Source organism: Sycon ciliatum, chromosome 9, assembly GCF_964019385.1.
Source record: "Sycon ciliatum chromosome 9, ocSycCili1.1, whole genome shotgun sequence".
In the NCBI taxonomy this organism is placed as follows: Eukaryota; Metazoa; Porifera; class Calcarea; order Leucosolenida; family Sycettidae; genus Sycon; species Sycon ciliatum.
Genome location: NC_088651.1, coordinates 15063780 through 15135868, shown reverse-complemented (window position 1 = coordinate 15135868; position 72089 = coordinate 15063780). Strand labels below are relative to the sequence as shown.

Below are 72089 nucleotides of genomic sequence, written 5' to 3'. Positions count from 1 at the left end.
ACTGTAATATATCCTAATACTACTCTGATACTACCGGTATCTGACATGCTTCAGCAGTGTTTGTTTACCTACTATCCCTCACCTTATTCACACCATACTTATATCGCACCCACTGAAAGGGTCCACTCTCACAACCGGTTTTACCTAGTCAAATATTAATAATAAAATCTAGCCATTAAATGAGGCTGCGCCTTGAGCTACATGTATGTTACTTACATGTACTGAAGTGTCTAATATTGATTGAGTACGAGGTCAATATACAGTAGCAAATAAAAGCCGAGTAAAAGACCGAGGCGAAGCCGAGGTCTATTACGAGGGTTATATTTTTTATACTGGCCAAGTACGAAGTCAATATTACATTTATTACGACAGAGAGTCCGTACTTCAAATTCCAGAACATTGAAGACATTTAAAGGACTTGGGCATGAAAGATATGCTGTGAGTAATCCTAATTAGCTGGTCAGGTTATACCTCAGCGTATTTCCACTGCCAGCTAGCTGCTTGCCAGTAGTAGTTCATTGCCATATCGCACCATAGCTTGGACCAATTCCACTTTCGTCCATTCCTTATGATATTGGTGTCCTTGTGATGACGAAAGTAGAAAGCTTGCCAAACCTAGGTATAGGTCGTGACGATTGGAGCATCTGGACTGCGGCAAACATCTCAATCCGTCTTCGTACTCTATCATAGCTGTGAAGTAATCGTCCGCCTGAGACGTGCGTAGGTCTCCCCTTATCAGGAGGGTGACAACGGAATGATTGATTGTGACTTTTGAAAACATGTCAATCCATGCACCAGTAACACGCACTGGGTTGGAAAGATCGAATTCGTCATTCTCATCCTCTACAAAAGCCCATTGCACATAAGGATTATATGTCCATGCCAAAGGAAAGAACGCAGGGAGATCAAATCCCAGGTATGAACATATTCTTGTTTCGTTCGTGGCCAAGCTGTGAAGTCCATTTGCAAGCACTACAAGCCTCGATGATCGATTCGCATAGGGCAAGTATTCCTCCAGTTTGTGGATATCTTCGTCCAAATGGGTGATAATGGCCTCTTGGTACTTTTCCAGCGAATCACAATCCTCGAGCAATACATCCGTTATATCTTTTAGTCGGTACTTTCTGCTACCAAACGGTCTCTCTGGATTGATAGACGTGCATCTGTCCATAATTATATTGGTAGATATGTTGGGTAAGGCTAGAGAAGCCTCATGAGGATACACGGTACATGTATTCCATTCAACAAGTGGATAAAGTAAAGCACCATTTTTTCCAGCTGGGTTTGAGGGCAACAAAATCGGGTGGCTTCAACGCCAGGCTCGATATTTGTACAAACGTTTTCAACATCAATTCCAACGTATTGGCTGTTTCGTTGACTATCCGTTTATCGCCGTTGTAGAATATACTGGCTCCTTTGTGAGCGATAAACATAATTTTTGCAACTCGAATATATGGCACTTTCAAATGTGGACTGATCTGATAGCGTTGCTGCATGGACGGGACAAAAAATACAATGAACACTTACACTAAACTTACATGTAAAAGTTTTTAGAGGATTCCAAGGAGAAAAGGGTACATGTGTAGTATCCCTGCCCGACCAATACGGAAGCAGTACTGCAGCAATAACGAGCTATTCAACCTCCAGGTGTGCACCGGAGAGAAAGTCAGTTATTTTACCGCTTCTTCTTTCACTAATAATAATATCTCAGGTGTGTACCTGAAAGTAGAATAAAAGTAACTCTTGTTGATTTCGCCGCGCCTACCACTCGGCTACCCATTACACATGTATACTTCGGAGTAGTAGCACAAACTGCAGACTCGGCAACACCCTAATGAAATGGGGTTCACGAACAAACTTTCGTGCCTTTTGGTCAGGTGATATACAGGCCAGAGCAAACAAGTGCAAGCACAGTAGAGTAAAGATGAATAATTTTGTCTGAGTATCCTGAATGTCGGGCTTTGTAACGTTCTTCTTATTACTGTATTTTGACGTTTACGCAGTGCTAAGTTGCATAATGTTTTAGAAGCTGTGTATATTCATACTAAGAAACCTTATTTTTGCAAAATAGACGCATGTGAAATAAGTCACAGGCATTAGCCTAAATCGAGGGAGTCTCCTATGGAGAGAGTAAAATGATGAGATTAAAATACTTCAGTCTTCAGCGCCAACCCCAAATTTTGCAAAACCAAAAGGCAATGGTGATATCTCCATGACACACCCCAGATCATGGATTTGTGTTCATGTCATGACAAGTCATACCGAAGCAATTTGCATGCTTTAAAGGCATTGCATTACGTATCTAATATTGACTGAATACAATGTCAATATAGGAAATAAAAGCCGAGTAAAAGACCGAGGCGAAGTCAATACTAGTATAAGATTTAGCACGACAAACTGTCGGTATTTCAAATTCTAGAACCATAACCTCATTAATCCGGTTTTATGATTGCACAACCGTTGCACCATCAGGTATCACCCACTCATGCAGTGACCATGCTGCACAAGGCACCGTTCAACTGCGCAACCCCTAAGCATACAAATACAAGCAGTCAATATAGCCCTAAGGAGTGAAATATGCAGGAATATTGGACTGCTTAGGTATAGCGAAAATTACTGGGAGTCAATACTAAGAGAGTGATGAAAACTGGTAACCCTCTCTTACACAGCTTCTATTTCCTATACTGACCTCGTACTCAGTCAATATTAGATGAATATTCTTTGATCCCGAAAGAATATGTGACATAGAAGTGTTTTCGAGAATTTTTTACTTATAACGTAGACCATGTAGACAGGGAGTGGGAAGACAAAGAACTCTACATGGACATCTGTCATTATGAACGTAGGGAATCAGCCAAGACTAGAATGCAACTGATTCAGAAAGGGGGACGAATTGGCACAAACATTATCCTCAAATTGACATTGTTGACGCAGATATTGATCAGAAAATGCACATGCAATTCACACATCCACGCACTCACATACGGACATAAATTAATACACACAATTAAACAGGATGGATCGACATTTGCGTACACTGTATTCATGTATGGTAAAACTGTGGAGACAATGTGCAATTAAACAGGATTATTGCATTATTACTCACCAGACAAAGTCGTCTGAACGTGTACTCATTGAGCAGCAACCGTTGCATGGATTTGCTGGCAGAACACAGCTGAAATATGTCTTGAATAGGCAACATTGGCAACAAGATGTCTTGCCACACATCAAACTGAACACTTTCCAGTCCATTCGCTACTAATTCATGGGCGTCCATTGCCAAGGTAGGCCTGCAGTGCTGGTTGTCCGCTACTTGATCTATTGCAGTATTGGACTACCTACATGCGACCAACAAAACACAAAATTATGAAGAAAATGCGACACAATAATGCACACAGAACCCAACACAAAACTCGCCAGTAACAAGTATATTTTTGAAGTACATTTTAAAATCATTTGATCAGATCACGTGACGATAACTACATGTATATGCAACAGTTAACAATCTGGCAGCTTGCATACCCTAGCTATAACATTACATAGTAGTGGCCGCCATTTCCTAAATTTTCATAAAATCAGGAAAGAGAAAAAAGAAGAAGAAGAAGAAAGCAGAAAAACGACGGACAGTAGTTTCAAAAAGAACCCTCTTTGCTCACCGCTGGACCTCTCGCTTTCCCGCTGCCTTGACTTCACACTAGACAGATTCCAGAAAGGATTCGGGCATCGGATACCCCTGCAGGCTTGCAGATTGGAAATTTCAGTGGACTTATCATATTGGATGGCTATCTCGAGTCAGTCGTGTGAGAAATCATGGCGGCCGGGAAAGAGCAAGCTGTCACGAAGGAAGCAGCACAGAATGTCGATATCAACAATTTTACAATAAGCACAACTTGATTGCGCGATATTCATGTTAAAACAAAATGGCGTCACGATTTATTGAAAGTGGTATAGTTGGTAGTACGACTCCGAGTGTTCAAAACCATTTGAACTTCATACTGTTCGTCTTCTTTTAGACATGCTCTCTTTCCATCGTCCTTAGCTTTTGTTTGTTGTGAGCTGTTTTGGCTTTCTCCTGTACCTCTGGGGGGTGCCAACTGATGGTTTTGAGAGGCTGGTGATGGCTGTGAGCGAGAGTTTGCCGATCGGCGTCGTCCTCGCTGTAGCGATGAAAATACTAGTTACTGCGCACCTGGCAGATATCACAACACGTCGGAGCGTCCAGGAGCAAAGGAATCTTGGGTTTTCACTGGAATCTAGTTCCTTCAGCATCGTGTAGCCCACCGTCGGTGAATGGCGGTCCAGAAAAGTTGAACCTGATCTTCTGCAGCATCTCGCAGTCCTGCGAGGCACACCGTGTACGCCTGCCATGCATTGTACAACTAAAACTCATGCAGTAGTGGACTCTACAGTGATGAGTCTCAGCCTGTATGCTGCAGACACAGGAAATGTGACTGGTGTCTGTACACTCAGTGACTGGACGCCAACACCCCAGTCTTCTCCTGCAGGATCTGTTTGACATTGACATTATGCAGTAGGTCGGCATTGACCTGGTTTGGCAGCTATCGTAATAGTATCTGCCTGGTTGGATGTAGCAGGTTGGCGTTTGCTCGTCGTCCAGTCCGGAATTTTCTTGTAACTCACGGTGGAGTACGTGCAGGGTTTGTGATCATCCCTGTTCACTTCAATATTATCAAACACAACGTTCCCTTTGTCACTCATCTTATCCTGAGTACTGAATTTGCTGACAATATTGCACCACACTTGTCACAACCTACGGCCACTGCTGACAGTGGCGACTGGTTCGTCAATGGCGGTGACCAGACTGACTGACTAGCTTCGAGACAGCTGCCTCGTTGTCAACCCCGCGGCAGCCTAAAGGTTGCTTTTATCGATCCAGCCTCAGCGCCATGTTGACGATGCCCTAGTGACTGTGCGTCATGGATTGCCTTGCCATCAGCGGTCATTGCCGTCCACCTTGGTGCAGCCCTCAACAACTGGCTCAGCCCATGGGAGCCTCAAGTGGACAAAGTTGTTGCCAAAGTAGCTCAGAAGATTGGTGCATCGTGGTGTAGGTGAGCACATAACTAGGACTTCCCAGCGCCTATTTGTCCAGGCTGCGATACTATGTGACATGCTGCACTGCACATTCTTTTCAGCACTGCAAGGCCGGCAGCTGGACCGACTGCAGGGGCCGCGCACATGCAGGTCGCCTGTTGCCAGTGCAGCATTCTGGAACGTTCTTTTAGGCTTCTGAGATCCGTGGAATAATAACTTTCTCTGCTTCAAAGCAAGTTGCTTACCTTTCTGTTGTGCTCCCAGTGTCCTTACAACAATAACCTACAGCAATGTTTTATTTTCCAATCCATTCCCCAACCAATGAATACTACAAAGTCGATTCTATTTCTGAATACTTTAGTCTGTGCCCGCGCACGCACGTGTGTGTGTGTGTATACCTCACTCGCCACTCGAAGTTCTGTTCCCCATTACTAGAACACTGCCTGTCCTTTCAGGACCTGCCATCATCGATTGTATTGTGTGTGTGTGTGTGTGTTTCATTCAGAATCAGATCCGCTATCGTTGCTGTAAGAGAAAATCTGTGGGTTCACATCCAGTGCATTTGTAGATTTGCGTGCTTTTCTCGCCACGGGCGCATACATGGGACATTGTGTGTGTGTGTGTGTGTGTGTGTGTGTGTGTGCGTCTGTGTGTATGGGGATATTGTCTGTATCGGCTTATGGTACTAATGTTCAGGTCTGTGCTTGCATGTGTGAACATGAAATTGTTCGGTTCTGTGCATGCTATTGCTATGTTGTATATTATTGTATGTATGTGTGCATTTCCACGAACAGTGTAGATGAGCGTGGAGAGTGCATTCATCCCTCATCAACCACTTCCCCTTGGGCTTACGAGAGTTTTTTCTGCGTACCTCTCATTTTTGTTTGTTTCTCTCTGATACTGTATTGATGCCGGTACCTGTACCTCGATGTGTTCCTCTATCTGCAGTCGCCTTTATCCTTAGGTGAAGTTAACGTTTATTGTGCTCTATTTATCGTGCGAATAAAAATAAACAATAACACAAGTCATGCTAGAGGGACGACATGTGCGTGTAGTAGGGTTGATGCGGTGGGACGTTATAATTAGGTGGAACAGAACACACATTGGGCAGATTGATTGGGCATCATTGATTGTGCTCAGTCCAAACAGTGAACATAATAATTATCTCCAGTGACAGACTGTAGCGGCTAGCCTCCAATAGGTAGCTGGCACTAGTCGCTACTGCTTGTTTGACAGGTGCCGCCAGAACCCCTGTTGTGGCATGCTATAGATGCACATGCCCTATTCTGGGGCATACTGAGGTACTTTGATTTTGTTGACTGCATGTAGACAGCATCCAATAGTAGTACTCGTAGGCCTTGGATCTTTGTAGGTCAACCACCATCGCATGGATCGATCGGTGACTATGCACTTGGAGGTTGGAATAGCCCGCGCTGAACTGATCTTGCCATGGCCAGGGGAGTGAACTCGCTTACTCGACCATCCCGGTTTTAGTTAAGCAGCATGAGTGGCGCAATTTGTCCATACCATGTTGCGAGCTCAGTTGTTTGGGCAGGTTTTGAGCTGCACCACGAAACAAAGCGAAATAACGGCGTGACTGTAGAGCAAGGAAGCGGCGAGACGGCACTTCCAGGACGAGACAGGCAGTAGAGATGTGTTCACAGCACGAACAACCTCTCAAACCCTGCCGGTACTCCACAGTTACAAGAAAATGTGAGACTGGACGACGCGCCAATGCAAAACTGCTACATCCACCCAGGCAGATAGCTGCCAAACCAGGCCAATGTCGACCCACTGCATACCGGTATGTCAATGTCAAACAGATCCTGCAGGAGAAGACTGGGATGATATTGGCGTCCAGTGTACGGACACCAGTCACATTTCCTGCGTCTTTTGCAGCATACAAGATAGACTCATCACTATAAAGTCCACTACTTCTTGATTTTTATTTGTAGAATACATGACAGGCGTATTCAGTGTGCCTCGCAGGACTGCGAGATGCTGCAGAAGACCAGGTTCGACCTTTCTGGACCGCCATTCACCGACGGTGGGCTACACGATGCTGGAGGAACTAGATTCCAGTGAAAACCCAAGATTCCTTTGCTCCTGGACGTTCCGACGTGTTGTGATATCTGCCAGGTGCGCAGTAACTAGTATTTTCATCGCTATAGCGAAGACGACGCCGATCGGCAAACTCTCGCTCACAGCCATCACCAGCCTCTCAAAACCATCACTTGGCATCCCCCAGAGGTATAGGAGAAAGCCAAAACAGCTCTCAACAAACAAAAGCTAAGGACGATGGAAAGAGAGCATGTCAAAAAGAAGACGAACAGTATGAAGTTCAAATGGTTTTGAACACTCGTACCACCAACTATACCACTTTCAATAAATCGTGACGCCATTTTGTTTTAACACGCATACGGTCCATTGACTAAAGAGATTCTAACATGTCGACATACTGCACTCTTACCTAGCTGAGAGGAATGAAAACTTATAACAGTTACTGGTGATATCTGGTAGGTACACAATTTTCTAGGACGAAGAAAAACTGATCTGACCGATTGCTTTGCAAAGAGTCCACTGGCTGTTCAAAAGCTACATACATGTAGCTATGCCTTACTTGTATACCATAGGCATAATACAGTCATGTCTCAGTGCCGGCAAAGACAAAAAAGAAGTACCACTTGCACCTGTGTAAGTAGTGAGTTGAGAGCATTGATGGTCTGAGACAAGCCCCCTACGCGTTTTCTGCGCGAGTGCTTGCATCAGTACCGCAGCTGGGCACCTTGCAGCCCACGCAACCGCCGCAACTGTGCCATTGTAAAAGTTAAGACAATATTACTACATGTAGTCCAGTCATGTCCCAGTACAATGCTCTTTTTTTGGGGGGGGGGGGAGGGGGGTTCATCAAGGGGGTGGTTTCAACTGTGTTCCAAAAACTTCACCTCAAAGTTCTAGAAAGGAAAAAGGCAAAAACAGGCAAAAAACAAAACCACAACAGCATAATAATGTATAATGCCAGGGAGTCGTAAAATTAATAGGTAAACAGCAGCAAATTACTTCAATCAATAATCCAGGACCTGCAGCGTATCGGGGGGTCGCTCAAGAAACGCGAGGAACTTGAGAACCTCCATGCCATCTCCCAGTCACGACAAGACTGGAAAGACCTATGCAGCAATGTGATAAAAGCATACATCAAAGCCTAATACTGCTTCTACCTGTGGCAGCTGCATGGCCGTACGGTGTACCATAACATAACTCATTGACCAACATATTTTGTGAAAATATTATCCTGTAAAAGAATAGGAATGTAAACAATATACCTGTGAAAACACAACCTTGAATGCTACTAACACAACCTGTGACTACAATAATCATGAGATCAACCCCAAAACATTTCTTGCAGTTTACTTTCGTAGAGTTTGTAACTTTGTGTTCCTCAACACAACTTGCAGCTTTCTTCAAAAATATCCTCAACCTTGGTTCTGTCCTAGATCGTGTATACATACATTCATTGTTTCGTCTCATCATTGTGGAGCAGCTTATGCGAAGGCTAGCCAAGCTTGCTTGGCGATGCCAACGCGGAAAAGCCTATAATAATAATAATAATAATAATAATTCGTTCGTAATCTAGTGGATCGTGCTCGTCGATTATGTTCGCCTTCAAAGTTGGATGAGGAGCTGGAGCGGCTACGCACTTTGTTTCGTTTAAATGGGTACCCGGAATATGTGATATCTAAATATGTCGTAGTTAGTATACTGGGTGGAGCGAAGGAAGTGTCCTCCGACGCCACTCCGGTGTATCTTCGTTTGCCTTGGAAGGGTGAAGCTGTTTGCCGTACCATGCAACGTCGAGTTAAGTCAGCTGTAGAATCGAACTTTCGTAATATTAGTGTCCGGTTCGTCTACACAACAGCTCGTGCCTTCATGGTGAAGAAGGATGTCCTACCCACTCTTAAATTATCACATCTTATTTACAACTTCGAGTGCCGGCAATGTGAAAGCCGGTATGTGGGTAGGACCCTTCAGCACCTGGAGGCACGGATCCACCAGCATGTGCCTCTTCACGTTATGCCTGTTGAGGCACGGTCGTCAAGGCCTAGACGAGGTCGTCCCCCAAAGATTGGTACTGCGACTGGAGGTGCACCCTCGCTGGGGACGGAACCAACTGGGGTGTCGTTGTCTTCTTCGTCGGCATCGGCTTGTTCGTCATTGCCTTCGTCTTTACCGTCTCTTCCTTCTATCCCGTCATCATCGTTGGTATCTGCGGTTTCGTCTTCTTTGACTTCCTTGGTACCGTCATCCGGTGTGTCCACCTCCGGTGGCAAAAAGCGTGGCCGGCCACCGAAGAAACCACCGGATGGTGTGTCTACGGGACCAGTGACTCGCTCTAGGGCGAGGTTAGCAGAGTCTTTATCGTCTCCGTCGTTGTCGTCATCGTCGTCGTCAGCGTCTTCCTCATCTCCCTCCTCCTCTTCATCAACATCAACAGCCATTGGAACGTCAAAGGGAGCATCATCGCAGCAGGCGGTGCCAGTAACGGACGTGCCTTTGGTACTGACATCTACATCGGCCTCGTCTGGATTGGCAGTAGCGGCAAGGAATGTCAGGTCGGTTACATTGTCACGTAATTCCAAAGTATGTACTGGTTCTAGTAGCGTTGTTAGGGTGTATGAATCTTCTATCGCCAACCATCTTGTTCAGAATAGTGATTGTCGTTCTAGTTATGCTGATGATTGCTTTTCTGTTTGGTCTCGTTCACGTAGTCAAAGGTATTTGCGTGTATTGGAGTCTATTTACATTTTTACCACTAAGCCGGTTTTGTGTAGGCAGAAAAAGAATTTGTTTACGTTGAAATTGTTTGTGAATTTAGATCAGTAGTTCTCGTTTGTGGTTGCATGGTAACTTTCTAGTGGTGAATTTATTGCATCTGTTGTCACCTGATATCGTTGAATGGTGTAATGTTCTTTCAGCTCTCATTTTATCGCGCTAGTTAGGGTCTAAATTATTACTTGCATTGTGCGTATATATATTGAGTTAAGAGCTTTTGTTGATTTGCCAGTAATCCTCTGATGAGATGGCGACGAAAACGTTTAGGAACAAGCTTCTTTATTTACATGAAAACAAGTTTTGCTTATGGTGTTTGTACTGAGTGCGCAGCTTACTCTATTTATTGCGTTGAATAATAATAATAATAATGATAATAATCCAGTCGCTGATACCGCTCGTGCACGCTAACACGTTACCCAATACAATGGGGCTGTTAAGTGATGACGTCACAGTTCCTTAGATACGCATAGCAACGATCCCACTGGGGACAAACAAAAGTAGCGTCGTCTCCACCGAACCAGTTGTCAGTGGCAACATATAGGAATACATTTCTTCGTTTCTTCTTTGCTGTTTTCAGTGAGTGTTTTGTTTTCTCTTTGTCCTTGATCTCGACGGTGTTGTCGTGCTCATTACCTTACTGAGGCGTCTCTTTTGACTGTAGCTAGTGTCACGGAGGATTTTATTGGCGTGATGAGGTAGATCGCCGAGATCGAGCGTGAAAAACGCTCTGCATTAGTAGCTCCTGTAGAATGTCTTCTGGGATGGCGTATCCATGGTCAACAAAGCCAAGGTGCAAGACAGCATAAGAGATCGTGTAAACGATGTGAACGCCAAAAGGTAAGCTCCTGAACAAGTGGAAAGATATGTGTATTTACAAACTCTCTCTTCATCCATCGATTGCCGCTATGCATTGCATTTTGTCTTCGCAGATAACCTGGACAAATACATTGTATTGTAACTGGAGAGTGCAATCGTGCTTGGGACCCATCCCAATGTCATCACATGGCTGTGGTGACTAGTGTATACCTGGGAGAGTTTTTCCTCAACTGAGACGGAGTGTAGGTGGATGGATTATGAGAAATGCGAAGATGTGTAGTAAGTTGTGTCGAAGAAATTTGTAATAAAATTTACTTTACACTCAAACATACACTGTACATGTACATGTACATGTAACATCATGATAATGATTCCACCTTCATATCTCCGCAACAGGTACGCCATACGCACCGAATATATGGTGTGTGTGCACGCGCGCGCTTGCGTGCGCGCGTACATGCACACACTCTCATGCGTGGCCGGGTTGGCCGGATGAACAGACCACGCATTTGCACGAGGTCTCCTTCATGTCATTGGAATGCTGCACTTTATGACTTTATTCCAAAATAGTATGTCTTGCCCCTGTCAAATGGAGTTTGTGTCTATGCTCAGCGGGTATCGGGCCACGACGCCACACTGCAGTCACCGCTGGAATTAAAATAGCACTTCATGGATTATTTTAACTAATTTCCTTTGCGTTTACTTTGTTGAGCCCGTGGTTTCATTTCTGTGTTCTGTTACGATTGGCCTCTGGAAAAAATCGGAGTGGATGTCATTTTTTGTGTGTGCCTTGTGCAACAGGTTCAAGGCTAGACGCACTTCACATTCGGCGTGCGATCTCGGCGTCCGAGACCTGATAACGGCTTGGTTGGATGGGCAATCAAGGATGACACTACTCCGCACACCAATGTACATAGATGTTAATGTAATTTTTACTTTTTCAGACCTGCACTATTTACGTCTTGATGCTTACTTCGGTGCTAGCGTGTTTACCCCGGATTATTTCTATCATCATGCGTGTTCTTGGGCTGAGCGAGCACATGCACAAGTGTGCAGCTATAACCCTGTGTATCTTTGGTTACACTTTGTTCTGCAATGCATGTACCTTGTTACAGTATGTGCTTGCACTGCTTTGTGTGGCCTGCGTATTTCAGGACTATTCAGTGCATTAGACCCAGGTTGGTTTGGTTGCCGGATGATCTCTTGTTGCGTCGCTCTGTGTTTTGTATTCATCAATTTTTGGGCTAGAGAATTGAGCTGGTGTGTGGTTCCCAATATGAAAACATCATGCTGGTGCTCTGTGTTTCGATTATCGACTTTCCGAGCAGTCACGATTCTTTTACCAGAACGGTCAATACTGTAGTCTCTTCACGTGTTTGTCTTTTTTGTGTTTTCGCCGGGGGAATTAGCGGTGACGTTGCACATAGAACGGCAGTGTTGCATCACTGGACGACCATGCCTCTGCATCTGACTTCATTTCCTCAGGATCTGGTGCAGATACACCAGACAGTCACTTCCTGTAAACACGCAAACCGCAAAAGAAGAGATTCCGCAAATCAGGAAAAACCATTGTGGAAAATATCGAGTAGATCATACACCATTCAATAATCTGGAGTATTTACAGTGAGACAAACACTTCAAACAGTGCTCTCTCTCTCTCTCACCCTCTCTCTCTCTCTCTCTCTCTCTCTCTCTCTCTCTCTCTCTCTCTCCATCCTTCCAAAATACCCCGTAACAATTCCCTAGAATTATTTTATTTTATATTCTCAGGACATCAATCTGAACATAATAACTTCTTCCAGGGGTCTTCAATCACCACGGAGGGCGAGAATATATCTAAGTCATGCAGTTTACGGGAGGTGCGAGCTGTCCTGGATATAGAGGCTGATATTGAGGGCAGAGACAGAAAGAAGACGCTGATTTCTTGAACAACTTACCTACATATAATCGAATCCACAGGGAGCGCTCGTACTTTGATCCATCAAGACGCGAAGAATCTTCAAAGCACTCTCAAACACGGAATTTACAGTGGGCAGCCAATTTCACAGTCATTATGAAGGCCCTCGACGACTACAGGAGATGTGTAGAGGAAAGAACAAGGAGTAAAGAGCGACAACAATCGCTTGAAGAAAAAGCAAAGAAAAACTGCTCTCTCCAGTCATTTATATGCTGTTGCCGTTGACAACTGGTTCCATCCAGAGAACGCGACTTTTGTTTGTCCCCAGTGCTCTCCGTTGCTATGCGTATCGAAGGGGCCGTGACGTCACACTAAACAGCCCCATACATGTATACAGTGCATGCGATGAAGACGGACCATTAGCAAGCCGTGAAACGTCAACGGGAACGAGTTCAACGGAAAGCGCGTGAAACACGGCGTGGTTTAGGATTAGCTCCTCGCGTTCGCCACCCGTCTACGCGAGTCGGCTTCTTTCCAGTTTCAAAGGGTTTTCTGATAATTTTTACAGGCAATGATTTTTGCGAGCTTTTCCTTGAGAACAGATCTCAGCCCGGCTGACTGACTTTCACCCTAATGAAAGTGAAAGGAACCCCGTGACAGTCACGTCGCAGATGAATGGGTGCAGGAAAGGGTTGTGTTCACGATGTTCATGCCAAAACATTCTCCCAAAGACTTTACAATGGAGCTAGTCAGTTGAGAATACATGAATTTTAAAAAAAATTGTACGTTTCGGAGCAGTCACGTGAGACAAAAAACGAGCAGCTGAAGGTTGTCTTGAACAAGCCTAATTTTTGACACTGTGGTTACCCTAGATCTAGTCAGGGAGCCGACCTTCAAAAAAGTGGCGCTCCAGGTCGGGCGAGATGGGGTACAAGACCTCTTCAGCAATGGGTTATGGGTCTATCAGAGAAGAGCTTTCGAGCTCTTGGCCATCCCAAAGCTGTGCACGGACATCGCGAGGACGCATTTTGTTAGACGACCAAATTCACAATTGTCAAGCATTTGGCGCATTTTTTTCGTTCTCAGCCTGTGCAGAAGATGACGACGCTGCAAGCTTACTTTCTCAAAGCATGACATACATGTACATTTTTGCGATGTTGCCATTGTTGGCTATCAAAATGAGAATAGTGAAACATCAACTATCATGTGCCATCGTCCGGTCCAATACACTAGTCACTAAGCATGGCGCGTCAGGACAAAAGCGTGACAATTTCCCTACTAACTTAGGGCATAGGGTGTGTACCACCAATGGTGCACAATATTAGTACTAGTAGTAATAGTATTTTACTAGCGCAATCCCCACAGACTGTGAGTCTTTTTACAGGGTACCCTAGGTTGAAGTGCGTGAAATAGAGCTGAATGAAGAAAGCCGTAAGTGCGTGAAATAGAGTAAAGAAAAGGGAAAAAGGTGGCTACATACTGTGCCATTATGTGTTGCAAAAGAGGCTGCGAAGAGTACCGTTGAACATTGCAAAGGTATTACTTGCGCCTACTCCAGAAATTCTGCAACGCGTGCAAGCAAAGTTAGTTTCAAAAGTGTATTTCCAGGTCTGACTGAGGTCGACTCGAGCGAAGATTTCGGCAGAGTAGGCGAGATGTTGCTTGCTGACAAGTCGGCCTCCGCTTCTCTGAGTTCTTACTGTAGATCATCAGTAGATGTTGAGGAGATGCTTGGGAAATGTGATCTTGACTGCCAGTGCCACAGCCGTATGCACCACTGACCAGTCACCGAACGTGCACGATCATCGTCAGCCATGTCGGGTACTCCGCCTTGCCTATTGGTTTGCTGGTGGTGTCAACTCCGTTGCAGTTTGCCTGCTTGTTTGGTCTACTCGTTCTGCACTGGTTCAGGTGAGCCTAGCTGCTATTGCACAAAATACTTTGTGTACCCTATGAGAGATCCTGTAACTGGAAAACGAGAGGTTGTTTGAAACAAAGGTAGAATGACAATCCACACGCACTTCTGACAGGCACTCCGACAGACTTCTACGTGGCACCAGCAAAGGAAAGCATGGGGTAGGCAACATAAAAATATAGAACATACAAGCTCTTTTTGTGACGTAGGAACTAGTTGCAGGTGTTTGAGCTCTGGTCAAAGTATCCCCTTACAATAACAAGTACAGTGTTACCAACCGCCCGTATTTGTCCGTATTTTTACGGAAATACAGCCATTTGTCCGCAGCACGGAAATGATCCAGATTCTCCTGGAAAATCCCAAAAAATCGGTAGCACCAAGAACGGCAGATTCGGTAGTATACAGAGTAGAATCTGGTCCCTGGAACTACGTAACTCTCCAGAGTGCGCCGCGACTTCAGATCTGGGACGCGTCGATCGACGGCGCAATCCGTGATACACGTTTGACATTTTCATGATTATTTTTTGTTTTGTTTCCTCGTGGTGCGCAGGTCGATTTTCACAACAAGTAAGTTGACTTTTCTCAAGGTTTGGAGACTCCACTGTAGCCAATACTTGAATCCATACATCCTGTACACACACCTTGTACACACTCTCTCTAACGGTCTCTAGGCTACACTGCAATTGATATACATTAGCTCAAATTTTCGGGCAAGGCCCATCATCAGGAATAAGTTCACTGTAGACAGAACAGGGGTTTATATATATGTGACAAGTACTAGTGGCCAAAGTGTGATGGTATAGCAATACCACAGGAAGCGAGATTATAATTCTGTGTGATATGTATGAAGTGAAAATATAGTGCAGTGATAGTGCAGGATTACTAGCGTGAGTACAAAGCAGAACAATACACACTTCTAGCAACACTCACACACACACACACACACACCATTGACCATTGGACGCCCATCGCCAGAGGCGATGATAGCGATGCTACAGCAGAAGCCATAGCAACTTGTGCTGGGATTGCACCATTCAACAGCTTGCAAGGCTGAAGAATTGACCACCACTATTCAGCCTGGTCTACACCACACAGCTTTGAAGTGGCTTTTTTCTGGCCAGTGAATCCCTACTTTTTGGTCTTTTTATTTTATTTTTCCCGCACACACATCACACCACATACTCCGGCATGCACTGGCTGTTGGTAACCACCCAGGAGAATGAAAGAAAAGTCAGGAAGAGTCTGAGAAAGAGAAGAAAGACGTGTGTGACCATAATCGTCGGGAATCGAACCCGCAACCTATCGATTGGAAATCGCTGCACATACCACTGCACCATATGGGACACACACACACACACACACACACACACACACACACACACACACAGTGCACACATTCTTGCACAAATTATGGTAATGACAGACATATTTACACATCACCCAACAGTCGCCAACCATTGTCACTGTTCACTGCCGGCTTCCTCTTCCTCATGAATAGTGCCTCCATGATTCTGCGGTCAACGTATGACCGTTGCCTGCGGGCGAGAACTTGCAGATGGGCGAATGGTGAAAACTGCGGTGACGATGGGAAGGTGTGCTGCTTTTGTCGATAATGGTCTCCCCATGGCTTTCCCAATGTCGCGTTCTTGGCTTGTCTGTAGTGCTCCTCGGTCCTCTTGCGTGTTGTCCTTTCTGTTTCCCCGACGTATTCTTCTTGACAGATGGTACATGTCATGGAGTACACCACATCTTGGGACATACAAGCATCACGCTTCAGACCACCATCGCATGCACGACATTCAGCCGGCCGACCCCGCCGCCTCTTCTCCCTCTGCTGCTGTACCGTCCTGGGGCATTGTGGCTTGCTGAATGACGACGAGACCAACATATCCTTTAGTGAGCGACCGGACGTAAAGACCACACGCACATCTCTATCAAACGACCTGACCACTTGACGAACCCTCCTTGCAAGCTGGTCATTTACGTACGGTACCTTGACAAGTGACGTGTACTGTCGTTTCCCCTTCCGGTGTGGTGTCTGCTGGTGGGGCTGCTCTCGGATGCGTGCGGTTGTCCGTGCGGTGTCGGAGTGTTGTATGGCTGATTGTATAATGCTCCGTGGGTAGTGGTTATCAAGGAGGAGTGCGGTGATCTTTTTAATCAATGGTTGGCGATCAATGGTTGGCGACTGTTGGGTGATGTGTAAATATGTCTGTCATTACCATAATTTGTGCAAGAATGTGTGCACTGTGTGTGTGTGTGTGTGTGTGTGTGTGTGTGTGTGTGTGTGTGTGTGTGTGTGTGTGTGTGTGTGTGTGTGTGTGTGTGTGAGTGTTGCTAGAAGTGTGTATTGTTCTGCTTTGTACTCACGCTAGTAATCCTGCACTATCACTGCACTATATTTTCACTTCATACATATCACACAGAATTATAATCTCGCTTCCTGTGGTATTGCTATACCATCACACTTTGGCCACTAGTACTTGTCACATATATATAAACCCCTGTTCTGTCTACAGTGAACTTATTCCTGATGATGGGCCTTGCCCGAAAATTTGAGCTAATGTATATCAATTGCAGTGTAGCCTAGAGACCGTTAGAGAGAGTGTGTACAAGGTGTGTGTACAGGATGTATGGATTCAAGTAAGTTGACTGTTGTTAGTTAGTTGACTGTTGACATCAGTTGAGCGGTTCACTTCACTTTCAATGTTGGATTTCATTTGACGATTATCATAATTATAGTGACTATGGCGGATTCTGACCCGGATTCTGCTTCTGACCCTCGGCCGCTTGTGGGGGCGAAGAAGAAACCGAAGTCCCTTGCCCAATTCAAGGCGACATGGGTGTTGCCACCTGGAATTGCTGCGAGTAAGAAGAAGGGCATTCACTTTGCTTTCTGTAAATACTGCAACATCGATTTTAGCGTCTCCCATGGTGGATTCAACGATGTCACCAGGCACGTGGATAATCAAACCCACAAAAAGAATGCTCGAGTAGTAGCTGGCAATACCAGTTTGGAATCGTTTGGCCCGGTTGTTCGAGACAGCTTGGCGACGAAAAGTAATTACTGCTGAGATTGCCGTGTCTCTAGGTGACCTTATAATAAGTATTACGAATATTGTTATGCTGGAAATCATTCTGCCCTTGCGGCAATTCATCAAAAACTCGAACGAAAATGACCGAAAAAATGTGGAACATTTGGATGAGGGGATACCAAAAAAAAATGGTTGGAGTACGCAACAGAGCAAAATATTCCGCAAAATGAGATCTGGTTGCACGCTTTCCAGGTAGAAGCAGTGGACCGTATCCGTGTTAAAACAAAATGGCGTCACGATTTATTGAAAGTGGTATAGTTGGTGGAACGAGTGTTCAAACCCATTTGAACTTCATACTGTTCGTCTTCTTTTTGACATGCTCTCTTTCCATCGTCCTTAGCTTTTGTTTGTTGAGAGCTGTTTTGGCTTTCTCCTATACCTCTGGGGGATGCCAAGTAATGGTTTTGAGAGGCTGGTGATGGCTGTGAGCGAGAGTTTGCCGATCGGCGTTGTCCTCGCTATAGCGATGAAAATACTAGTTACTGCGCACCTGGCAGATATCACAACACGTCGGAGCGTCCAGGAGCAAAGGAATCTTGGGTTTTCACTGGAATCTAGTTCCACCAGCATCGTGTAGCCCACCGTCGGTGAATGGCGGTCCAGAAAGGTCGAAACTGGTCTTCTGCAGCATCTCGCAGTCCTGCGAGGCACACTGAATACGCCTGTCATGTATTCTACAAATAAAAATCACGAAGTAGTGGACTTTACAGTGATGAGTCTATCATGTATGCTGCAAAAGACGCAGGAAATGTGACTGGTGTCCGTACACTAGACGCCAATATCATCCCAGTCTTCTCCTGCAGGATCTGTTTGACATTGACATACCGGTATGCAGTGGGTCAACATTGGCCTGGTTTGGCAGCTATCTGCCTGGGTGGATGTAGCAGGTTTGCATTGGCGCGTCGTCCAGTCCGACATTTTCTTGTAACTGTGGAGTACCGGCAGGGTCTGAGAGGTTGCTCGTGCTGTGAACACATCTCTACTGCCTGTCTCGTCCTGGAAGTGCCGTCTCGCCGCTTCCTTGCTCTACAGTCACGCCGTTATTTCGCTTTGTTTCGTGGTGCAGCTCAAAACCTGCCCAAACAACTGTGAGCTCGCAACATGGTATGGACAAATTGCACCACTCATGCTGGTTAACTAAAACCGGGATAGTCGAGTAAGCGAGTTCACTCCCTGGGCCATGGCAAGATCTGTTCAGCGCGGGCTATTCCAACCTCCAAGTGCATAGTCACCGATCGATCCATGCGATGGTGGTTGACCTACAAAGAGCCAAGGTCTACGAGTACTACTATTGGATGCTGTCTACATGCAGTCAACAAAATCAAAGTACCTCAGTATGCCCCAGAATAGGGCATGTGCATCTATAGCATGACACAACAGGGGTTCTGACAGCACCTGTCAAACAAGCAGTAGGGACTAGTGCCAGCTACCTATTGGAGGCTAGCCGCTACAGTCTGTCACTGGAGATAATTATTATGTTCACTGTTTAGACTGAGCACAATCAATGATGCCCAATCAATCTGCCCAATGTGTGTTCTGTTCCACCTAATTATAACGTCCCATCGCATCAACCCTACTACACGCACATGTCGTCACTCTAGCACGACTTGTGTCATTATTGTTTATTTTGATTCGCACGATAAATAGAGCACAATAAACGTTAACTTGACCGAAGGTTAAAGGCGACTGCAGATAGAGGAACACATCGAGGTACAGGTGCCGGCATCAATACAGTATCAGAGAGGTACGCAGAAAAAACTCTCGTAAGCCCAAGGGGAAGTGGTTGATGAGGGATGAATGTACTCTCCACGCTCGTCTACACTGTTCGTGGAAATGCACACATACATACAATAATATACAACATAGCAATAGCATGCACAGAACCGAACAATTTCATGTTCACACATGCAAGCACAGACCTGAACATTAGTACCAAAAGCCGATACAGACAATATCCCCATACACACAGACGCACACACACACAATGTCCCATGTATGCGCCCGTGGCGAGAAAAGCACGCAGATCTAAAAATGCACTGGATGTGAACCCACAGATTTTCTCTAATAGCAATGATAGCGGATCTGATTCTGAATGAAACACACACACAATACAATTATTGAATGCCCATCCGCAGATGATGGCAGGTCCTGAAAGAACAGGCAGTGTTCCAGTGATGGGGAACAGAACTTCGAGTGGCGAGTGAGGTATACACACACACGTGCGTGCGCGGGCACACACCAAAGTATGAAGAAATAGAATCGACATCGTAGTATTCATTGGTTGGGGAATGGAAAGGAAAATAAAACATTGCTATAGGTTATTGTTGTAAGGACACTGGGAGCACAACAGAAAGGTAAGCAACTTGCTTTGAAGCAAAGAAAGTTATTATTCCACGGATCTTAGAAGGAAGGAACGTTCCAGAATGCTGCACAGGCAACAGGCGGCCTGCATGTGCGCGGCCCCTGCAGTCGGTCCAGCTGCCGGCCTTGCAGTGCTGAAAAGAATGTGCAGTACAGCATGTCACATAGTATCGCAGCCTGGACAAATAGACGCTGGGAAGTCCTAGTTATGTGCTCACCTACACCACGATGCACCAATCTTCTGAGCTACTTTGGCAACAATTTTGTCCACTTGAGACTCCCATGGGCTGAGCCAGTTGTTGAGGGCTGCATCAAGGTGGACGGCAATGACCGCTGATGGCAAGGCAATCCATGACACACAGTCACTAGGGCATCGTCAACATGGCGCTAAGGCTGGATGAATAAAATCAACCTTTAGGCTGCCGCGGGATTGACAACGAGGCCGCTGTCTCGAAGCTAGTCAGTCAGCCTGGTCACCGCCATTGACGAACCAGTCGCCACCGCCAGCAGTGGCGGTAGGTTGTGACAAGTATGGTGCAATATTGTCAGCAAATTCAGTACTCAGGATAAGATGAGTGACAAAGGGAACGTTGTGTTTGATAATATTGAAGTGAACAGGGATGATCACAAACCCTGCGCGTACTCCACCGTGAGTTACAAGAAAATTCCGGACTGGACGACGAGCAAACACCAACCTGCTACATCCAACCAGGCAGATACTATAACGATAGCTGCCAAACCAGGTCAATGCCGACCTACTGTATAATGTCAATGTCAAACAGATCCTGCAGGAGAAGACTGGGGTGTTGGCGTCCAGTCACTGAGGGTACAGACACCAGTCACATTTCCTGCGTCTTTTGCAGCATACAGGATAGACTCATCACTGTAAAGTCCACAACTTCGTGATTTTTATTTGTAGAATACATGACAGGCGTATTCAGTGTGCCTCGCAGGACTGCGAGATGCTGCAGAAGACCAGGTTCGACCTTTCTGGACCGCCATTCACCGACGGTGGGCTACACGATGCTGGAGGAACTAGATTCCAGTGAAAACCCAAGATTCCTTTGCTCCTGGACGCTCCGACGTGTTGTGATATCTGCCAGGTGCGCAGTAACTAGTATTTTCATCGCTATAGCGAGGACGACGCCGATCGGCAAACTCTCGCTCACAGCCATCACCAGCCTCTCAAAACCATCACTTGGCATCCCCCAGAGGTATAGGAGAAAGCCAAAACAGCTCTCAACAAATAAAAGCTAAGGACGATGGAAATGGAGCATGTCAAAAAGAAGACGAACAGTATGAAGTTCAAATGGGTTTGAACACTCGTTCCACCAACTATACCACTTTCAATAAATCGTGACGCCATTTTGTTTTAACATGAATATCGCGGGTTGGTAACACTGCAAGTAGTTCCACACGATGTGCATAAGTCGTTACTAGTCCATCATACATGATAACGTTAGTGGAGTACGGTAGGATGATGACGTTTCGGTTTGTCACAATTCGTCGTCGCTTAGCTTCCCCTTTCTATGTTGATTACATAAACTTGAGCCTCCCAAGTTGGGTGGTCTGTTGCTTTGTGTCGTCGAGTTGTAGTAAGGCCGGTATGTCCAATAGTCTTACTAGTTTCGTCATCATCCAGTAACTTTCGGCATTCTTTGTCACAGTGCCGTGATGCGTAGCAGCACTAGCTCGTGCTCTTCTTCGTTGGGCTTTCCTTCCCCTCTTGGACCTTTCCGAACCTGAGCCTTCCAAGTTGCAAGGTTGTTGGTTTGCACCTTGGAGACGTGTTGGAGCTAGGTGTCAGGTCGCTGAATGTCTCAGTACTCCTTGTCATTTTTTTGTGCCATTTTGTCGCACTCGCAGACTGTATAAAATCTGGTTACGTTAGTGAGTCATAACTCGCAACATTTTGTCCTTCTCCTTTATCACCATAATAATTTTAATTGGCTCGCCATCCGAGTTGATCATCATTTTATTTTGTTCTTATTTTACTAGGGAATTCCCAACAGGCGCCATCGCCTGAATGTCATCATTACGGTACAAAACATCCATTCAGATGTCGACTCTTTTTTCATTTCGTTTTCTCACTCTCACACCTGGTCCTGGTCCTGGTAAACACTGCCATTACGGTCACGTGTCCCCATTGCGGGACCGACAATATGGAACGACAAGACTTGACGGCAGTCCGCTGAGAGAGAGGTACACTTTACTAGGTCAGGGACTCAGGGACCATGTTCGAGAGAGCCATCTCTGGCGGCTATGGATCTAGCTTATCATCGGAAACTATTCCTCTCGCGACTGCCGCTTGAACTGGTCCATCACTCTCCACAACAGGGCGAGCATGCCATGGGCCAATGCTCAGAGTCGTTCCAAGTCGTCGTCTTCGTGCGGTAGTTTGCTCCACTCGCGGGCTTGCAAGGCCTCGCGAAGGACTCCGAGGTGGGGGCGACGAGGAGAGTGTCGGCATCATAACTATCCGACCAAGTCTTCTGTCGATGAAGACCCTACCTCAGGCACTGTTGGCCTGGACGGCTGGGGACACCTCTCACACACACACATGCTCATAGTCGGGCTGCGTTTACACGACAACGATTGAAAACGATTTGCGTTTACATGACAACGAAGCAGGACCTAAACGGAACGAAATCGTTGCGTTTACTACTATCGTTTACACGACAACGCCCGAAAACGATACCTAAACGGAACGAAATGGAAACGCACTTCAAAGTGTTTTGAAACGTTTTCAAAACGTTTTCAAAACGTTTTCTTTCTCGTGTAAACGGTGAAAACAGTGAAAACGATTGGAAACGGAGCGCGGTCATGGAAACCATTCGGTGCGGGACTATATTTCGCGGGAAATACCTGACCTTTGGGACCACCAGCACGTACCAACTCCAACTAACGTGTTACTTCCCGCCCTTGCGCCAAGCCAGCACGTGCTAACTCCAGCCTGATCGCCCGTTTTCCGTTTTCGTGTGAACGGTTCAAAACGATTTGCCGTTCTTGTGAAAACGGTTTGAAAACGATTCGAGGCCAGCCCGTTTTCGTTCCGTTTCGTTTCGTTTCGTCTCCGTGTAAACGCAGCCTCAATTCTGCCATCGTGAGTTCCATTCGGGACTAGAAAACATGTAATAATATTAATAAACTCGGATGGAGAGCCAAGGATTATTGTATAAAAAGTAAAAAGGACCGAGGAACTACACGTAGTTACACTATAATGTCCACTAACACCACCAGTTACTAAACAATCAGCTCATGCGATAACATTGCACGACACTGACCGACGGTACTGATGTTCTAAATCTAACTGGCTAACAGCTCTAGCCCATCTTGAATGCGCACTCCAACAGCCTTCCAACTTGGAAGGTTCTAGGTAATATAAATAAGGAGGGGAAGGTGAGCACAACCAGGATAAGTACGAGCTGAAAGTCTCAGCTCAAGCCCCTCCAACACCGATGTCAGAGGCGGAACCGCAGACAGCGACAGGACACGCTCTGGCCGCGTAGGCAATGGTTGTTTCCTAGACCTCCTGCGTTTGGGCCAGATCATGCCCTGGTCGGAAGAATGTTGTTGAAATTTATTTTGTATCGCAGACCAAACAGGCCTGCTGGGCCAACTTGCTGGATTTTTCTCAGCCAGGTTGGTCATTCTTAAAATGCTGTGATAAATACATTTACGAGCGAAAGGAGAACGTGGTGTCGCAAGTCATAGCGAACGAATAATTTCCGTTCGACGTCGTGTCCGGAGACCATCTTCGTGATCAAACCTCAAGTAGCAGAGTAGTTCCTGGAAACTAATTTTAGAGATTTTACTTGATTATATGGCGTCCATTCCTATCCAGCAGAAGGACCGTCGGCAGATCATTGCGGGTACAGAGGACGCCTCTTGTGTAAATTTGCGAAACCAATGCCATGATATTGCCTTCACTCAAAATAGAGTTCTTTCCAATTTTCTGTTTTCCCTCCTACCTTGTGCACTTGATCATGACATGGATCATATTCTGGTCAATAAATGCAAATAATGCATCTGCCCCATCTTCAAAATTGTGAATATCTCGGAAAAGCCCGCAAACTTCGGAAGCAACAACCGGTTGCACGCGTTCGCGCTTGCTTGGTGCAACACATTTTCCACTATCTACCAACTTTGCCAGAGAACCCAGCTTCATGAAGGAAATCCTGCCCGAGTTTTGGACATTGATGTTCTGTTATGTGTATGGCTCCATAGCTTTATCACCACCACTATCCGCTTGCTCCCTCGACTCCGTTCCCGTATCAGACTGATCGAGAGGCCGGAGCAATTAGTATTCACTCATCTTCATCTGGAGCATAATTATAACTATGTGTCTCTGCGTTCGGTCACTTCTAATTGCTCGCGCACAATGCTCCAGGCACTCTCCTCGCATTCATCCCAAACCCCTGCCCAAACAATTTCAAAATCAATTGAAATGCATTATTGACAGCGACACTGCGCCTACTGAACATGGCTTCCGCCAGACCAACATAAACTCAAAGAACGTTCCTACAATATTATAACTGCCCTGGCACTTCATATCGTTCTATGCTGCAGATGACATAGTGAATCACGTTCCAAACTTAGGACAAACAATTTTGTCTGTTTCGGCAGGGTTCGGAATTACGATATTGACCATAACGGCACATGAAATGTGCATATTAGCATGTCCATATGTACAAATCACCACCTTCATGGTCCCCAATCTCCTTGCTCCCAAATGTATTCCTCTTCACGTTATTCACGTGTTGTTCTAAGCCAAATTCGCCCTTTTATTGATGCCTATGGTATGTGGAGTCATATGATGAAACGGTAGTTCTAGGTAGCACCCCCTGGCATTTCGGAACTGTACTAAATTTTTGAAAACACAACCCACTGCCATTAACAAAATACAAAATAAATAAAAGTCACAAAATTTGGGGAGATTCTAAGCCCCCATCTAACAGCAATCCCATTTTGAAAATCGCAAATTCATCATATGATGCCTAGCGCCTCCAGTAGTTCCAGGGTTAAAATATGGTGAAAATGTTATCAACGATCTGTTTTCCGGCGTCCTGATGTTTTTCTTTTGTATGAATCTTAATTCAATTGACAATAATAAGTTTCCTTTCCGGCGGTGTTCAAGGAGTTTGGGTTTTCCTCTTTCTTTTCTTTCGGAGTTTACCTTTCCCTTTTTCATAAAACTTTCTATTGCCATTCACATTTTTTATCCTTCGATTTTGCTGTTCAACTTTTTGTGGTGGCGACAGTCCATTCTGATTTTTATTCAGACTCGTACCTTTGTGTCTTTCCCTCAAACCAGTGAATATTTGAATTCTTTGCTCTCCGTCCGTTCATATCATCATTGCTTTGTGTGTTCATTAAAACACCTTTTAGTAGTACTAAATAGTATTTTAATATTTTTAGGGCAATCCCCACAGACTTTGAGTCTTTCAAAAAAAAAATACAGGGTACCCAAGGTACAAGTAAAAGCCGTTTCACACTCGCGTCTTTCTGTGACGTCGTTTTCAGCCAAAACGTCGACTTGCTGCACAAGTACAAGTCGATTCACACACACATCGAACACATCATTTTTTGCCAAGAATCAGCAACATTTTTAGCAGTCCATGGGCAAACAAATAACGGCATGCGAGTAGATTCAAAAATTAATAAAAAAAATCTTGGGCAGTTCTGTAGTTTCCACACCATGTACCAGCCAGCCTCGAGGAAGACCAAACAGTTCTCAGTTTTTGTTTTTGTGTTCATCATTATTTCGCTTTTGTAGGTGAAGAATATTACGCCCTGCGATGGAAGCACGCGTGCTTCGGCTCTTCCTTTTGCTTTTGTGGCGCGGCCTTGGGCAATTGCTTCCCGATCGAGCGATTGCATATGAATCCGCAACAGGCAAGCCTCGGCCTCATTATCAAACGCGTTCGTCATGGTGAAGGTACGAACAAAGGCACGGGTATGAAAAGAAAAGAACGGAACCTCAATGTCAAAGTCGAAGAGAACAGAACGGAAGAAGAAAATTCTTTGACATGTGCAACTAGCAGGTTGCATGCTCACTTTTAATTTCCCCGCCAAGATCTCTGCGCATGCAGATAGGCCAGACAAGAGCTCAAGACGACAAAAAAGACGAAGACGTGGCCGAAGACTCTGCCCGTAGGGCCGCGTCTGCATTTTGAAGTCTTCAGCTCACGTTTTGGGGATTTCCCGGGATCGCCTAGGCAACGAAGACGAAGACGCGAATAAAGACGTGAGTGTGAAACGCATATAAGTTTGTTCGTAATAGTGCATTTAAGTGTGATTTGTTATCAGTTCGCAGCGCTCCTCATTTATTAACCCATCCTAATATTAGGGTGTTCGGTGCCTCGAACCCAGGCGCATTTTGAGTGGAAACAGTTTTGTACGGGGTCCGTGGCACAATCGTACATCACTGTGCTTCTTGCCTTGGCAAGGTAAAATTTTAGCAGCTCAGGACGAGTTTGTTTCTTTGTTGGAAAGAGGAGATGTCTCTGCTGTTGAGACCGTAAGTCCCGTTTCCACACGACGAATTTTAGCAATGTTACGCCCTGCGCAACTTCAGGGTATCGATTTCGGCCTGTTCTGGGCCGGTCGCAACGCCGGCGACTATTCCATCGTCTTCAGCGTCGAAAAACTACGCAGTAGGGAGGTTCTGCTATACGTGAAACGTAGAGAAATCAAGTAGAGAGCAGGTGTCTGGGTTAGAGTCTACGGCTTCGCGTGTTTTGGCTCCAGATTTCTACGCGGAGATGAGGTTCTCTACGTTGTGGCACACGCAGAGAAAATGCGTACGGATTTGCTGGGTATCGATCACTGCATGCAGAAAACTGCCAAATATGGAAGGGGAAAATCTCAGTACACATTCCACGTGACTTCTCTAGGTGAAACGTAGAGCAGAACAGGACTTCTTTACGTTACGGGAACGCGAAGAAAGTTCGCGTGATTCTTTGCGTCGCGTTCCCAAAACGTAGAGCAGAACCTCCCTAGTGTGTGAAATTTGGAGGCTGTACGATGCTGTCTTCTTGTTCTATGAGCGATCGATTTGCGCCAGGATACCAAATGTATGGAGTACATGTACGTGTCATGTACATGGAGTTGATGGACTTGGCTGTAGTGTTGTTTATTTGTAGTTTCGCTGAGCTACCGCATCAGATAAACCTCTGGTCGCTGTATCTGGAGAGTGGAGAAAGCCATTGTGCAGACAAATTGGTCAAGAGCAGATTTCCTGCCAATACTGCGTTCAATATGCAGCTGAAAATCTGCACAGAATTGACACTCTGAGGATTTGCAAAAATTGCAGCGCGCTAATGCAGTGCAGCTACGCAATGCCGTATGCACCGTGTCTGGAGTACATTGTCATCCACATAGCATGGGCAATGTAGGACCAGTGTATTTTTTTCTTTATAATTTACATCCAAATTACGCTTGCACAATCATCCGATAAATGAACTGTCTGTTGATTGTGCAAATCGTATGAATGAATTACATGTGACGTGCGACACCAATTGCCCCGAAGTGCTGCACGCGCCGTATATGACGGGGAACAAGTTGTCCTTCTAAAGCTGATGATTAGTAGGACTGCTGCTGCCTTGGCCTGGCTGAAGCTTACATCGTGTTGCAATGGTGCAGCAAACCTGTTAATTGGCTGCATGCATCCGGTCCCGCGGCGCAACATGCCCGGGTGCGGGTGCCGTCTCGGCTGAGTGCGTATGCTATTTTCTTGGATGCTTCATCTACATGGGGTAGATAACTGTAATCTCCTCCTGGTGATGTGTCTTTGTAGTACCCGTATTCCAATTAGCTTCAGCCTGTGAAGGGTTACATCTTTCGCATTTATTTCGACTAATTTGTACGCGTTGCTATGGTGGTTGCTATGGGCGTAATTTGAATTTGGCTAATTGGAATACCAAAAAAATTGGTCAAGTGATGGAAGCTCTCTATTGGCTATCATCTGTGGAAATTTGAAAGACCCTGAACGAAATTGATTTTCACCTTGTTCTAGTTGGTTTTGAATTTCCCGGTTTTGTGCCACTGGCCTGCATCAAAACTGTTCCAGAAAAAGTGCCAACAAGCGCACTTCAAACGATCATAACTCTTGACCGTCTGGTCGGATTTAGACAAACCTCATATATTTCCCGGCTAGTTTATCCTACTCTTTCCAATGAGAGTAAAATCGAGGAGATCGGAGCAACTTTCAAAATCGTCCGAACACCCTACTAATATTAACCGGTGTGCCCACTTCATTCCTGATGATGGTCATGACCGAAACGTTGAAATAAAATATTTTTCTGGTGAAAAGCAGTGATTTGAGTGTGAGCCAGTGTTGCTCACAACCAATATTTAGAATCAACTCGTAAAAACTCCAAGTCAATCTCCAATTTACACAAACCTCGTTTATTCAACATAATCATAATATTATCCTATCCAATAAAAACAGTTTATAAAAACGTTTATAAAAACAGCTTTTTAGGATCGGACCCAGTCCGCATAACCAAGAGAGCTAGCTCCCTTGGCTGCTGTTGGAATATGCAAGAATGGGCCTTCCAGATTAGGTCTAACAAGGAGAAGTGGCTATAGTAGGGAGGTTCAGTTCCCACGTAACGGAAACGCGTACGTGGGCAAGAGTACATAATGTACTTATGTACTCTTGACGTGGGTGATCCACGTAAAGTGGATGAAGGGCATCCACGTACCAACGTTGTGCTTAGTCACACGGAACAAACAAAAGCATGAAGCGAAAGGCCCAAATCTGGTCAAAGACGAAGCTACCAGGGCCTAAGAAGCTCATCCAATATTTTGATTTCGTGCTTCGGAAACTTCTTCAGCTGAGCACCCTCACAGCTCGCACAACGCGCTCCATTCTGATTTTCACCCACGTTCTGGCGGAACGTGGGTGAGCCTCCATACACGGTGTGTCGTGAATCAGAAAACGTCTGCACTTGGGTCACTGAGTATCACGTGGTACACACACGTAAAGTACCCACGGATTACGTGGGACTAAACCTCCTTACTTATGAAAAGAACACCGGTAACCATGGAGACAGACCACACTCTCATATAGATACTGGTTATAAATAGACCGAATAAGGAAAATGATCTGATAGCCTATGAAGAGTAAAAGAAATTAAACCAATGACAACAAATACTCGTCCAGGACACGAGTTGTCATAGAAACACAAATAACAGCTGTCCACTAATTTTGTTGTTGGAGATTGAGTAGGAGTTTTTAGTGGTTGATTCTAAATACAATACATGAGGAGGCCGAGGGTTTATGACCAATAAAAACTATTATAAAAACCGAGGTCCCCCGAGGTACATAAGTGCGTGAAATAGAGCTGAATGAAGAAAACCGTAAGTGCTTGAGATAGCATAAAGAAAAACTGTGGCTGCACATGCAGCCATGAGACTGCAATAACACACTGATACATACCAGCCCTCCCCACCTTGCTACCCCGCACACAGACACACTGTAACAAACACGCACGTCTACACGGCACACGCACGTGGGGACGCACACACACACACACATGCACACGACCCAAACAGGAGATTCTTCATGTATAATGCCATGCAAAGCATTGCCCACCATACTTTACGAAGTCAGTTGTGAAACAAACAAAAATGTGTAGGCAAGCTGACGGCCAAAGCACAGCATTGCAAACATGACGGATTGCAATTTGCAGACCACGCTATGCACGCAGTGAAAACAGAATGTAATTCCTTAAAAAAAAAGAGGCAAGCAAAGACGTGGCACCAGAAACCAGAAACTTGCAGAAAGTCGCATATCCAACAGATAGAGAAGTGAACAGCAAGCTGGTACGGCCCACACAAGACAAAGCTGACCGGATACTCATCCGAGGATCACAAGTGGCTAATCCTTTTCAATGAGTAACATGTAGGTATACGTTACACGCATGGATAACATCTGCGGCGTACCATCTCATCTCATGCATATCCCACAAGTATCACACATGCATATCCCACAAGTTACACACATGCACAGTAGAAGCACAATAGAAGCAATGGAAAAGTACGAAGTGGTTGCTGCAGCATCTCCACACTTCAAATTCAGACTTCAATGTGGTCGTCACGGGATGATACACCTGCAAGATACAAGTGATGCAGAAAGAAAGCAGAAGGTGGTGAGGTAGGCTATGGGACACCACACACGGGTCACGTACATGCTTGTATGTGTAGGGCTAGTGCACACATACACATACAATTATCATTATTAGGCCATGAAAAACATATTGATTGTTTATCGTCAGATTTTCCCGAGAAATCGGGGCGGACGGGAGGTTTTTCATTTTATTTTTTATTATGCATTTATGGCTGTAGGGCAGGTGTTCGCAACCCCAGAGGATAATGGGAAGTGGAACAACCAACGTAACCAAGTCGTTACGTAGAAAAAACGAAGAAAATCAGGCAGCTTATGATCAGTTTCACTTTTCAAGCCCATGGCAACTAAGTTATGGTTCAGTCTGTGGACTTGACCTTCGAAAATCTACGGCCATGCTGATTAGAGGCTGTAGACCGCAGTACATACAGTACATTTACCAGTATTAAAAAATAAAATAATTCGGCGGGGAGGGTGAAAATTTGGGGCGGGCGCGGACGATAAACAATCAATTTTTTACTTGGCCTTAGAGCATTTCCCAAACTGAGAAGTGCAATGAAATCCACTTGCACAGTCCGATCACCAGGTTTAAAAAAAAACTTTATTTATCCGTGACTTTTATTTTCCGCGCTGCACGAAATTTGAGTGTTGAGAGAGAAGATCGTGTGAAAGGCATACCTTGACGTCCATTGTATTCCTTCGTATCGCATCAGCCTTTGCCGAAACTTATCCGTATGGGGTATATTTCTTCCCTGCATTGCGGTTCAAAGTTTGCCCAGCGCTCATGACAATCCTTTGTTTCCGCTTACTTCTCCAGACTGCCATTTCAACGAGATTCTTGTTTTCAAAAGATTCATTTACTGCCAAGACCTTAGCCGCGGCTTCACTGTGACATACTTAAAACAGCCTGGGGCGCAGTAAGTCTTCCTCTCCTCACATCCGGAGTTCATTCGTGTCCGCGCTACCATACTTTCAGGACAGCCAATTTCATATACAGGTCCTCCCTCGTTAGTAGAGAATCTCTGGGCCATCGAAAAAGTTATCTTATAACGAGACTTATCTTGTAGCAGGACTTGCAGCTAAAGGTGAAATAGGCACTACTTCGTACTTACCGGGGCTACCCTCGATACAACATAAATTATCGATGCTTCAACTCGTTATAAGATAATTGAACATCTCCAACATAACTCTTCCTTGGATGCAAAGGATCGTCCATATTCACGAATGCATAGACATAATACGTCTCCTCTTTCTGCTTTATCCTACGTGTTTTGTCCTTGGTCCTGCATGGTCAAAATTATCTTATACTGAGGGTTTGGCATTCCAGGGACCTGGGCAAAGGGTCGTTATAACGGATTTTATGTACTAACGGATTATTTTGTAACCGGACCTGTAAACAGTTGTATAGACCACGTTTCGCCAGGGGATTTCAGATTTCTATTTACTAACGGGGTTTATGTACTAACCGGACTCGTTATAATGAGGGAGCACATGTAGCCTGTTTTTTTTTCTTCTCGCGTGTTTTAGACTTGAAACACTATGCCTGGCAGGCGCAGCCATGGTGCAGACCTCCACCCCGAGCGTTCATGTGGTCCCTGTGGCATCATGGAGCGAATGCACTTGACGGGAAGTACACCCACAACACGTCAATCAGCAACTGGCAACAAATAATCTTTGCACCATGGGCAACCGACAGGTACCCGCATGCACAGCAGGTGCATAGCCAGGATAGTGAACAGGGGGGGGTTCCACGACTTTCCCCACACAAAAGTACATGTACCGTAAAGTACCGCCAGAGCGCCCCGTCTCGCGAGAGCGCCCCACATTGATTTTACAGCCAAGGGAAGAAAATCGTATGGCAGAATGTACGATGTGAGAACCTTCGTGTACTAAGGTCACACTTGGTATGCTTTTATGTGGAGCTCGAAGGTAAACTGGGAACGGATTGACTGCACAATGTGCAATGTTTGTACAAGGTCCGTGTCGTATGACCTGCAGACAGGAATCCACCTCCACAAGGCGGCCACGAAAGGACGAGATGGTGGGGCGCTCTGGCGGTACTTTACGGTACATGCACTGAAGTGTTTGATCCGCGATACGGCGTGGGGAGGGGGGGGGGGGGAACAAAATTAGCCCCATATTTGACGCTGAAAATCAATCAGTGAATGGCAAACCTCCAACCAGGTAGTAGTAATATTTATTACTCCCTGTTTCCAACTAATGATGAGCTTAGGGGCCGGTCACACTGAGGGAAATTTTGAAAAAAGTCCGTGGTTACCATGGACATTTGCCGCTGAGCGGGAGATTGGAGAGACTTAATCCACTCGATGAAAATCAGCTCGAAACCTCGACTAGAAGTTTCATTGCAAAATGGCCAATGATCAGACAAAAAGTTGAAAATAGTCACCTGCAGTAGTACAAACCCTACTACTGTACTTCCTAGTCTGAACAAGGTTTTTTTCTACTGTGTGCGCCATTGTGCAGAGTTGCACAAGTGATCAGCGGTCCGCGTTTTACGGTCTCTCTCGAACCAGCTGCGAACCACGATCGAAGTTTTCGAGGGAGGTGCTTTGGCACCCAAAGCACCCCCCCCCCCCTGCCTAAGCCCCTGCACGGGACGTGCAGGGTCATGCATGTATTAGCTGGCCCTTGCAAGAAATCCCTTACACGCAGCAGCACCAACAGCAGCAGCAACAGCAGCAGCACCAACAGCAGCAGCAGCACCAACAACAGCAGCAGCAGCAGCAGCACCAACAGCAGCAGCAGCAGCACCAGCAGCAGCAATGTGAACACACCATTTGTCCGGCATCGACAATGCTCCATGGCTGATTGCGATGCCAATGCAATTACTACTACACACGATCCACCCCCACAAGCTGACTCGATGCCATTGCAGGATGGGCAGGATATGAAGGATACAGTGGTGTCCTCCAAGCGCTATACTATAGCCAGCTGACCAGCGGCCGTAAGCAGCACTGTGGCAAATGCCATGCGCCAATGGAGCTTGAGCCATTGCGAAAGGCTGCAAATTACAAGGTCGTGGTAGCAAAGCTGAAGGATGGCGGCATCACTGTTTCGGAGGACACACCCTACTGTACCAAGTGCTACAAGGTGTACCTGGCCTTGGTTACAGTAGACAGCTACGCAAGTACAGACCACCAGCCAAACGCCATTACCCTAGCACAGCGGGACATACACACGGCTTTAGCAGCAGCACTCGTGCTCGCTGGAGAGCAACTGCTCTCAAAGAGTGCAGTTTTACTGGTCACACTCCACGACCATTTCATGCGCCACGCTGCCACTGACACACACTAGCAGGCAAAATGGCTTCTCGGCCAGATAGTGGAAGTGCTAGCAGAACACGCTGCGGTCGTATACCCCAACGTGAAAACAATGTGGCATCACGTTCCTCCGCAGAGGATGCAACACGCAACAGGCCTTACATGATGCCTTTTCCGCCCAGGGCTGCACTGCAATGTCACACGACAAGCTTGCCACAGACATGCCTGTTGTAAAAACCACAGGACAGAATCGGAAAATGGAGTTTCGGCAATGGCCGGGCAGGTGCACATGATGATCAGGACACAGGCTGGTCACATTATCGGAAAGGAGTTTGAGGACGGCACAGCCAGAAACGAACTAAACTTCAACAAGGTCACACAGTCAGTACATTTTTTTCTCACTTCGTATTTTTTTCTGTTTGGCGCGCATGAGCAGTGCTGAAACCGAGACCCTTGGTCGGTTGAGCTGCTCTTGCCCTGCTTCCACTGCTTCGGCTGCCATCGCTATGTGTATCCCTGTGCGTTTTTGGTGGTGTTTGCACCATGATGGTTTGTGGCTATTTTGTAAATAAATAAAAAATAAATAAATCCACATCTGTGGTCTTGGATTTGGGTGGCACTTTATGGTGAAGCGACACACATCCCAACAGCAATGCCACGTCTCGGAGCGATACACGTCTGGACCTCAATGCTGCATGCTGCGAAGCCACAGTGTGTGTTTCCACAGCAGCTGGTGTTGGCAGATGTAGTGGAGACATACGGTCACTCGACGACCCTTCTCGCCACACTGTCACGGTTCGGCATTACAGCGGGAAGGGACACCTATGCTCGCTACAAGATGACCATCATCAAGCAGAGGCAGGAGCGTGGTATTCAGAATGAGCTGATGCTCAGCAGCTTTCGCGGTGCATCGATTGACAACATTGACGATTGACAACATCGATAAGGATATGAAGTGGAAACGCATGTATTGCAATGATGCCGAGCGGGGATTCCACGGCACATCGGTACAGCAAATTAACCCACGACCTAGAGCTGCCATGCACACCGAACAGCCCGAAGTTGAGCCAAGCAAAGTACTTCCTTTCACATGCTTTGAGTCGATGGACAGCATCCAAGAGCCACCTTGCACGGTGCGCACGGATACGAACACAACGAGAGACACCTAGCGCCCACAGACTACAGAATGGTGAGTAATCATTGACTCCTGCGTCAACCCTGAAGTTACCGTACAACAGCAAGAAAGTGAGACGAGGCGCATACTTCCGTACAGTACACAGCACAAGTGACGTGCCATAATTCAGAGAATCTGCCCACTCAGGACACAAGCATTCAGGATGGTGTTAAGGACTGGTACGACCCGCATCAACTAAGCCTGAGCAACATGGCAATCACAGACAACGACGAGAAGTGCATTTTTTAAGGAAGTAAAGGGTGAAGCTTTTGCTCACCTTTCCCAAACCGATGGCACTGACAGCCTGAAGGACTTCGTGCAGGAGCAAGGCGGTGAACAACTGGAGCAGCACATGTTGTCTATCCTGGAGTCCTCGACAAGCCTGCGGAAACACCATGTACACACACACACACACACACACACACACACACACACACACACACACACACGCGCACGCACACACACACACCCGCACGCACCCGCCCGCACGCACACACACACACATATACACACACACACACACAGTGACACACACACACAAGTGCTGAGGTATTTTAGAACGGTTCACAAATGCACTACAATAGTTCAGACACCAGAACTGAACAAGTTTTATCACTTTGTATATTTTTAGTGGCTGCTGGGCTAGTTTTCCAGATGACAACAATAAAATAACGTAAAATCCAGCCAGAGCGCCCCGTCTCTCCCATGCGCCACTCCCTGACTTTTTGTCAGGGAAGTGGTTGATAGTGATTGTACCCTCGTATGACTCGGTGATACAGTACTGTGCTGCAGACGAGCGCTCGACCCGGTTGGAAATGTACGCAACAGTGCCCACCCTCTTGACCAGGGATCACACAGACCCTGAGTTTTGATGGGTTTGTACGACTCCTGGCTCTTGGCCTTTGGTATGTATAAAAATTATCGAAATGATATAAATTCATTCACAGCCATCGGCTTAGCCGCGCTGGAATGCTCAAATTATTACTATCACAGGGCAGACAGTTACAGTGGAGATGGGATATAACGACCTTCTATAGAACGACAGATCGAGTTAAGCGACAAAATTCTGTTTGCCCAAGTCGTTTAGCAAGTCCTTTCAGTTTCTGTACATTATAGATCGGGTATAACGACCTCTAAAATAACGACAGCTCGAATTTACTGACACTTTTTTGGTGCCCGAAGACCTGAAAATTAGGGGTGAAACGGTTCGGGTAAGGAACTGTTTTTGGAACCGCCAGCTGAAAAGAATCGGGTACCCGTTCCGTCAAATTTCGAACCGAAACTCGAAAAATCTTGTTCTTGTACAAATACATGTAAACGTCAAGTCTACTCAAGATTTTAATGTCTTACCTTTAGGCCTACTTACCTTACGATCCCCACTCTTCCAAAGAGTTCTCTTGTCATTATCTTCTTCACACTTGGACTCTCCGATGTCTCATTCTTGCTCGTAAAAATGTTTTTTCTAAAAAACAATTGTCGCGAACGCATTTTGTCGGTCTGGACAAAAGAGTCCATGGAACCGATACCCTAACCGTGGGAAACAATGCTGGCATTCGGGTACCCGAACATGAAAAACATGGAACCGTTTCACCCCTACTGAAAATGCCTCAAATAATTATAACGACTTTGCTCTAGTACCAGGCGGAGTGGCATGCATGGGACATGTCTGTGTGACATTTGCGGACCTCTGAGCCACTCCACGCGTGCTGGTCATTGCACATAATAGTCATAAAATCATTGTAGCCGCAGTGCAGCGGTGTAGTTGCTATGCATGACTTTTGGCTCGATCTACTTGTACGCATGCAAGATACATGCACATACATGTACAATGTACTTGAAGTACACATCTGGAATCCATTATGCAATCGGCATTCTAGTATGCACATGCGTATCTGCAATACATTTCTGTCATTTTGATATGTACGTAAATAGCACTACAAATGTAATGTGAAGATCGGGTTCAGTGAGAGATCGAATGTAGCGACGTTTTGTTTTCTCCCGAAGGAGTGTCGTTATATCCAATCTCCGCTGTATGTACGTTACTGAGGTTTATATCATAATGGCTGCCTCGTGTCCGTGCGCACCTTCTGGCAGCTGCAATTCGTCTACTTCTCGACTCGAGCCAACGAAATAATTAGAAAAATAGGGCAGTTTTTTTTCTACTTTTTTGCCTCTTCACAAAAAAACTCGAGTAATCGACAATGACGTCATTGGTTCAAGTGGCTTTTTGGGTGGCCTCGCTGCTCGCGCTGAACACCCACATGGATTTTTTCGTGAATTGTTTGGTTTGAAGTTTTCAGTTTTTGTTGTTGGCAGTTGTTTCCTTTTCCATCCAGTGCAGTTTCTGAGTTCCAATGTCCCTGTCTGTGTTCGGCCATGAAAACCTGTGCTGTGTTTGGTTGCCATCACAAAATCACAAAGCCGGCAGGAAAAGCAGCGAAGGCATTTCGTTTTATCGCTTGCCTCTCAAAAATAAGCCCTTGCTGCAGAAATGGCTTGCTGCCATGAAGACCAGGGTTCTAGCCAAAGGGGGTGGCGGGGGTTGGGGGGCGCAGCGCCCCCCTACTCCGTTTGCGCGCCCCCCTGTGAAAAAGTGCCGCCCCCTACTCATTTTCCGATTTTTGTGTTTTTTCACGCCATTCAACGAAAATACAGTTGATAGTTACTACTAGAGGGTTCATAAGGCACATTAGGGAGGGGTGAAGTCGGGGTTCATCCCGTATGTTGCATTTTGCATGGCAAGACAATTTTGGACAATGGAAAAAATGGGTCATGGGGTAACTTTATCCCATGCCCCCCCCCCCCCCCCCCCCCTACTATTTTGACCTGGCTAGAACCCTGAAGACAGATTCTCTTCGCGTGAATGTGCACACCCGTGTGTGCAGTGTTCACTTCGAGGGAGGCAAGCGCAAGGGAAAGACCGATATTCCTTCTGTGTTCTCCTTTCGGAAGGCGTAGTCCAAGCGCAAGGCACCTAGTGTGCGTCTTGCCCTGTCGCCGAAAAAGCGCAAGCAACCTGTGCCTGCGGATGTTTCTGACGAGATAGACCCACTATCTCCAGCTGTGGAGGATCGTGGAGAGGAGGATCCTGGAGAAACGATCGACAACCTCCGCAAGAAACTCTTAGCAATGGAGGCGCGTGTAGACCAGTTAGAGTCACAGAATGCGCGCAGCTGCGCAAGAGCAATGCTCTTACATACGAACTCATTGAGCATGACGACTCACTGGTTCGCTTCTACACTGGACTTCCTGATGCGTTGTCATTCTGTGAGCTGCACTCTTTTGTTGAGGATTGTGTCGATGGCCTTGTTCACTGGCATGGGGCAAAAACATGACGTGGCAGTACACGCAAGCATCGCCGTGCACTATCGGCAAAGGATGAGCTTCTGATGACATTGATGAAGCTGAGGCAGGACCCCCCATATGCAGATTTGACGCAGCGGTTCAATAGTGACATCTCTACAGTCTCACGGACAGTGACGACATGGATATTATTTCTTGATAAGAAACTCCGTGCGGTGAACTGGTGGCCTAGCCGGTAGCAAGTGGATGCCACAATGCCGGAGCACTTTAAAGATCGCTACCCGTCCACCCGTTGCATTATCGACTGTACTGAGTTCGAAGTTGAGAAGCCATCCGACCCCGACTCCCAGCGAGTGGCATGGTCCTCCTATAAGAACCGGAACACATTCAAGGCTCTTGTAGGTATGTACATTTGTTGAGTTGCTTGCCTCACTATTACCTCGTTGTTGGCAGAGTAAAGTCGTATACATGTATTTCCAGGTGTTCTTTTCCCTTACGAGTAGAGCACATGTACTTTGATATGATGTGTGATATGATGTGCGAGACAGCGTGATCGGTGCATTTCAACTTCAGTATCCTGATTCATGTTTTTTTGTCCCACCTCTCCTTTGTTTGCCAGGTATTACACCAGGTGGTGCTATTTCGTATGTATCGCCCCTGTTTGGTGGTTCAGTTTCGGATAAGGAGGCTCTCTGCTGTCAGCAACACAACCTACGTCACCATCCACACCGAATTCCGAACGCAGATCAGTTGGCTACGTTAATGCAACCCCCGACTCATCACACCGGCACCGTCGTCGCCATGGTCACCATCACTACCAAGACGTGCCCGACCACCAACACCACCACCAAGACGCTCTTCCGTCTCACCATCTCCACACTCGCCAACACCACCCTCTATCACCTCATCGCCACCCCTCCTGCCATGTCCGCCACCTCCATCACTGGCAGCAGCAGCAGCAAGCCCCATGTCGGAATCATCCGTTGAGGTGCCTTGCATGCCTGAACTTAGTTGTACAAATTGCAGAAGGCGGTGTGATCTTGGGCACAGACGATGCACCACAGGATGCATTCTAATCACCTTGGCCTTCATCAAGTTGGCGATCATCATTGCTACATGCATTAAGGTGATGCTGCTGTAACTCTGTGTGGGTGCGTGCATGTGTGGAGCTTTATTGCTAGTGATAGCGTGCTTTGCCCGTATATGTGGCTCATCGCCACCCCTCCTGCCATGTCCACCTCCATCACTGGGAGCAGCAGCAGCAAGCCCCATGCCGGAATCATCCGTTGAGGTGCCGTGCATACCTGAACTTAGTTGTACGAATTGCAGAAGGCGGTGTGATCTTGGGCACAGACGATGCACCACAGGATGCATCATAATCACCTTGGCCATCATCAAGTTGGCGATCATCACCACGACGCTCTCCCGTCTCACCATCTCCACACTCGCCAACACCACCCTCTATCACCTCATCGCCACCCCTCCTGCCATGTCTGCCATCTCCATCACTGGCAGCAGCAGCAGCAAGCCCCATGTCGGAATCATCCGTTGAGGTGCCCTGCATGCCTGAACTTAGTTGTACGAATTGCAGAAGGCGGTGTGATCTTGGGCACAGACAATGCACCACAGGATGTATCTTGATCACCTTGGCATTCATCAAGTTGGCGATCATCATTGCTACATGCATTAAGGTGATGCTGCTGTAACTCTGTGTGGGTGCGTGCATGTGTGGAGCTTTATTGCTAGTGATAGCGTACTTTGCCCGTATAAGTGGCTCATCGCCACCCCTCCTGCCATGTTCGCCGCCTCCATCACTGGGAGCAGCAGCAGCAAGCCCCATGCCGGAATCATCCGTTGAGGTGCCTTGCATGCCTGAACTTAGTTGTACGAATTGCAGAAGGCGGTGTGATCTTGGGCACAGACGATGCACCACAGGATGCATCCTAATCACCTTGGCCTTCATCAAGTTGGCGATCATCACCACGACGCTCTCCCGTCTCACCATCTCCACACTCGCCAACACCACCCTCTATCACCTCATCGCCACCCCTCCTGCCATGTCTGCCATCTCCATCACTGGCAGCAGCAGCAGCAAGCCCCATGTCGGAATCATCCGTTGAGGTGCCTTGCATGCCTGAACTTAGTTGTACAAATTGCAGAAGGCGGTGTGATATTGGGCACAGACGATGCACCACAGGATGCATCCTAATCACCTTGGCCTTCATCAAGTTGGCGATCATCATTGCTACATGCATTAAGGTGATGCTGCTGAAACTCTGTGTGGTTGCGTGCATGTCTGGAGCTTTATTGCTAGTGATAGTGTGCTTTGCCCGTATAAGTGGCTTGGAACAATAACGATACTCTGTAGAGACATTGATAGTAGGATACAGTGTACCGTATCCTTCATACTGTGTGCATGCCCCCCCCCCCCCCTTAAGAGACATGGAGAATCCTGAGATCATTAACTCCATAGGTGATTGGGGATGCGGGTAGAACTCGATCCACCACGAACAATTCTTCTGTCCAGAAGTCATGGTCACTGATTCAGCCTTCGTACAATAGTCCTTTGTAAAGAACAGAAGAGGAACGTAACAGCGATACAGGAAATTTTCTTCGTGAAATTATTCCAGGCACATGTACTTCTTTTGAACTTTTCATCTCTTTTGCCACCCCTGCGGAGCGCGGCCGCTTTGCCCGCCTTCACGTGATCCTTTCGCATAACCTCTATATAACATAATAATTATTATTATTCTAAGTAATCACTTCACACTAACCTGAAAGTAGAAGTTGTGATTTCGCTTCAGTGAGAATGTGCCGTCATCATCCAATTTGCAGAAGAAGTTGTCCAGCACCTCACATGCATCTGCTGGGGTGATATGCCGAGCTGAATATGGACACTTTATCTCCAGCAGACCTTGTTGTTGAGCAGCGGGCAAGCTACTATCATTCACCAACCCATCAGGGCTGGCACCAGTGAAGCCATTGGCCATGACCATTAGGCCACGCTGTGCCACGAGAACACTGCACTTCTTTACATAGTCTTTTTGCGCAATGGCCTCATTCTGCCTACCCCAGTCTGCGGCAGGAGAGTGAAAGGGCTTGCGGTTCAGCATTTGAATCACTAGTGGTCCGAAGGGGCCCTTACGCTTAACAACGCTTGAAAATATCGAGGCAGTCAGCCTGCCAAAGCGATGCTCCATCCACAGTGCATTGGATGCCTGCCCACGTGTGCGGTACTCCAGTGCATGTATCTGCTGTGGGGACAGTGCCAGCAGTGTCCGGAAGCGGTCACATAGTTTCAAGATGGAGCACTGATCCTTGTTGCTGCCCTTGAATGCTTCAGATGCATGTACAAGGTCAGCTAGCTCCCTCACTGTGTATACTGTAGTACTGGTGCGTGTGGGCTGAACAGCGCTACTCCGTATTGAAGAAACCGTTGACGTTACCGGCGACAATAAGTCGAGAAGCGCTGGGCGTGCGGCCGCAGGACGGGTATTGCTGCCTACAATACCAAACAGCTTCCGCGACTCTACAGTGGAATCCGGGTCCTGCATGTCAGATGGCCGAGGGTCATGGAGTAGCCTGTGCTTCTTCCCTGCGGTGGGTCGCGTGCGCTCACTCTCGGGTTGGGGTGCCGTGAAGTCCATCTGGCTCACAAGCCGCTTGCTTGGCGGTGCATTCCATTTGCACAGCTCACTGGTGGAGCTGGTGCAACCTGTAAATGAACCAAAGCGGGAAAACTCGTCCAGGCCATAGCACACAGCAGCGATGTGCTTGCAAGTAGAATTCGGGGCCGCACCGGCCGGGCACCCACACTCAGTGTACACGATGGTGTTGAAGGACTGGCTGGACTCTTTCTTCAACACCATCTTGACAGCGTAGCGCACCCCAGTCTTCATAGTAGCACGAACATTACACTTGAACAATAGTTCTTCTGCGCATGGAATGACTGCTATGGCACCATTCCGAGCGTAGGCTCTTTTGCACAGTCCGTCGGACTGTTCGCTAAGACTCCGGAAGTCAGCACTGTCCAGGCCATCAACTGCTTTACGAGCAATCAAATATTGCATAACGTAGGGCATTAACAACAACATGCCAACTGACGATGACGCACAAATGTCCTCCAGGCTAGTCCAGCCAGTACTGGGGAAAGTGCGTTGTGATGATGCTAGCTGCTGCTGCTGCTGTTGCTGCTGCTGCTGCTCGGGTTGTTGTGGGTGGCTGTCAGATTGCTCATCAGGTGTAACAGCATGCTGGGAAAAGATCGCCTCAACCCTAAACACACACCCACACAATGGAGGAAAAGCACCTTGAAGAAAACGCTGCCTATATACAGTCTACTCGCGATAAGTCACGCACTTTTAAGTCACGCACTCGCGGTAAGTCACGCACTCGCGGTAAGTCACGCACTTTTTCATCCAGGACACCCATCTCAAGAATTTTTTATTTTTCGGGATTTCGTGGATTTCGTGAATATTTGCGAATGATGTGGTTTTCAATGATGGAGCTTGAATACTGTAAAGGTAAGAATATAATTATGTGCATATTGTATGAGAGCCTTCACCCACGAGAATCCAAGTTTGCCAGTCACAAACCCTTCGAAGCAAAATATACTTCAATAGCCGCTCCTCAATTTTCCCGAACTGGGAACTTCTGTTGCGGACTCCCTGTGGACCAGGCGGATTAGCATCGGCGAGTTTGCCAGCTTCAGCATCCCTCAGCCAGCCGCGGAACATCGCCCCCGGAACATTGTTCAACTTCGCAAATTTTCGAGCGGAGGTTTTTCCACTCTCACGATAGAGACGAACCAAACGCAGTCGATCAGCCACTGTTCGCTGTTCTTTCGTTTTCTTATGAGAAGGCATCGTCAAGCAAAGGGAAACGACGGAAACAGAAGTGCGTCTTGTCAAATCCCTACCAAAACGGCAAAAGTAACGGAACGTCGCTACTTGTCTTTCTCGATCATGCCTTCATATCGATCATGGCTTCACGCTGTGGTAGATCTACGTCTCGTGTACAGCAGTGTACAGTCAGTGTAGACCAGGGAGTAGTACTACAGACAGTGTACCGTGCGCATGCAGCTCAGTGCTTGTACGCGTGTTCAGCACACATGTCCATATGCAGAAGAAAAAATGACGGCTGTACATATGCATGACGCGGTGCATAATGTAAGTCGCGCACTCGCGGTAAGTCGCGCATTTTCTATTCCAGGACACTGTGCGTGACTTATCGCGAGTAGACTGTACCGCTACTTCAAATGTACTACTACTGCGACGTCGACAACAACAAATGGACACAACAAAATATTGCAATGCGCAAGCGATAACTTGTTTTTAATCTGTTTTTCTCATCATGTGGTGTCAACTCGTGTTATGCGTGAGAAACAAAAACTAGTGTTGAAACGATCTCACCGGATACTCGTTAGCTCGCTCGCCAGAAACTCGGCTCGTTTGTGCGGCCAGCTCGTTTGCACTAACGAACACCATACACCGTACTCCGTACACATGGCAATACATGTCGACCGGGGAGTCGTAAAATATTTTACGATTCCCTGGTCGATCGAGAGTCCAGTCCCGCGCAAAGTGAAAGTCACTCGCAGTTTCAGTGACTGTATGCCTGCACGACACTTGAGTTGTTTCAGTTGTCGTTGCAGCTTTGGTGGACTCTACTGATGTCTTGTTCCGCATCTGCTGACCTGTCGCAGGATATGCTTCGGTCACCTCTCCATTCGAGTGAAAGTAAAATAGCGGCTCAGTCGTTTGGAAGTTTTCTCCCGCGATGCAGCGAAGACCAGGGCTACTTGCAATCTTTGCAAAACGGTCTATTCTTAGGCCTCATTTACACGACAACGATTGAAAAACGTTTTTCAATCGTTTTCGAAATGTTTTTGCTGTTTACATGAAAACGATAATTGTGTACACTGCAACACGTTTTTCGGCGCGCAATCGTCACGTGCAAGAATTTGGCCTGGCGCAGGCTGGCGGCGGCATCTTTTGAGTACAGGGCTCGTACTAGTAAAACGTTTTTGCCGTTTACACGAGAACGAAACGGAACGAAAACGATTGAAAAACACTTTGAAGGCCGGTTTTCGTTTGAAACGTTTTAGAAACATTTTTCAGCGTTGTCGTGTAAACGCTCTTATCAAAATCTGTAGAAGCGTATTCTTTTGAAAACGTTTTTCAATCGTTGTCGTGTAAACGAGGCCTTACAAAGGCTACTCGACGACGGCGCTGAAAAGACATCTCGACACCAAACAGCAGTCCGAAGTGAAGCAGCAGCAACCCCAAATGCCGGCGGTGATAATTTGAACCAACTTAAAAAAATCGAACTTAGAAAAAAAATCATATTTGACACATCAATGAAACTTACTTGTCAGCTCCTTGATAGCGTTCTTTTCTTGGAGCACTCCAAGGGTAATTTGGCCGGCTGCAGTCACCCCCATGTAGACTGTAGTGCACTGCACTAGCACTTGAGTGAGATGGTGGAGTACAACCCATATCCTGACCGAGGGGTAGGTAATGTACAGTACAGTACGTAGCACTGGCTACTCAGGCTCAGTGCTAGCTCTTCACTGAAGCTCAAATGCACTTGAGTATGCACTTGAGTATGTCAGTAAAATGTAACAGGTTGGGTCATGGTTCGCTGCTTCTGGTGGTGTACATGGCTGTGGCTAGACTGGGTCTTGTCAGATGACCAATGTACACTGCATGCAGACATGACCTTGGTGAACACATGATCCATGCTCATGTAGCTGTTTGCTTTCTTTTTCATATTTTGTTAATTTACCTATAATCACATTGTCACAACTGCCTGATGAATGCCCATAATTGGACGAAGCGAAAGGAGATGCAAGCTGCAATGAAAGATTGGAGTGGTGTGTGTGTGTGTGTGTGTGTGTGTGTGTGTGTGTGTGTGTGTGTGTGTGTGTGTGTGTGTGTGTGTCTGTGTGGATACATGACTGATGGGGGGGGGGGGGGTCTGGGGGCGCAGCCCCCAGAACGATGCATTTTAACTAGAACGTTGGCAGGCTGGCATAAAATCCTGGCTAGACCTCTGCGCTCGTTTCAACACTAACAAAAACTCTAATGCACAAGACTGGCTGGCAAAGAATACCTTACTACCTTATTGTCCATCATCACTATTCATACGATCGTGTCAAGACTACAGGTCATGTTGACCATAGGTACGATGGTGAGATCGATTCTCAATATTTGGAAATATAATAATTATTATTGTCAAAAAAAGGCTTCAGATGGTACTGAGCTGATTGCACAAGAGTTACAGAGCATCACACTTGGTTCAGAATATTTTATTCAAGCGTGATAGTACTTACCGCTGGATCAGTTCCTCCTTCTTGCCCTTGTCCGACTTGCCATGGTGGGACAGAAACAACTTCATCTCGTCACACTCTCCATGACGACTTTTTCTTCCGACGCAAAACTTTATCCATCACGGCCCCAACAGAATCTTTTGATTGCTCTGGCGATGCAGAGACACTAGTGGAGCTAGCTACCGACTGAGTCTCTTCGGGCATGTCCACTATTACACGAGCGAAGAAGAACGGAAAAAGCGTCCATTCAGAACAAGTAGTTAGTTACAGAACAAAAAAACGCCATTCAAACTGGGTGGCTGACAGATTATGTAAATATCAGCTGCACCCAAACGTGACCATGGTGACCCAAGCCAAGGAACGCGAGTATTAGGAGTAACTCAGTCCGGATTATGCGTTTTTTGAAGGGTCAAAATGGAAATGTTAAATTTACCCAAAATGCTAAAAACATCATTCTTTAAATGCTGAAAAAACCAAAATGCGAAAAAAAGCTGAAAAAACCCCAAAATGCGAAAAATATGCAAAACCAGGGATGCGCAAAACATAATCCGGACAGGCCTGCCCAAAATCGAGGCCACCCAAAAAGCACTTGAACATGACGTCATTGCTGCTGGGGCAAACGTCCTACCAAGAGTAGATAAACAAGAGTGTGCAACTCCGCATGGGTTGGCCCACGGCGGAATTTTTTGTTGACGTAATCTTTTCGACGACGCACGCGCTGCGAGCCTTTTGGAGAGTTTCCCTCGTGCACTTGGCTGGGCTTTACACTGCAAGGTCGGTGCCCAGCACGTGCTCTCACACTGCTCTGCGGCAAAGCCGCGTTTCTCTGAAAAAAGGTGACGTAAACAAAAAATTCCGCCGTGGGCGCAGATTGTGCAGGAGAGATCCGGAGTTGCACACTCTTGTTTATCTACTCTTGGTCCTACGTAGCTACATGTATTACGTAATAACGTGATAAACGTGCAGTGCACTTTTATTTTTTGAAAATCAATACATATTTATAATAATATTAAAATAATAATTACAGAAGACAAGATCAAAGGGAACGATCGTATTAGTCTGTTTCAGGGAACTCCTTGGTCGCGGAGTCATGGCTTGCTCTTCAGTTTTCCGTCTGCTGTCATGCAGATCAATGGCACAAATTGCCACAGTTCGTCCCACCGCAGCGGGTATGAGCGTTTTCAGCGCTGCTCGCTCGTCGCAGTTCTCTGCTTCTCGCTGCCTAGTGACTTCTGCAGTGCGCTGCAGCATGGAAAAACTGTCTGAGAAAGACCAGCAGGAGGTTCGAGCTCGGGCCCTCAATGTCGTCAAGAACTTCCAGCGCGTCGATCCAGAGAAGGTTTGTTTGATTCTGTCCTATCTGCGTATTAAAACGCCTAGCAGCAATGTTCACTGGGGTCTGCCATTACATGTTCCAAGTACTGAGTCTACAAATGTTCAGCGCGTTTTAATTTCTTTATGGCCACATTAACCCTTTGCCGGCCTAACTCAATGTATGTGAGGGGTTGTCACGCAAATACATGTACACACAACCAGCAATAACTCAAGAACCGTGTGATGTAGGTTTGGGTAAACCATATATTTTCAAAATCTGTATGCCTGAACGCGTCCAGAAAATTCAAATATGACTAGGTCCAGGCAAGGATAGGGCCCATGGTAGCCCTTCAAGTTGAGAGAAAATACAATTGCGAATGAAATACACGAATATCACAACACGAAGGGCATACCAAGTTCGTGATGGAGCTGAAGTCGTACGATAAACAATCAGGTAAGGGCTACGTCTTTACAAGAAATGTAGGCTCTCTACAATACCGCCATTGAACACCAACACCTCGCCATCGGCGATACGCCAGCAGCAGCAATTCCCATTCCACGATATCGCAGCTTCGGTTTGTTCATCTCAGGGCTGCTCGCGTCAGATTCACTCTCGCTCAGATGAGCACTCAGGCGCGAGCTTACGCATGCCGTGATTCTCACGGCCAGGCGAATCAGCTGATCGCACCTGACGAGTCCTTGTGACAGTCGCTGTCGCCGTGTCGGCAGCAAGAAGGCTTCCTCTCTGTTTGGAGAATTTTGTTTCTTCATTCGTGGACGATATATTTTTGAACTAGCAGGACTCAACGGAGCTCTTTTTCTCAACACACTACACTGCAAAACCTCCCGGGAGATCCAGCCTGGACTGGTGGTGTTACTGCTCTCAGAACGCTTGTCAAACACGGCCCCAAGAGATGCACTCGCATTCTCGAAATGCACGTATGGCGGATGGTCGTCTTTTCCAATTTCAACAAACTTCAGTCGATCGATACGGCAAAAATTTGTATGGTAAGCATGGTTGTTTTGTACAGCGTCAGAAAGCCTTGGACCTCAGCTACGCGTAGAGCGCCATTTTAGCTGTCTCCTAGCAACAAGACCCCAAAAAAATGAGGGCCAAACGTACCGATACTATAGTATCGGTTCGCTTATGGTAGACCGGTAAAGGGTTAAAACTTCAGGCCGTATCACTGCTGCCCGTATACCACATCACACCGTGCCTGGCATACAAAATTTTATACGTGTAATTTCAGTCGCAACAAACTTTCGCCAAAGCATGGAGCAGAGTTGGCGTTGACTTGCGATTATAAGTTGCGAAGTTGCTCAACCCACAGAGGGGAGCCTGGAACATCATTTCACAATTGAAGGAAGCCTTGTTTTGTTGTTACTCAGAGTTTTGTGGCAAAAACGGCGAATCATTGGCAAAAACGGCGAATCATTACGTGTACATGTTGAATATTCGTTGATTGACAGTACAAGTAGCCGCATGCTGTGCCTTTCTGCATCTGAGAGCACTGGTCCCGCTTTTAGGGAGCATATCTCATCAACCTATTCCCCTGTGTTATGATAACAATGAATAGGATGAATATCTCCGTCATCACTACACATAAAAGAAGTCAAGAAGGACCTGGACTTCGTGGATGTATAGTGATTTTTGTTTTTTGTTTTTTTTTTGTACGAGAAACCATCAACCTCGAGAACAGAATACTGCATGATAGCGGTGGCTGCAGACGCAACTGTGGTGGTGAAACTGGAGCATCTCCGCCGACCTGAGGTCTCGAAGACGGCAGAATTCATCCTAGTTATTGCTGTTTTAAAATCGTTGTCTGCGCGTCGTCTATTTACCCTGTGTTACGCTTTTCCATTCAGCAGACCACTGATGTAGAGAGATTCTGGCCTCACAGCCAATGCAGAAGTGAAGAAAATGATTGCAAGAACTTCTGCGTGGGTTCTGAGTGGCCAAAGCAGGCATGATTGTCAATGCCCAGTGTCAGTGGGCAAGACCAGATTTGTTTATAAACTGTCTTCACTCTGGAACCTGTTGATTTGCTCTGTGCGTATCGCTTCGTTCTCGGCTGAACGGTGCGCGTACTTATGGAACACCCGCATGTGTCCGTGTGCATATGCGTGTGTGGGCGTGTGCATTCATCTTTACGGCTGTGCTTGTGCGGGCACGTGTATGTATGTGCGTGCTCGCGCGCACGCGCGCGTGTGTGTGTGTGTGTGTGTGTAGGTCACAGAGGAAGCCAAATTCATTGACGATCTCGGTCTAGACAGCCTCGATGCGGTCGAGATTGTCATGGCTTTGGAGGATGAATTCGGTGAGTTTCACCAAAGCTACTAATAAAACAATTCATGCCAACATAATACCATAATGAATTTATGAAATAAAATAATTTTTTGAGACCCTCTACAGACTACGGACATAGAACATCCAGTACAGAATCACATAAAACCTAAAAGGCAACATTTTTCCACGCCTGCATTCAGACTACACATTTGACATGCAATATACAGGCAACCTTTGACCCTACACAACTGCGCAAGGGGCCTGAGATGTGTGAAAGCAGCCGGCAGTCGTACAAAGTTTGTACATTTGTTCCACTGCCTGGTGAAAGTACGATAAATGCAGGAAAGGATTGGGCAGCTTTTTAGGCTTCCCGCCAGATTCTTGTAGTTGTCTTGGAAACTTCTATGTAAATGTGACTTATAGGCTGTTTTGTACCTAGTCTGAAGAGGGCCGAAGGAAGAATTCAGAATGTTTTTTTTCGATGGTCATCAGTGAACCTACTTCCTCCGCGTCATCGAAATTGTCGCAGTTTGACTTTTGACAAAAAACGGGGTATTTACTCACCAGCACTCGTAATACAGGCAAGAAATCGGACATAGGCGATAGTCATCAGTATAGGGTGACGGCAAAGTTATATTTTCTGTTATTGGAAGCTGAATGTTTTGAACTAGACGCAATTTCTTCGCTGATGTCGCTGCGATGGTAATTTCGACTCGCTGAGATCAGTCAGGCGTTGCAGCCTGCACATATCTCGTGCTTATGGCCATTCACTCAAGCCTCATCACTGTTTTACCTTAGCTGGGGTGAGAATGACTTCGTGGAACAAGTGGCAGCGCTTGGAGAAACATCGAGGGGTCAGCAAACTAAATGCATGCAACAGCGATAAAATTTGTCGCTCTGGCTGAGACACTCAGTAGATCTACATGATTGTACCTGCAAGAGCCGTGTAGACTCTACACGTAATGCTAGTGATGCACACGCAGGTGCCGTACCAGTGATGGTGAAAAAGAGGGCATGCTGGACGTGATAGTACACTTACCTGCGTGAGCTGTGGCCACACAGCTAAAATATATGAGCATGCCACGGCTAAAAAAAGTTCATTTCAAGATCGAGGTGATTCCGCCGACGGTAATCAACCGACCTCGCAACGATCGTGTATTCATGCTTCGTTGGTGGTGAAGTAGAAATCATCCAGAGTTAGCAGACGACAAGCATAGCAGCTCTTGTCCTGTGGAGAACGTCAAAGCGTTTGAGATGAGGCGCGACCAACTTTCAACCTTCCGTGAAATATTTCGGAACGATATTTTTGCGTCCATTGACATCAGCGACGACGAGACCTTCATCTCTGCGTGAAAACTCCCAGTCCAACTGACCTGGAACGTTACTCTAGTCTTCAGACTATCATACTGCGTAATAACTTTTGAATGGTTTAGCTTGTGGAGTTGTCAGTAACAAGTGACAAGTCACTAGTCAAACTGCGACAATTTCGATGACGCGGAGGAAGTACATCGAACAATGTACTGTACAAGCAGAAATATTCGTCTGGAATTTAATTTCGTCTTTTTCGTCCACGGAGCGTTTGGACTAAATTTAGTGCCGGACTAATGTCGATTTGTCCAGCTTTTCAATACACCCTTGTGATCCACGGACGAATTTTTCAACCGGACGAACTCCCTTTCTTTGGTGTTGGACGGAATTATTCACCGACGAAATTTTCTGCCTGCACAGTAACCAGAACATTATGCTCCAATTATGTGTTCATTAAAGGGTACAAAGTGACTACAATAACAACAATGGTGCAATGGTGATTGTATTGATTAATTCAGTGAGGGCTTAGGATATGTGTATGAACAAGATTTCGGGAATTAAAACTCATGGCAGCTCAACTCTCTCGTGCAGTAGTTTCCCGACTGGATTTAAAGCAGACATTACTTTCATGATTGCAGGTGCATTGTGCGGTTGTAGCGAGACCACCTTGGAACGGTCTGAGTGCATCGCACGCACGCACTGCGCTGCACTGTATTGACAGCTACCCTAACGGGTCACGCCGCCCTCCACCCAAGCATGGGTATGATGAGGGGCAGTGGCAACAAAAACAAAAACAGCAAGCAGAGTGAGATAGCAGGAGAAAGACAGCGATAGTAGTACATCTGGTGTGCGACGTATAGAAAAGAGAGATGACAAGAGATACGCACAAAAAGGAAACAATAATTATTTGAACCTGTATTATTGCAGTTCCGAAACAATCAACCAGGTGATGGAGTGTGGGCACCCGAAGTCCCACCTGGACTCCACTGGAAGAACATTCCACGCAGGGATATCAGTGATAGGCCAAACGTTGAAAAACAGCCATGAGGACACATCGTCTAGAAGTCCACCGCGCTCGAACTGAAATTGCAGGATCAAACAATTTCCCACGCGTCGTCAGGCAGCGTAACTCTTCTCCCTTCATCACCATCCATCTTCAGCAACCGTCTCCACTCACAGCTCATGCCTCTGCCATCACTGTACTCCGAGCTTCGCAGTTTTGAAACCATTCGGGGGTCAGCTACACCACCGCGAACGGAGAGACGACGAGGACGACAACGGTCGTGACAGAAAAGACACTGCCCTGGCGACCGCGTCGCGGAACCCTCGCCCCAGCAAATTCAGAAACACGCCAGGGGCGACTCTGGTGGACCCAGAGCCACCCCGTGGCCTAAGACTAGTAAGAGGAACGACTGAAAACTCAGATAAAACACACACACACACACACTTGTACTTGTTGCTCACTGCCAAAACTGGTCACGTGGGTCTCCCGGGAAAGGGGAGAGAGACTCGAAAGGAATCTTGGAAAGATGACTCAGTTGGCTATTGAACCGCCCAACTGCCGACACCCCCTGAAATCCCCAAAACTCTGGGTGGACTTGAAAATGATCCCACTAATGGGCTCACCACACCTCAGTAAGTGGGTGAGGACAAGGTGCAGAAAAAAGATTGACGGCATCAGGGTATCCGTCCCGGGATCCAACTGCAGTTACCCCTGCCCCAGTGAAGGTAATACTTGCTACTAGTGTGGGTGGCTAAATCAGAGTGGATCTGATACAAGCTTCACTAGCACCATGATTACACAAGAGTTAATCTAGCCAGAAGTAGTCCACACACACACACACACACACACGCACACACACACACACACACACACACACACACACACACACACACACACACACACACACACACACGGGTCAGCCTTTGCAAACTTTCCATCATCATCAGGGGCCTGGATTTGGCGAATGCACTATAGGTATCTGGTTTCTGTACCGAGAATACCGAAATTAAAATGACACCGAAAATAACATGTTAAACTGTGTAATATGCCGCATGAAAGTAGGCTGACTAGAACTGTGGAGTAGAAATGATGCCAGGTTGGTGAAGTGGGCTGTTTGAGGGACTCTCTGTAGTACCAAGAGTACATAACCCCCAAGAGTGTGCAGCGCCAGCTATGGGGTCTGCGACGGCAGAACCTCACATCACGTGACGAAATGCTGTGCACCCTGTGCATGCTAGATGCAGGGTTGTACGCAAGCCTGCTTTGGGTTCAACTCTCTTGTGGTCGCTTTGCCCCGTTTGCCAGCGTAACCTTTTCGCCTATGTCACGTGATGTGAAGTTGCTGCCGTCGCAGCACTCTATAGAGGCTGCGCAGGCAGTTGCACACTCTCGGGGGCCATGTACTCTTGGTAGTACCAGCGGTTCATCAACCGGAGTGTGGCGTTTTGCCTGTGATATCTCGAAAGCACCAAGCCCAGCGTGTTGACGTTGTGTGCTCACAAGTTGACACGCGAATTGCGGATCCTGAGCTCGTCTGTCTGAATCTTGCCAGCGTCTTAGCGCAGGCTTTCTCTCTGCAGAAGCATGTGCTGTAGTCGAGGCAGGCTGCAGTACGAATTGTTTCTAAGAACGTGCCAGGTTACTGAAAAATGAAAATGCCCCAGGCTAACGACCCCTTGGAAACATTGTTCTAGGACGCACGACTCTACTCTAGATGTTACCGTTGTAGGTGGTAGTAGTAGGTGTAGTTGTTGTGAATAAGGAGAAGGACAAAATGTTACGAGTTATGACTAACTGTCCACCAACGTAACCAGATCTTATACAGTCAGCGAGTGCGACAAAATAGCACAAAACTGACAAGGAGTACTGACTCTCGCTGACTGTATAAGATCTGGTTAAGATCTAGTTACGTTGGTGGACAGTTAGTTATAACTCGTAACATTTTGTCCTTCTCCGTTTTCACAAGAATTTAATTGGCTCACCGTCCGAGATGTCGTATTTTAATTTATTTTACTAGGGCAATCCCCACAGACTGTAAGTCTTTTTACAGGGTACCCTAGGTCAGGTCAGGTGTTTTGCAAGGCCACGATTTGCAGGTCCTGTGGCAGGCTGCTACAACCAGCTCTCAGCCCTGCTGTTATGTGCTCCCTGTTGTATGTCTGAATGCTGTGCAAGTCGCTAGCAGTATATCATGTGCTCTGTGCTGTGTATCTCACTACCAGTATATCAAGTGCTCTGCTGTGTATCAGATTGCTGTGTATCTCACTACCGGTATATCAAGTGCTCTATGCTGTGTATCTGAATGCTCTGCAAGACATTTTACAAGCCTGTGCTTTTCTCTATGTGTGCTTGTGTGTGTGGGGGGGGGGGGGGGGTGCGCGTGAAAAAAAATGAAAAAGACCAAAAATTAGGGATTCACAGGCCAGAAAAAGCCACTTCATAGCTGTGTGGTGTAGACCAGGCTGAATAGTAACGGTCAATTCTTCAGCCTTTCAAGCTGTTAAATGGTGCAATCCCAGCACAAGCTGCTATGGCTTCTGCTGTAGCATCGCTATCATCGCCTCCGACGATGGGCGTCAAATGGTGTGTGTGCGTGTGTGTGTGTGTGTGTGTGCGTATTTGTGTGAGTACGTGCGTGTGGTTGCATGTACATGTGTGTGTATGTGTGTGTATGCGTGTATGGGTCGGTGGTTGCTTGTGTGCCTTGGTGGGTTTGTGCGTGCGCACGCTCATCCATCCCCATACAGAAATAGAAATCAGCGACGAAGAGGCGGAACAGATTGCCTCCTTACGTGCTGCGTTGGACACGATTGCGCTGAGACTGGCGGCGAAGTGATTGCGTAGCGACCACCACAGTGAGTGTGTAAGTCAACTGCAAACAACAGTACCTATAGCAGAGTGGGCAGCTCTGGGACAGTCATCCCATGGGAAAGTTATTTATTTGGGGGGGGGGGGGGGAGGTCTGGGTCATGGACAGTGCGGTGCACTCTTGTGCCTGTTGTGAACTCTGGACGTCTTTGGAATGTGATTTGACAGAGCACGCACCTAGCTGCTGCTATTGCCCTGACACATACCACAGTACTGTCGGTTGTCTGAAATCACTGTGTGGGTGGGGTGGGGGATCAGCCTCCTGGCCTAGAGCATCCTTATTTTCATGTGTTACAGTCTATGCACTGTGGAGTCACCGTATGTGTACAATGGTATGATGGGCTTGGGAAAATTCTAGCCCGGTCGTTCTTCGGCGCTCCCTTCTTCGGCGTCCGGCACTACTGTATGGTCAGTACCTGTATAGCACATGCGTGTCCATCAAATATGCACCGTATGCTCGAATGCAGTTGAACGTTCGAAAGTGCGAATGCTGACTTGTCGTTCGAATTTTCTTTCATTGAGCGGCACTGTGCTCCTCATTGATATCCTGTCGCGTCGTCACTCAAGTACGCGCAGGGCATCTTTTTTCAGCCCGGTGTTCGCAGGTCTGTGGTTACCAGATGCCCGGAGCCAAGAGTACATAACCAAGAGTGTGCAACTCGACGATCCCCCAGCCCACCGTAGAATTTGTTTAATGATATCAGTCTTTGGCGGCGGTTTGGCTCACTGATGCCGTCATGCGTAGTCCGAGACCAAAGTACAAATTTGTACATTACAGCTACGGTAATTATAGCAGAACAACGGACGATAGATCGATGGGTCTTGAACGTGATGAACTCTCAACGTATCTTATTTTGTGGCCAAGTTGCACCAGCATACACACATGCACACACGTACCAGTGATTGGACAATCCTCCCAGGACTTAACCGTTGGAGTGGTGTTCTACAGCAGTAGAAAGGCTACACACAACGGAGCTACGGTCGTAATAATAATAATAAATGTATTGGATCTACGGAAAGTCTTACGTACACTGCATGCTGATCCGTGTTCTGCCATACAGAGTTTTCGACTTATGTAGCTGCCCTTGGCAATTCCGAATGCGACAGTGTCCGACCTGGGGGGGGGGGGGGGGGGGGGGGGAGTCATAACTGTATACCGCAATCCACTTACAGAGCACCTCGGTTAGTTGAGCTCCATTTTAGGTACTCTAACGTAGACAACATTCCGTAAGTAGACTGCAAACAACAATGCAAACTCACCGGGACAAACAGTTCAACCGTATTTGCCTGCCACAAAATATGAAATGTACGGGTGCAGAGAGCACGCGGAACAATTGATTTGTAACTGCAATTTTGCTGTGTGAACGGAAAAATCACAAACGTAGAAACATACTGTAGCTACAAGGACGACGAATTGCACTGCAGGTATCTAGTATAATTATGTCAACATGTATGTGTGAGATGTGAAAGGATGATCGCAAGGCACACAACGAAAAGAAAGATACCATTGTTCTAATAATTATAGATTCACCGATGAATGTAACAAGAAAACAGATCTGAGCAAATCCTATCTTTCCTTTTCCTTGTGTGCCTTGCGATCATCGTTTCACATTTTACTCACACATGTTGACATTAGAAGATGCTTACAGTACAATTGCCGTAAAGTACCCGCCCCCTCTCTAATTGCCCCCCCCCCCCCTCCCCCTGTCGACATTCTGCCTGTGAAACGACTTTGGCGTATGCAACGAAATACGATGTTGAACCGACGCATGCACTGCTGTACACAATACGTGCCAATGCAGGATGAAAATGTGCACAATCCAGCACATCGAGTCTGATCCTCCACGTTGTTGTACATCGTACTGCACTTGACAGCCTTGATCTAATTCCCGCCCCCTGCCGAAAACCCAGCTGGGAAGCGACATGGCGTGGGGAGGGGGGGGGGGGGCAGTTCAACGGTAGTTTACGGTAGTCATCCTTGTTGCTATATTAAAACTGCTGTCCCGGAAACGCTTGTTTATTGAAACATAAAATAGGCTGTTGTGGCCGAAAATTTGATTAAGAAATTAGTAATTTGCAGCGAAGAGACCACTTGATTTGAGAATGATGTTTGTAGGGTTTTTCATATAACTGCCATGATGCTTGCGAATACGGTTGCGCTCAGTGAAATCCGATTTGGGCTGTGTTTGCATGGGGCGTTTCAACCCGGGTCAGATTTCAACCCACCTTGTACACGAAATGAATGGCGCGTTTACATGACGCATTGCGCTTGACCCGGGTTGAAATTTTGCCCCGGGTTGAGTTCGACCCGGGTCAGATTTCAACCCACCTTGTACACGAAATGAATGGCGCGATTACATGACGCATTGCGCTTGACCCGGGTTGAAATTTCGCCCCGGGGCGAGAAAATCGTACTTCTGTGCGTATCTCACGCCAGTTTTGAATAGCACTAAACATACAAATCTCGCGCGAAAGTATTCACGTGACCATACAGGAGTTTTGACAAAAGAGTACAAAAGTGGACTTTTGGCGGCATATCAGTATTTGACCCGTGTCAACTGTCTTCATGTAAACGCTCACCTATTCTGTCTATCGTACAGACTTTCAACCCGGGCTGAACTCGACCCGGATTGAAATTTCTCATGTATTAACCCTTTGTGTACGGACTGTACAACTTTCGATCCCCTGGGATCGAAACTTTTCAAATTTTCAATCGATCGTAACTCAGTCATTTCTGGGTTATTTCCGAAACCTAAATTATGTAGGTCGAAGAGAAAATCCCAGCTGTCCATTGAAACAATCGCCGAAACACTCCGACGTGCGATTCCAGAGTTACGAAGCTCGAAAGTCAAATCGCGGCAATTGTCGCTCAATAGCCGCGTGCGCAGATTTGAATGAGGGATTTCCCCATCTTTCTGGGCATCCAGTGACGTGGAAACACATTCAAAATGGCAAGCGGACTCGTGGCAGCTTGTGAAATTTTTTGGAAGTAAAAACTAGTTGTTACAAGCAAGGAGAGCGAAATGGCTGATACAAGACGAATTCTGTCGAAATATTGGCGTTGCAACTAAGACGCTGGGTTGTAGCGCTGGAGTTTTGACCTTCGTGGTGGCAAGTGTGGGCTCAATGTGTTCCTCTTGCGACGAGCTTTCCAGGAAGCTCAAGATTGAAAAAATCATCAGAAGGAGACCAAAGTTATGACCCGGAGAATTATGGAATTTGAGGCGAGTCGAGATCAAATTCAGTCTGCGTACATTTTTTTCGGTACATAAAGGGTTAAAACACAGCCTTGGCGTGCACACTTGACGCCCTCAATGTGTGCTACCCATTAACGCCCTGGAAGTGGTACGAATACGGCTGGGCATACACATGTACAAATACAGTGTGATGTACTGTAATTTCACAAATTTTCGCTGTGCTTTTATTTTCGGTACTTTCCGTGCATCTGTTTCATACCTAAAAGTTCAACACACCGAACAAACACTAACACACATAGTCCAATGGGGAACTGCTTCTCTGTACAGAAAATTTCTGTTCACCTCACCTGGCCTTTTGCCCTCGTACCGAAAATATTGAGCACCTAAAATTTCTACAATACAGTGATGTAATCTGAAGTAGAGGTATCAACGAGTAGTAGGGTACCCGTGCTACCCGTGATTTGATCGGGTAGCACGGTAGCGGTTTGCTCCTGAGAACCCGATTGGGTAGTTGGAGTACGGTGTTTTTGCAACAGTGCATGTAAACAACACGGCTATGTGCTTACTGTGTGCACTTTCTATGTAGCGCAATTGGATTGCATGCTGAGGGACCAGCAGGCTATGTGCTTGTGGTTCGGGTTACGGGCCTGTCTCTCACTCTCTTTCATCGCCTCTCTCTCTCTCGCTTTCTCTCTCACTCACTCACTCTCTCACTCTCTTTCATCGCCTCTCTCTCTCACTCTCTTTCATCGCCTCTCTCTCTCTCTCTCTCTCTCTCTCTCTTTCTCTCTCTCTCTCTCTCTCTCTCTCTCTCTCTCTCTCTCTCTCTCTCTCTCTCTCTCTCTCTCTCTCCCTCTCTCTCTCTCTTATTGTTTTTTTATCTACCTCATTCCATGTGCAATGGTCTGTCCACTCCTCCATATCATTGAAAGCTTGTCTGAGATAGTTCCTTGTCTCTTTCTCTCTCTGTTCTGCTGTGCTCTGTGTACGTTTGACTGCAGATTTTGTTTTCTAACCTTATCCTCTGGTGGACGATATGCAAGTAGAGAAAGTGTTGGTGACGGTGGTGTTCACTGTACTTGTTGGCAATGCCTGTGTTAGTTCTTGTCCTGAACAAAGACTTGTGATGGGCTTGATAGTTTTTTTGCCGAAATTTCCTTATGATGCGATAGTTCCCGCTTTCTTTTCTGTTTTTTTTTCCTTTTTATTGCCTTCTTAATTTTTAGAATTCTTAGGACGTTTCACTCACTCAAGTAGTAATCAATATTAATTTTTTCTCTGTGCAATTGCGTGCTTGTCTGTCCTGTTGGCTTTACGCTAGTATTGTAATGAGCCCTTTGCGCATGGCCAGATATGGATTGGACGAGTAATGCACGCGAGTACGCCGCGATCAGGGATGACTTGTTCAACACCCCACCCGGACGACCACGCCTAGGTGGCTGTGCGAGTTGTTTGTGGTACAGAGTACGTCGTTGCGCAGCGGGCTTGTGCTGCTAAGTACCATGGCAAGGGTGTGTGTGGGAGAAGGGCGGGGTGCAGCGACAGAGTAACTTCGGGCCCTGTTTACATGTGAAAATACGCCTGTGGTGGGTCGTGCTCTAGCTTTCGATATGCCCCCTCTTATACGTGACGTGCTATCACTAGAGATTGTTTCAACAGTGCATAATCCCCCAGAGTGCACAACTTCACTTGTCAGATCTGGGACGGCGAAATTCGTGTTGCACGGCATAGTATGACATGAGGGGTAGGGGAAGTGTGGACCGTGGTGAACCGCATGGACGGAATGACGCAAGTCCGACCCAAAAAAATTACGTACATCACGGATTACACCGTCCCACAACCCCATGCCAGTTGCGCACTCTGGGGGATTAAGGACTCTTGATCGTACGGTATGTTTACAATGGGCGCTTTCGATTACACGTTTACACAATTCTGGAACTGTTTTTTTAAATTCTGGAATGACCAGAATGAGCGTATTCCGGCCTTGTAAACGAACGACCGGAATTCGCAACGCATTTTATTCATGTCATGTCATAAACGAAATTGATGAATCGCAAAAAGAGATCACGTACACCCTCGCGATCGATCGCGCGCATGTGGACCTAGCATCACGCACCCGCCGGCCAGGGAGGCTCGTCGCGCGCTTGAGTCGTGACCAAACCGGTACCACGCTGACAGTGCAATTCTGGCGCCAGAATTAGAGAAATTCCGCCTTCTCTTCAGAATTGATGGATTCGACGGAATTGGATAAAATCAATTCTAACGACGGAGTCTGTCACTTTTTGTGTAATCGAACTGTGCATCAACAATAACTAATTCTAGAATTGACCGAAATGCGTTTAATCGAAAGCGCCCAATATGGGGCTAGCTTAGGAAACTCAGCCCGGGTTTGACTCTCTGGTTTCCAGGTCTACGGCTGTGCAGCAACCGGCGCGTACAACACATGACGCAGTACAATACATGACGCGGTACAACACATGACGTGGTACAACACATGACGCGGTACAACAGCACATGACGCGGTACAACACATTATTGAGATTATTGATTGATTTTTTGTATTATAAAAAAATTGATTTGAAGTTCTTTTGGTTTGGGTTTGAAATTCTTAATTTTAAACATGCATTTTTCTGATTTCTTGTCCAGTGTATGATTTATTGCATTTTAATCCATTGTGTTCATTTGCTGTAAAAGAGGCCTGTACAACACATGACAACGCGGTACAACACATGACGCGGTACAATACATGACAACGCGGTACAACACATGACGTGGTACAATACATGACTCATGCGATCGGAATTCACCGAGCTGCACTATAGTCCTGTTGTGCGTGCGTGTGTGTGTCTCTGTGTGTGTGTGTCTGTGTGTCTGTGCGTGTCTGCGTCTGTGCGTGTGTGTCTGTCTGTGTGTGTGTGTACGTGTGTCTGTGTGCTTGTGTCTGTGTGTGTCTGTGCATGTCTGTGTGTGGGTGTGTGTCTGTGTCTGTGTGTACCTGTGAGTGTGTGAGTGTGTGTGTCTGTGTGCGTGTCTGTGCGTGTCTGTGTGTGTGTCTGTGTGCGTGTCTGGGTGTGTCTGTGTGTGTGTGTCTTTGCATGTCTGTGTGTGGGTGTGTACCTATGTGTGTGTCTGGGGGGTGTGTGTCCCATATGGTGCAGTGGTATGTGCAGCGATTTCCAATCGAGAGGTTGCGGGTTCGATTCCCGACGATTATGGTCACAAATGTCTTTCTTCTCTTTCTCAGACTCTTCCTGACTTTTCTTTCATTCTCCTGGGTGGTTACCAACAGGGAGTAGTACAATACTACTCCCTGGTTACCAACAGCCAGTGCATGCCGGAGTATGTGGTGTGATGTGTGTGCGGAAAAAAATGAAAAAAGACCAAAAAGTAGGGATTCACTTGCCAGAAAAAGCCACTTCATAGCTGTGTGGTGTAGACCAGGCTGAATAGTGGCGGTCTTGCAAGCTGTTGAATTGTGCAATCCCAGCACAAGCTGCTATGGCTTCTGCCGTAGCATCGCTATGATCGCCTCTGGCGATGGTTGTCCAATGGTCCAATGGTGTGTGTCTGGGTGTGCGTGTGTGTATGTGTGTGCGTGTGTCTGTGTGTCTGTGCGTGTGTGTGTTTGTGTGCGTGTCTGTGTGTGTCTGTGCATGTCTGTGTGTGCGTGTGTGTGTCTGTGTGTGCGTGTCTGTGTGTGCCTGTGCGTGTGTGTGTGTGTGTGTGTGTCCTTGTGCCTGTGTGTGGAGTAGGCAGTTATCGGTTGCTAGTCTTGACCTGGTTCAATCGGATTTTGTCTGCTATCGTTGCTATAAGAGAAAATCTGTGGGTGCACAATCCAGTACCTTTGCAGAGTTGTGTGCTGCTTCTCTTGTGACTGGTATACATGGTCTATGGTGTGTGTATTTAGAAAAGCGATCCTGTCAGCTTTTCTACTATTGTGTCCGCAATGTAAGAGCTAACCTTAACTTTAGTAGGATGACCCAAAGGCAAATCGCCTATCGAGGGATTCACCGCGTTGAATGGTTGTGGTGTGACAAAGCAAAGAAGCAACCATTGTGTGTGTGGGGGGGGGGGGGGGGGAGTTTCGAACTATGCACAGTGAAGGGATAATTGTATGTACATGACCAAGGATAGGGTATACCGGACCGTGAAAGTTTCCATTTTTGGGACCAACGGAACGACACTGCTATTGAGACGAGTTGTCTACGTAAGTTTCTACATAAGGTGTTCGGCACCTGGACCAGGGAGCTACTTCATAGCAGGGAGTCGTAAGTATTTTACGACTCCCTGCTTCATAGCTCCTACCATCGCATGGCAGACATTTTGTTGCAGCCTTTTCGGATGTGTATGCACGAGAAACTTCCTTCTTTGGAACTGCTTCTTGTATGAGCTGTTTCGGATATTTCGTCTCCTGGCCTGGCTTATTTCGCTTCGGCCCTGCTGAGACCCCTTTCACGGAATATTCAAACTACCCACGTGCCCTTTGCTAGGCTACGACCATTCAGCAGCCTCGGAGAGCGGGCTTTGATATTCCATCATACATGCAAAGCCCCTATATGACGTGTATCGCATAACCTCTATAAGAGGTTATGCGATACACGTCATATAGTACGTTTGCCACCCCAAATTCTTCTATATAAGGGGTTTCTGTACCCGCTTGGGCATTTTGCCACCCCAACTGGCTCCTATATATGGCGGATTTGACATTATCGCATAACCTCTTATGCCAGTATAGGCCCCTGTCAGGGTCAACCTGTACGAGAACCATCAAAGCCTGCTGCCAATGGCAACTGTACTCGTATGACAAAATCATCAAAGTCCTGATCATGCCCAATCCTGTAATCTCTGTGTGCAACTTTTACGAACGGGACAGTGAAAACAAAAATGCACTTTAGTCTTCAGGCTGCTCTAAAATCCCAAACGAAAGGCCGACATTGCCCACACACTCGAGATCACCCAAAGAATAAAGTGATTCAAAATATTTAAAAAATGCTGGGGACCGTCTGAAGCATATCCAAGCGAGGTCCAGTCGGGCTTGATGTCTGATCAAAGCCCTTGGGCATCAAAGCCCTTGGGCTTTGATCAACCATCAAGCCCTCCGTACCTCGCTTGATTATCTACTCACTCAATAACAGGTGAGTTGACCAGTTCCCTTTGATTCATTTCTTTGTGTTGACTCTTTCATTTGCGAAAAGTGTGCCGCTTTTTAGGTACTAGTAGAATGCAATAAAAGTAATTGAAAAGCTGACAGGATCTCTTTTCGAACTTTATTTCTTCCGCTGTCGGTGCCTCCTTTCGGGGGAGTTAAGGCAAAAATCAAAATTTCACCAGTTGTAGTCTTCGGGGTGCTGAGTCGAATGGTCGTGGTCCGAGGAAGCTGAGACGCTCCCTTCCTACTTTAATCCCTATCGAACTCACGCACGTCCACCGAAACTGGGTGACTGCGCCCTACTAGATGGGGATTTGTATGCAAAATGTCACTAAAACTAAAAGCGCCATTTCGTTCGTATAAAAGCACGGATGACCGCGATTAACCCATACCACATCTACGGACTCGGTAGAAGCGGATGATCCGGTGGGATGCAGCTGGGTCGAGCAGCGTGTAGCTTGACCTTCTGGGTCGATATCCCTCCACGGCTCCAGGGCGAATGTTGTCCGGTGGAGATCTCTCCGAAGCAGCACTTCTTCTACATAGAGCGTACGGGGATAACGGGTTGACTAGTAGTAGGCCTGTCCTGAACTGATACTGGAATTCTTGAAGCCATATTTGGTATTAGACACTGGTTACCGCTGAATTCTATCGGAGCTCAGAAACATGCAACCGTATTCAAACAAGCCAAATTTTTCAGGGAATATTACTCATGACAGGTGAGTTGACCAGTTCCCTTTGATTCATTTGCTTGTGTTGACTCTTTCATTTACGAAAAGTGTGCTGATTTTAGGTGGAATACAATAAATAATGGAAAAGCTGACAGGATCTCTTTTCTAAATTTAGCTTTTCTGCTGTCGAGGCCTCCTTTTACGGAATACTCAATGACAGGTGATCTCTGAGTTGACCAGGTTCCTTCGACTCACTTGCTTATGCTCACCCTTTCATTTACGGAAACGTGTGCTGAGTTTATTCGGATTTCCATTTTATCTCTTTGCCCTTGCCTACAGTACAGTGTGCGAAGAACGCGAGTTAATAATTATAATAATATATATAGTTCACCTTCTTGAATGCAAGGCTTATGTTGCTGCTGAGGCTTAGATGTGTTGTCGAAATACTCATGTTCATTGTACATTCATTGGTACGTTACAAGTAACTTGAAGTAAGGCACTGGTCATGATTGCTTCCGGCATTCCGTGCTCCGATCATAGGGTAGAATCTGAATCGTGCAGTGGCATAGCATCTTTGGCAGTTCCCAATCTGGAGGGAAAGGTTCAAGGACGCATTGGCCGAGTATGCAAAACAAATTCGCATATCAGGGAAAATCTCCATTATGGAGGTTCATGCATTCAGTGACTTGTTTGCTTCACACGAAACAAGCCAATGGGTGCAGTCTCGTCTCGTGAAAATCTCGTACGATTGGACTTGTTTACTCTAGTCTGGGCTGTTTGATTTGTGAGTAGCGGCGAGATTGCACTGCCCCAAATAAAGTTGCGTGCCGGCAAAGCAAGAATTACGATTTGTGCAATCTGTTTGTAGTGCCTGCAAGAATGTGCTGTACATGTATCGTATTTTCTCTGTTGCTGTTTCAGTTGCCGTCATGTTGTTCAGTGACTCATTTGTTTCGTACGAGACGAGTCAATGAGTCGGTTTGGCTTAAGAGTCTTTCGCTGTAGAAGAAATCTATTCGTATCTCTATTGGAGAAATAATTGTATTCACTGGTTATAAAATTGGGTTAAGACAAACTCACAGAACAAATACCATCGGCCCCTTGGTGTTCGTCCTAAAGAGGTTCGACTGGATATCATTCATATTCAACAAAATATGTGTAACATTTTATTATTATGGAGTGCCTTGTTTATCTCTCAGTACCTCCTTGTATATCCTCAGAATCAGTGTAGTTGTTGGAACGAGGGGTCGGACTCAACAATGTATTTGTTTACATTTTAATACATGTTTATTGTTCCTACTTTGCTGTGTTGTTTTAGACAATCGTGGACTTGTAACACTTTGAAGTCATTGAACTACTTCCAAAAGTTGTATCGACATCACCAGGATTACGATTTCAGTACATTATGATGCAGGATGACCTTATTACGACAACCCATGACTACAATTATAAACACAGAATCAACAAAAACATCTGCGATACGCACCTGGTTACATTTCTCAAGTAAATGTGATTTAGGGTTTGGAAATCTGAATTATCTGAAAGACAAGACAATTTTATGACAGAGTCATGAAATTCATCAACAGAATGACCTAGGGTCTGGCGGATTCTGCCGGCAGTATAATTGGCAGAACTCGGTACTTTTTCTGGTACATGTAAGTTTCATGCATGTTTGGTATCTGGATAAAAAATGGAGCAGAATTCGAGCCGGAATTGCCCGCCATAAGGTTTGTATGGTACTGCCAATTTCACTGCTTTTCGAGCAGAATCTGCCACCTGTTCGAGCAGAATCCGCCGATCCCTAGAATGACCTGCGTATAAAAAAAGTACCACCGCCACTACATGTACCCATAACTTTCCCCTGCAGAAGAACATGAATACATGGAGACAAGTGCCATTTTCTGCAAGAAAAGGCTTCCACATCAATGCGTATAATACGGTATTGAATTTGATATGATGCACATGAAGAGGCGCTAGGCCATCATTTAGGGCATTATTATTATTATTTTATTATTTCACAATCACGATGACATAGTGCCAATAAGCATGTGATGCGGGCGATTTTAACCAGCCATGGTGGGGACAACTGAGAAAAAGAAGGAGAAGAAAAAGAGAAAACAAAACAAAACAAAAGGAGTACTATAGGAACCTGGAGAGAGCAGTATGAAGATTAGGCTAGCAATGGAAAACAACGAATTCAATTCAATTCAACTTAGGCGCGGGCAGAATGGAACAAAATGCAGCGAAGGTATCACGAGACTTTACCTCCTGCGGAAGCCGAGACCAATGAGAATAGGACTTGAACAGAGGGGATTTTAAAAGGATCGATGACCTGGCAAGTGGGAAATGGAGAGAACATCTAGTACGCGAGCTATTATTGAACCAGCTTAAATACGCAAGTGCATGAGGAGGAGCAAGTTGAAGCTTAATACGGTGAATGAATTTGCATGCCGAGTGGGGAAAGCGTTCTGAGAGAGGGGAAGAGGAAGCCAAAATGTATAGCGTCTGAGAGGAGGTCAGAGGGGGCATGCGAAATATTAATCGAAGTAATTTACGGTGGGTGACTTCTAACCGATGCATAAGAGCGGAGGATAGACCGGAGGACCAAACGAGAGAGCAGTAATCAAAGAAAGGAAGAACATAAGAGTGATAAATTTGTATTCGACAACCATGGTGTAGATGGGAGATGTGAGGAGAAATGCAGCCTATCGCGGAGCAAACTCGCTTTTCAATATAGGTTACGTGCGAATCCCAGGACAAGTGTTCATCAAGAAATATACCAAGGTGTTTGTGATTTTTAACAATGTTGATAGCAATGGGATCATCAGGGAAAGTAAAAAGCCGAGTCGTAAGGAGGGTGAGGTCACTGGAGGGTCGTGGGGGGATACAAAGGATTGCCGTTTTCGACACATTGGGGCGGAGTTTCCACTTCGACATCCAGCGCACAACTTGATTAATGTGATACTGTAGCGAGTCGCAGGCTTGCAATAAGCCTGGCTCGGTTATATGGAGCGCTGTATCGTCCGCGTAGAGTGAGGTATGATCCAAACCTGCCAAATCATTAACGTATACGATGAACAATAGAGGCCCCAAGATAGAGCCCTGGGGCACTCCAGAGTGGACTGTTAGAGGGGCGGACAGGGCATGTCCAATTCGGACACTCTGTCGACGTTCAGTGAGATAGCTGGTGAGCCACTGCAGACACGTCCCGGCTACGCCAAACGCTGCTAACTTATGGAGGAGACCCCTTGTCCAGACAGTGTCAAATGCTTTGCTGAGGTCGAAAAAACATAGGAGGCTAAATTGCTTCTGATCCTTGCATTCATATAGCTTCTGCACAAGCCTCAGCAACTGCCAGGCGGTCGAATCGCCTCGCCGAAAAATTCCATTGGTGGCATAATATTATGATAATAATATCCTTAGCTAAAAAAAACAAAATAAATTATAGCAATAAAAACTGCTTTATGGCAGTTTTCTAAAAAAAGTTATTGTGTTCTAGTCCATGGACCCCGTCTAAAAAGTAAGAAATTAACGAAATGTGATAGCAGAAAATTAAAATTTCACGCAAAACCTCACAATAATCACACACAGGATGAAAAGCGAGAAGACCTTTTCCCCTCGTAGTCCTCTTTCATATGCATGTTGGCGCAGTACAAGTGTCAGTAAACAAGTGTTGAAAGCAGTACTTTTTAAAACTAAGATCTTCAAGTGGTGTGAATATTGTGAGGTTTTTGTGAAATTATAATTTTCGGCTATCACATTTCGTTACTTTCTTACTTTTTAGACAGGGTCCATGGACTAGGGTTGCGTTTGGTTGGTACGATCTAGAACAGGATCGAACAGCTGGTGCACATGGAGCAGCCTCATGCCAACCAAACGCTACTCCAGAAACAGAGCACATTTTGTGGAAAAATGTGCCAAACTTGGTGCATTCTTCAAAATGTGTATGGATCACCATGGTCACTTTGTACGGTACGACGAGTCCAACCCAAAAACGTATGCACGTGATCATTTGGGAACAAAATCGATGTTCCCGCCAGGTTTCACTGTGAAAAAGTGAAACTGCTCGGTCTGCTCCGCGTGATCCGGCCTCGAGGCCGGAGCAAGCAGAACATGTTCTGGCCGACCCAGAACAGGTGCAGTCCCAACCAAACGCGCTGTTCTGGTGAATCCTGTTCTAGTTCGTACCAACCAAACGCGCCCTAGAACACAATAACCTTTTTTAGAAAACTGCCATAAAGCTTCACAACCGCGGCCATACTCTAAGGAACCTGAAGGACCTCCTGAGGTGTCCCTGGTAGAAGCGCAGCCTGATGAGGGCCAAGAGATTGGAGCGGACGACTACACTGGTTCGAGTACGAGGATCCCGAAATTCTCTACACGCCGTGAGGCATATGGTCAAAACAGTTTTGTTTAGACAAGCTGACGCGAAGTACAAGTCGGGGTGATGTAACGCATGTCAAAGGGCTGTCAATGCTAAAAACTGCAGCGCTCTCTCGACAGCAAAGGTGATCGACTGCCCTCTGCATCACCCCACATTTCTGGCAGGAACACCAATCGTTATTTCCTTGTCGACCAGTGAAGTCGTCTGCTCCAATTTCCTGGCCCTCATCAGACTGCGCTTCTACCAGGGGCACCTCAGGAGGTCCTTCAGGTTCCTTAGAGTATGGTCGCAGTTGAGAAGCTTGTGAATGTTGACCAAACATCGTTCTTCATCACCAGAAAATTCAAAAAACTAAGATCTTCAAATGCAGAGAATTATTTGAATACTAAGCACACGTGACGTCATCAAAGCCATCACAAGAGGAGACAAACTTGGCCCTCCCTGGCCTGCTGGCTTCATATATCGACTTTTTGGGTCTAGTTTTCGCGATTCCCCATTCCTTGGGGGCCATATAAGGCCCCCATAAAGAGAACACAACTAGGATTTCGTTTCGCATCTATCTACATCGACTTTTTTTTACGTAGCAAATACTTCCTAGCTACTCTAGCTTGTAAAATATTTTAACGCTCCAGCTCAGCTTTGGTGATGGCATAGGACCAGGCCGAGGTGGCGTGTTCGAGGGCGGGTGTGACAGAACATTTATATAAGTAGAAAGGCTGTGGGGGCAAGATGCCGTTCCATGAAGCATAGCAGATTAACACGACGTTGGAAGGTTATCAGGATGGTCTGAAGGTGGATGGTGTTGGACTGGTCGGGTGTTAAATACACTCCAAGATGCTTACCAGCTTCATCGATGGTGATAGGTTGGGAAGAGAGCTGGATAGGGTGTTCGTTACTGTAGTTACGGATCTGAGTCTTTTTGGTTGGTGAGAACTCTCCACCGACGTTGCTGGCCCATGGTGGCAGGCAGAAAGGTCGCTCTCTAGACGAGATTGGTTCCACTGCAGGGAATTCTTGTTATCATGTACATACAGGAGGGTGACCTCGTCAGCAAATAAGTATGGGGTGCAGTAGGTGATTGATGAGGGCAGGGAATTAACAAAAATTAATTATAAGAAGAGGGTTGGAGCAAGATGCGATCCCTGCGGGACTCCACATGTCACAGGTGAGGACCTTGGCCTCGGAATATTGACTTGGAGGACTTCTTGTGTGTGGGGGACACATAGCCTAGGGGGGACCACATGCATCACTCATGTAATCCATATTTGGCAATGCGGAATGGGTCCATTGCTGGGTACCGCTGTGTTCCAATAGAGTACATAACCCCCCCCCCCCCCAGAGTGTGCAACGCCTGATCCAGCTCTGCATAGGGTCTTGGTCGAGCGGAATCGGATCTTTGCGTCATAATACCGTACACATCTGAGGGGAACCCGGGGAGTCGCGGGTACTCTTGGATCAAAAACAATGGTGCCCTGCCTCGAGACCGGCCTTGCGCTGGTGTGAAGTGTACGCATGACATCAGAAGATCCGATTCCGCTCGACCAAGACCCTACATATACGTATACACAGAGCTGAATTTTTTTTTTTTTTTTTACAGTCATAGTGACGTTAATTTGCACTCAGAAAAATAATAAGGCACCCATTTTGATAGTCCAGGGGATGGCCCACGCCTGGTAAAAAGAATAAACAGAAAAAGAAAAGAAAAAGAAAGAAAATAATAAGGCACCCATTTTGATAATCCAGGGGATGGCCCACGCCTGGTAAAAAGAATAAAATAGAAAAGAATCATGACAAGTACATGACTAGACCTCTAGACAAAAATGTACATGTCTGACTTTAGTTCAACAGTCCTGCAAGGAAACACGTGCCTCGGCTACCACTACAGACGCGGGGTCCCTGGTGACACGGTGTGCGGATGATGATCTTGCCCCACGAAGGCACATCACGCTAGCTCGGACTCATGCAAAGCTTAGCTTGCAGCGAAGCCATGCCATCGTCACGGAGTACGGCTCCTTCAGCTTGTCAGATAGCATGCTGGCAAGACGCTTGAACAGGGCCGATGCACACTTGCTAGTGCCACCAGTGGCTGACAGCACTACTGGCACGAACGTGGCGCGGTCAACCTCAAGCAGACGCTGCTCATATCTCCGGCGTTTCTCCTTTTCATGACGTGCATACACTGAGGAAACTGAGGCAGCGCGATTTGAGGCAGCGTAGGGGTTGAAAACCCTTATATCAAGAAAGGTGCGCTCAAATCGGCCACCCCAGATTCCGTTGGCGGCAACATCAAGACGAGCCTGATCAGCGGTCGTTGTGGACAGAAGCCGGAATTTCTCTCCGGTGACTGGCTGCAGCATCGGTTCTGTGCACACACCATGCGTGACCTGACGCAGAACATCAGCCTTGAGGTCTCGAATTTCATTGTGTCGAATACTGGGGAATCCCCCAGTACTGCAGGACAAGGCATGGGTGACGTCAAAGTTACCATGGCCACAGACGCATCCTGATGGCAGGCGTGCTGGTGTCCACCCGTACCGGAGACAGAGGGCATCGCGAAACTCCGCCTTGGACAAACGAAATCCATGGATGGCTAGAGGGCGGCAAGTCAGCCAGCTGGAGGCCCCCTTCTCCGAAGCTAGGGTCAATTGCAGCTCAAGCTCTGCTCCAGCACCATCCTTGAAAGACTTCACGGCTGCCAGGAGGTTGGTTCGCAAAGTCGTACGTACCTCTGCCTTCATGCGGAGAACTTGCGCCGCGGTGCCATCTAGGGAGGAATCTTGGGCGATTAGTTTCTCCCACAGGGATGTCGTGATCTTGCGTGAATTGCGGTAGTTGCCGCCCATAGATGTCGGGTCGGTGATGCCAAGACCACCATGGCGACATGGGAAGGCCAGCAGTGCACGCTCCTGAGAAGACGGTGGCGCGTGGCCTGTCAGAGCTGGGATCAGGATGTCCCGAATCACGTCTTCAAGACGACCAAACAGTGCAGGGGCATCCTCAAGGGTTCTTGAGAGAAAGGACCACCGCGGCTGTAGTCCCTGAATGAAGGCACTGTAGGCTGCCTGAGGTTGAGTCGATGCAAATTCAGCCAGACGACGAATCTGCTGGACCCAGTCGGTGACCTTATTTGCAACGTACTCTTCCACAAAGGACGGCGTGCCAAGGGCTGCTCCTAGATGACGACAACCATCCTTCTCAATACGCACACCAATACCAGCAAAAATCACAGTGGCTTCCTCGTACGCCTCGGGTTTCACGAGCAGGATCGACTTTGTTGCATTCAGGAAGTACCCATAATCCGACCCTTTTGCATTCAGGTCATCCCACCATCGCCGTAGCGGGCGTAGGCGACCGCCAGCTGAAGAATCATCCGCGTACCATTCCTGTACCACGTCGGCAGAAGCAACATCAGCGATAAGCGGGGTGACACCCAAGGCATACATAGGCATGGCAATGGGGTCACCCTGGGTGGTGCCTTCACACGATAGAATACTTTCTCCGTCGACATAGTGACGAGCGGGGGATCGGTACGTATTAATGACCACTGGGGCCAGTGCCGGGCAGAGATGGCGGATGTTCAGGAGGCAGGCTTTGCGGTTTAACCGGTTGAAGGCGTTGGAGGCGTCCGCAAGGAGCACTCCATCCACGTCCGGATTGTGAAAGGTGTCGTTCATGGCGTGTATAGCAGCTTCGATCCCACTCGGTTGGCCAGCACAGAGCTGAAGAGAGCCTGCGGCAGACTGCACAAGGTCCCCAGTCACTGCAAGGATCGCCTTGCCCAGTATTCTGCGGACCGTCTCTCCAATACCTATCGGCATAACGCCAGGCTTCTTGTCCAGCGGGATCAGCCTGGCAGCTGTAAATGCCTCTAGGGCTTCTGGATCGACGTAAGCCGTGGCAATGCGGCGGGCACAGTTAGCCAAGCTATCACACAGTTCATCCGAGGCACCGGAAAACGCAGTTGTCATTCTTCGCCACCCATCGGCATCCACCCCAGATGGCCCAGCTGCGCCATGGGTGTGAAGGGCAGCCCTCCGTACTGCGTCCCGGTTTAAGCAGTGAAAAAGCACTGGGTGGGGTTGTGGTGGTGGATCGCCAGTAATGACAGCGTCGTCATGCAAAGGCTCTGCCACGGGGTGCTTGTCTCGGAGCAAATCCAGAACAGAGTTGTCCCCAATGCGGTCCTCGAGGTGCAGGACCCCTCCCGAGGAATCTTCGCTGAGAAGGCGCAGCGCTGACTTCACTTTACCATCATGCACCATCGACGCGAACTGGCGTGCGCGATCTTCGTTTGGTTTAGTTTTCTGTCTGGTGGTGCTGGCTCGATCGCTGAGCTGTTCTTGGATCGTGCGGGCCTCGTGCAGCAAGTCATCTATGTCACCTTGTCGCCAGAGGTCCAACCGGTGCTCAAGTCGCTTGGAGTGCGATTGAGGCGAGGCTTTGGGATCCACCGGCTTCTGTAGCAACAGCATTTGGAACGTCATGGCGATCATCAGTGCATGCTTTTCGTAGCCCCCAGCTGTAACAAAGCAGCGAAAATAGCCAGCAAGAGTTTGGATGAAGTTCCGACCGGCTTCGCCTTTCGGGACGGGGATGGCATTGGGTCGAAAGTGTACTGCCTCTGCATACGCTTTGCTTATCATCACGATGGTGTCGTCATGTGGGTGTGTTCCAAGAGTGAAGCCTCTTGAGTCCGCGGGGTCGTACTTAGGAAGC

General features: G+C 46.8%; 2 protein-coding genes across 3 annotated transcripts; one reads left to right on the top strand and one right to left on the bottom strand.

The window, feature by feature from the left end:
* Positions 1–29499: 29499 nt before the first annotated feature.
* Positions 29500–45440, bottom strand: LOC135824690 (uncharacterized). The gene is made up of 4 exons (XM_065337399.1): positions 45193–45440; positions 40634–42134; positions 34834–34938; positions 29500–30087 (listed from the first exon to the last, which is right to left on the bottom strand). The coding sequence occupies exons 1-4, from the start codon at positions 45255–45257 to the stop codon at positions 29950–29952; spliced, it is 1809 nt and encodes a 602-aa protein (XP_065193471.1). The 5' UTR covers positions 45258–45440; the 3' UTR covers positions 29500–29949.
* A 767-nt stretch (positions 45441–46207) lies between these two features.
* LOC135824573 (acyl carrier protein-like) lies at positions 46208–58518 on the top strand. 2 transcript variants are annotated; one of them, XM_065337307.1, is made up of 4 exons: positions 46208–46528; positions 48734–48821; positions 53849–53956; positions 58168–58518. In XM_065337307.1, the coding sequence occupies exons 1-3, from the start codon at positions 46280–46282 to the stop codon at positions 53935–53937; spliced, it is 426 nt and encodes a 141-aa protein (XP_065193379.1). In that variant the 5' UTR covers positions 46208–46279; the 3' UTR covers positions 53938–53956; positions 58168–58518. The 2 variants fall into 2 exon arrangements, with proteins under 2 accessions (XP_065193379.1, XP_065193378.1); XM_065337306.1 differs by having other exon boundaries at positions 53849–53964.
* The last annotated feature ends 13571 nt before the right edge of the window (positions 58519–72089 follow it).

What these genes read in the sequence shown, in the direction of transcription:
- LOC135824690 (XM_065337399.1), bottom strand. Translation starts at nt 45,257, where the DNA reads ATGAAGTTGTTTCTGTCCCACCATGGCAAGTCGGACAAGGGCAAGAAG. An exon ending in ATCACAACTTCTACTTTCAG is followed by an intron (nt 34,939 to 40,633) that starts GTTAGTGTGAAG and finishes GTGTTTCCGCAG; the next exon opens with GCTTGTCGAGGACTCCAGGA. An exon ending in GTGCCATCGGTTTGGGAAAG is followed by an intron (nt 30,088 to 34,833) that starts GTGAGCAAAAGC and finishes TGTATCTTGCAG; the next exon opens with GTGTATCATCCCGTGACGAC.
- LOC135824573 (XM_065337307.1), top strand. Translation starts at nt 46,280, where the DNA reads ATGGCTTGCTCTTCAGTTTTCCGTCTGCTGTCATGCAGATCAATGGCA. An exon ending in AGCGCGTCGATCCAGAGAAG is followed by an intron (nt 46,529 to 48,733) that starts GTTTGTTTGATT and finishes GTGTGTGTGTAG; the next exon opens with GTCACAGAGGAAGCCAAATT. An exon ending in GGCTTTGGAGGATGAATTCG is followed by an intron (nt 48,822 to 53,848) that starts GTGAGTTTCACC and finishes ATCCCCATACAG; the next exon opens with AAATAGAAATCAGCGACGAA.